Source organism: Aphis gossypii, chromosome 3 (genome assembly GCF_020184175.1).
Source record: "Aphis gossypii isolate Hap1 chromosome 3, ASM2018417v2, whole genome shotgun sequence".
NCBI lineage: Eukaryota > Metazoa > Arthropoda > Insecta > Hemiptera > Aphididae > Aphis > Aphis gossypii.
This window is the reverse complement of record NC_065532.1, coordinates 20,735,394-20,789,966: the sequence shown is the minus strand read 5'-3', so window position 1 is coordinate 20,789,966 and position 54,573 is coordinate 20,735,394. Positions and strand designations below refer to the sequence as shown.

Genomic DNA, 54,573 nt, shown 5'->3' with positions numbered 1-54,573 from the left:
GGTAAAACTAACTCGACCAACTGATTATTTTTATGAATTTAAACTTTTATTGTACCTGAAATATATTGTACAATAAAGTTATATTTACTAAAAAAAAAAAATCAATTGAACGGATACTACATTATATAATATTACACAATTTATAGAATAAAATCGTAACTATTTCATCGTTTGAATCGGTTGACCGAATTTTTAAATAATGTTATAAGTATATAGATCGTCAAAAAAACTTGTGGAACTGTATGTTTCTATACTTTCGAAAATAATTTGAGAACCTCTGCCCCACACACGATAATGTGATGATTACGTCACGACGGAATCTAATGTCTCGGACCACCGAACGCGATACTCTGGTGATATCGAATTATCATAACCGATGTTTCATCGGAACACCCCTTTAGAGGGCTTCACGTCGATCACGACTCTCTGGACGTCGTTCCGTCCGAGTAGCAGTCTTAGTCTGGTACCGAAACCGAGTTCAAGTCTAAGTAGATAAAAAAAAATTCGAAATGCGTGGTCTGAAAATACAACTACTATCCAACGCCCTCAAACCGGCATTACGTAGGCACAGCAGCAGCTCGTCCGTGGCCACAAATTTTGACCTCGACGGAGTGTTCGTGCCCATACCTACACCGTACCGAGCCAACGGTAATGTCGACTACGGAGCGCTTGCGTACAATTTCGAGCGATGGGAAAAAATACCGTTCAGAGGTGACCATGACTCCATAATTATGAAAACCTTTAAATTGTATTATGCTGTTATATTGTTTTGTCTTAGAGCATAAGTTGAGCGCAATTATTTTAAACCAAAAATCTGAAAAATTCAATAATTTTAAGTATAAAATTGACTTGTCACAAGAGACAAATGCATGGTTTAAAACGTTAGCACCACTATCGTTTGAACAATAAAACAAAATAAGTAACTTTATAATAATTATCATTTGAATAGATAAGGTACAAAATGCGGATAGCAATAAATTAATTAAATACGTATATTAGAAAAGTGCTATAATACAAAAAGGTTTTGAATGGGAACCTATAATAATTGTTTTGTTTGCTCGATTAGTATTTTACTAGACAAGACGAGTGTACTCATACTTAGCTATTATCTTCCAAGTGTATTTTTTTATTTTTAATCTTAAAAATTGAATATGACTAATGATATTATAATTCTCATAGTTATCTACCAATCAAACATTCAAACGTTAACTATATACAAAGAATTCGAATACCATCGTAACGTCGAGCACGAAGTAAATTATAAAAGGTCTTATAAGTTGGAATATATTTTAAAGTATATTTTATATACGTAAATAACCAAGTTCAACAGCGTATAAAAAGTACGTTTTATGGACACGAATAAAAAAAATAATGTGATATTAGTCTCGTTTTTTTATAAGCTAATAAATCAGCGTAAACGTTGAACCTTTCGGTGTGGTTTTTTCGACCAGTTTTGTGATTTTAATATTTTTTTTCCAACGAAATTAAAAATATAAAATAACTAACGAATACAACTAGAATACTAAATAGAATCGGCATAGAAATCTTATTAGCATGAAATAAAATAAACTCACATTTTATGTAATATTTAGTCAATTCAGTGTCCGTTCAATTTTAACCAAATTTAACTAAATTAATATTCGTTATTAATTAATTTTTTATGAGAATCGTGTTCATTTAAAATTTAATAATGAATAACTCATAACTCATAAAGATAGAGAGGATAAAAAAAAATTACAATTTGTGGTCAATTAGTTCTTAAAACAATATATTTTTTTTTTAAAAACTAATTGATTTAAATAATTTGATTTCAGGTAGGAAATATAAAATATTGTACATTATTCAATTCCACAAATATTAAGTTTGTAATGAATAAATTTCCACTACAAGGGTGATTTAATTTTTTTTCATAACAAAGTATAAAATACAACTGGAAAATTATTGTACGTATTTATGATTAAACGCACTTGGTTTTATATAAAAACTTTCTTGTACAACGTTTTACAGACATTATTTTATTTTTGTACTATTGTACGTCCAACTCAATTCTATATCATCAATAAGAGAGACAAAAGTTTAATTTAAAGTTTTGTTTACAGCAATAGCAAATTTCAAAACTTATTTAATAATAAATTAATAATGTGCTATTAATATTAATTTATCATATTATGATGGTTTTAAAATTTCATTTTTAATTATTTTTAAAAGTATTTTATTCACTTAACATTTAAAAATTGATTTATTGTACATTTTAAATCCGTGCTCTAACAAACAACGGGTTTATTGTATTTATTTATCATTATTTTGGAGAAAAAAATTAGTATAATGTTTATGTAAAATTCAGTCATATAAAAACTAAGTACCTAACTATAATGTTATTTCTTTTCAGGGTATTGTGTAGGTGGATCAAATGGCGAAGGACCATATTTAAAAGCAGAAGAAAAATTAGAAATGGTATCCAAAATTCGATCTATGATTGGGAAAGACAAATTACTGATTGCTGGGACGACGTGTGAATGTAAAATAAAAATATTAATTTTGAATAATAATAGAATATTTTTAGCGATTCTCACTGAATTTAAAAATACCATGGGTTAGATGATTTTGATTTTAATCCTTGAATGTAAATAATCTATAGTCGAAATCAATTCTAAGACTTTTAAGAAAGTGAACAATATTCTTTGACTAAAATATTACTTTAACGCATCATTGGATATGCATTATATATATACGAGTATTCGTAATGCTGAATATATAAATGTATGTATTATTATAATGTGTACTCGAGTATTTATTCTATTATTTTGTTTTTTCAAAATCAAATCAAAACATAAAATAAAATTATATTTCTGATAAAAATATTAAATTAGATTAATTTTATTTATATAGCAACTAAGTTAACGTGTGACCTTAGTAAAGCTGCGGCTGAAGTTGGAGCAGACGGCGTTTTGGTGATGAGTCCATTCTATTTTAAAACTAGAATGACGGTAGGTACCAACATCTAATTAATAATACGTTATAAAAACATTTTTTTCTTTTATTCTACTTACATTTTGTAATCAATTTTATATTATAATATATATTTAGTTTGTTCCAAGTGATTAAAATAAAATACCGTAAAATAACCAGTAATTAAGTAGTCTCCCCTATAAAATTTTAACTTTGACGTATATGTAGGTATTATATATTATAATATAAAAATAATTGTTTGAAGCGTATAGTTAAGCAATCGCACACGACCCACCTCAGAATGTTTATATAGAGTCGATGATGAATTTATTATTATTATTATTATTATTGTCAACGTAACTATATGAGATGTGACAACGGCTCGGTACTTTGAACGGTCCAACGGAGTTTGAAGTATAGATCATTCGTTTTAACTACGACTTACTTAATCTTGAGACACGAGTAGTTAAGATAGATTGAAACACATACAATAATAATAATAACCAATAGAAAAATAATATTGTAAGTCAATAGCGCACTGTTTGGCTGTAAAATGTTAAAACCCAAAGAATGCCATGCCCAATGTTTTTGTTTAGTAATCATTATTATTGTTTGTAACGAATTTATAACAATATTATTATATAATATATTTCCCGTGTGTAAGAGTAATGATATTAATATAAGAATATATTATATAACTATAATAGTCTCACGGTTGTTTTGTTAGATTTTTAGCAAATAATGTATATGTATTTTACTAAAATCAAAATGATAAAATAAAATGTAATACCTATAGTAAAATTGTTATTAATAAATTTAATATTATGACAACTTTGAACCATTTTACGATTACTTAAAAACTATAACATTTAATATAATTATAAAAATATAAATTATTAAAAACCATATTAATTCTAGATAAAAAATATTTTAAGTTTTAACGATATTATCCTATACGACAATCGTCTTTTTAAAAAATATATTCTCAGTCCATTAACTAGAAATAAAATGCTTGATATATGATTATATATATTTCCTTAAGACCTATTATAAATAATATGAGTTTTCAGGAAAACTCGTTATACGATCATTTTGTGTCGGTGGCAGACTCGTGTCCAGCGCCGGTTATAGTGTACAACATGGTGCCCGTCACCGGTATCGACCTCAGCGTCGACGTATTGAAGAAAATGTCCTTACATCCAAACATTGTTGGCGTTAAGGATAAAGACGTAAGCCGCACGCTATTTGAATAAAAACTGAAATGACAATATTATAAATCGTAATGCGCGCAAATACCTTTTTTTTTTGTTTTTTCCATTTCGTGCACGTCGTGCAGATGGGAAAACTCGCAGCGCTGGTCACCGAAACGCAGGACCAGAAATTCCAAATTGTCGCTGGCTCGGCGAGTTATTTATTGGCCGCTATGCTCGTTGGTAAATCACACGACTTATATATTTAAATATTGTTACATTGTCTTTTGTCCCTTTGAGATAACTTCGTTAAGGTTACATTTTTTTTTACTTCAAGGATGCTCGGGCGGAATAAATGGTCTGGCTGCTGTGCTTGGTGAACCGTTGTGCAAAATGCACAAACTGGCAGTGGCGGGTCAGTGGCAGGAGGCTTTAGAATTACAGAGGAAACTCGTCAATATCGATTTGCTGGTGAGTGGTTTGACTGATCTATACTTATAACATGATAGAATACATGTGTAATACGTACTTACTAATGAAAAATTTTAATTATTCCATTCGATCAAAAACACGACCGGGAGTCGGTTGGGTGGTGATTTTCTGTTTACGCAATTAATATTTTTCACGAGTAAATAAAAAAAATTAAAGTTTGAATTATACAAATGTGTAGTACTTGGTTATTTCCTTTAGAATATTTTTAATTAGGCGTTTTTTTCTACAATTACTATACCTACGACCCGAATATTATTATTGTTAGCCCAATATCACACTGTTTTAACGATAGAGGCGTAGCGTTTTAAAGTCAATCGATAACACGCACGTACAACTCACATTAATAGGCACATAAATGTGTTTTAAAAATTACCATGTAAATTCTTAAATAACTAATAACTACATTACATTTTATCATAGATTTCTCTTACTTTCTGTGTAATATCGTTTCGTGCACGCGTGTAATGGAAATAACTTATAAATCCCAACCATTTCGTATAGGCGTATAATATGAATAATTATTTTATTATACGACGGCTGTCGTGCAACAGCTGTGGCGACGATATTAATTTATAAATCGATTATGTTCATTCGATGTAAATATGTAAATATGATGTGACAACGAGACATTACATAAATATTTAAATTTTTTCTACAGTATATCATCCGCGGTATACAATACTTATAATTGTGTCTAAAATTTAGTATCTATTACGATAAGGATATTTTACTGCAGTTGATCATTTAATTGATATCGATTGCGATAATATTATTATACTCAATGCGAGCATAAATTTAATTGAAATTTTTAAATGTGGTGTCTTGTAGCTCATGCAAGAATGTGGACCGGCTGGTCTAAAAGCTGCGATGGAACTGTTGGGCTATAAAGGAGGCTTGTGTCGATCTCCGTTACCACCAATCAGCGACGAGAAAGTTGCAAAAATCAAACGAACGCTAAAAAAAGATGGATTTTTGTAATGAAATTAAATGAAACAAAAAAAAAACCCTTACATTTTTTACAGAATCATATTATATATATCTTTTTATTACAAACAAAAGTCAATATATTATTTTATACAAATACATACAATTAAAAATATAATTATATCGATACCTTAACTTATACGATCAACGTAAATATACATTTTTCTAAATAAATTAAATACAAAACTAATATTTTAGGAATAAACACATATAATATATATTCATAAGAAGCATTTATAATAATTTCACTAACGGGATAAAGGACACCGTCAACAAAAACCGTTATAAAATGTTGGCTCAACGTTTTTAAAAAAGTATATAGATGTTCATACATTATTATATGCTTAAAAATATTTTTTCTTTCGATGTATTTTGCCATGGCACGTTTAAGAGTTTATGTATGTTCAACACACTTCGTTGTAAAAAGAATTACGTACACGAAAATTATTAAATTTAAAAAAAAATCAAGAATACGTTAAAAAGTTTACAATAAAAACAATAATATTACCAATTATCATTTGGTAATTGAAATCGCTGATGAGATAAGTACCTAAAATAGTTTTTCATGAGTAACTGAACAAAAGCAGCTTAAATATAAATATCAAAAAAATATATATTGGCACTATTCTGTTTTCGTTAAACATGTTTCTGAGTTTCGGACGATTTTTGTTTAAAATCTTGGTAACGATGTAAATAAAAATAATTTAAACTTATCCGACTAAACATAAAAATAATTAAACATTGAATACTTAAAACTAACTTCTGGTACTATAATACACACAATATATCACAAACGCAACGTTGATTTTTTTCTCCTCTTCAAACAAGCTGATTAATGCGGGTTATAGACGGTTAGCTTTGGAATCTCCACGGCGCCAAATCTAGTTCCGTCAAGATCTGTCTACACGGGATCAATGCATTTCTGTAACAGAGATAAAACAAAATGTTAATAAATGTAAAAAAAAAACCAAATAAAATTTAAAACCGTTTTTACTATGACGAGCATCAAATGATACAATAAAACATTTGTATGTAATTTGCACAAAATCTAATTCCAAGTATAAAAAAAAATATTGAACAAAATTGATGAAATATAATTTTAATTTACATTCCGCATAGTATCTAAGATAGTAATTTATACATAAAAATTAAAATAATTGATACCACGGTGTCTTAGAATTAAATCATTTTTATCTAAATCTACTAATTAAAATCGTATAAAACTATATCTTAGTTCAATTATTTATTATCTGGACACATTTGCCTTTTTAACTTATACTTTATATATTAAGCTCTATCTATATGTTCAAGCTATTTAGAGCTCGTGTTCAAACGAACGTGTCGTTTTCTTTTCCAAAGTTCATTAAAAACTTTAATTTAAATAAGTATCAATTAATATAATATATTTTAAATTGGATGCGAATTATAATGTAATATAATATCGCCTATAATTATTTAAGTATAGAACAAATTGCATAATATCTTTATTTTGGCAGATAATGATTAACATTTTTAATTTCTTGTTAATTATGATGGTGCAAGTTACATTTTATGTCATTTATTTTGGATAGTATGTATTACTGCTATAAAAAACTTACCCTGGGTTGATTTGTAGGAATGCGTTTCTCTGCATCGTTTGTATGTTATCACCAGTCAAACATATGAGAGTGGACAGTGAGAACCTCCTGATGACAGATAGTTGATCTGAAACAGTGACAACAATGTTAAAAACGATGCCATTAGAAACAAACGTTTCGGTGTTTACAAGCATGACAGTAAATTAATAATTATGTCTATTTGCTACTATACAGAGCGATTTTCTGACCGTGTAAATCTTTAGTCTGTCTTTATATTACTTGTATACATTTATTCAAATATTATATTATAATTTTTTTTTTTATCAGTTATATTTAAATATAAAATTAATAATTAAGCTTAGAAGATATTATTAGGGCTATGGTAATTTTAAAGTTATTAAAACGATAAATATTTTTCTGATGTGATTTTATAATCCCAGAAATTATTCTGTATTTGTTCTGTACTTGGAGAAAAAAATATTAAAAAAAAAATGGGCCCAATATCATTGTTTATATATATATATGTTATACTTGACACCTGCAGAAGCACTCGGTGAAAAATATTTAATGCTTACCTGGGGAGAAAGCTCCTGGCGATATATCGTATTCGTAAAAGAATCGATCGCCAGCTTTGTAACGGAAGAATCCTTCTCCGAGGACGCATCTAAATGAAGGAGTGGTTAGCGTTCCCGGAATAATTCTTTCAAGCATTCCACCGACCAGGTAATCGATGTCGTCGACTGTTGGATAGATTTTAGCTAATCGCTCAATTCTCTGCAAATTAAATATTTATAAGTGTTTGCGGTAAAAACGATCCTTGATTAATAATAATAATTATTGTTGTTAAAATTACCTCTTCGTCCATGACGTCTCTGATATCATCGAATGACGTAGCCTTCGGTAATCCGCATAACGTCCTAAAGTGATTATACGACGGTATTCCCATATCCCGACCACGTTGAATATCTTTGGCTACCAAATCTTGTCCCAAAGGTCCATTCGCTCTGAACAGCAAATCAGTAATCTAAAGATAAAAAAAACACTATTTTATTAAATATTCAATTAAATAATACGTATTTTAATATTTTCAAAATATTATGTACTCGTATTTTTGTTTAACGTTTTAGCTTATGGCGAGAATTCAACTTGGCGTAGTCACAATATTATTAATCGTGATAATCAAAAATGAAAATTTATACGAAAAATAATGTAATTAAGATGCACAATTGAACTATAAAATATTATTGCTTATCTGAATTTAATTACTAACTAAAAACATGGTAAATGTATAATCGATGTAGTTATTTTACGTATTTATCGAATGAATAAAAAAGTTGTTATTTGGTGAATAAAGTTTAAGAGTTGATATTTTACTTTATACATATGTCTTATAATAATTAGAATTATGATTTATATATATAAAAAAAAGTCAAAATATGATGATAATATGCACTAAGAAATCCTACAAATATTTCCCTGAATTATATTCTTTAAACGATTAGAAAATATGTTTTTTCATAAAAATGTATTAACTAACTTAAAAATATATGCTTCAAAATGATAAAAAAAAAATGACTGGCTTTATTGCAATATCTATGAATCAAATTTATTAGATGCACAAATAATATAATCAACTTAACACAATTTGCTTAAAATTAAAATTCATAATAATAATACATTAAAATAAATTAGGTTAGGTTAGGTATTTTTTCATAATTTACAAAATATTCCAAAAATTAGTTAGTTATGCAAAAGAAAGTAATTATTTTATAGCCCTTAAAAAAATTCCTGATTTAACAAAAAGCAATTTTTCATGTGAAATCTGTGTTTAATGATCATGTTAATTTTTATTCCTACACCATACCTGCATACCACATAACAATCAATGAAGAAAAACAAAAAATAAAAATCCGGATTCTATTTAAAATCAATAATTATAACTTGTAAGTGAGGTAAAATCGGTACTTATAAATTTGTTCGGTATATCATTAAATATTTTCTCTGCGTTAATCGATTACGTTCTTAAATTAACAAAAGAAATATAATGAATTATATACGCGTATAATACATATATATATATAGATAATATCCTAGAAAAATTGTTTAGTATATTAATGAGCGCGATAGCCATTAAATAAATGATTTACTAATCAATTTCATCTCAATAAAAACTAAAAATGTAGTGGTATTTTTTGGTGTAAATATAACTTTTATTTGACGAATATAATCCAGACGAGAAAAAGTAATAAATCATAACGCTATATTTATGAGAATACTCACTTCTTCGCTGAAAAATATGTCTTGTGCTTGTTGAGGTTGTGTCGCTATACCTCTCAGGAACATGTCATAGTTACCAGGTCTTTGTATGATTCCGGGCTTGTTCATCCATTCACTGAAACGTGTTGGCGCGCCACCATTTTCGCGATCTTCATTCACCAAACTGAAGGATTGAAAATAAAAACAATTAAGCACTTTGCTCTTTTGTGTTTGAGTAATTTATTTCACTCACTTAAAAACGGATGGTACCAGGCTGTGCAATGATCTGAATGCTCCACCAGCAAAGCTAGCCAATGTAGACGGATTAATGTTTGAATTGTATAAATTACTATAACCTTGTTTCAGCGGAGAGATGCCATTTTCACGAACATAATTTTCACCTATAAATAATACAACTATTGTGTTACCTTCAACTCGCATAGTGAACAAAATACTAATTTGATATAGTTATTATTTTTTTTCTAATTAATTTTTTTTTTTTGAACTTTTTATGGTTTATATTTGTGAAAACCTACCGATATGTGTAGTATAATGTAATATCTATGTAATATAGTGTTTTGTATATGATACTATTTTTAATCATTTTTTTTTTTATCATTTTTAAATCATAATATCATGAGGCGAAACTTATAACAAAAAATGGATTAATATTTAATTTAGAGTTTGAACTATTTTATGTATTTACGCGTGTATTCAAAACAGCTATATTCCTTACGCCAAAGAATTTCAATTATAAAAATTATTAAAATTGTAGTTTATAATAGTTGTATAATAACGAGTAACATAATATTACTGTTATTAAGGTTATTGTTGATATTACTAAATTAGTATGACATTGATTCCTATTTTAAAACATAATACGTGTAGTTAATATATATAATCGATCAAATTTATGTAATCTTGTATATCCATTAAAACGTTAATACTTTGCTATTTAATTTTTATTCTCTCAAATAAGATTGTATAGAAATAAATTATGTAGATTTAAAAAAATTAACACTAATGGTGAAGATTTAAAACATATAAAAAATGATAAATAACATAGTTATTTTAAGTATTTTGAATTGGTTTACATAACAGTTGAGATATAATTTATTTGTCTTAGTCATAATTACAATCAACAGTGTTTGAAACTGTATAATAGTATTTATATTATTAAACTACTTATATTATTACGTATTTAACTTGAATTTTTAAATTATATTATGTAAATTGCAATATAAAATTAAATTTAACTTAAGCCAATTACTATAGTAGTAAAATTTTGAATGTAATTTAATTTTGGATATTATGTATACTATGTTTTGGTCTTTGCAGCAAATGAATACTGCGACATTGGTGTTTTGTAAATTAGTTAAATTACCTAATAAAATTGGTAGGAACTCGTTGTACGTGATGTGCTGAATGATGGCGATGACAAACTTTCTGGCTTCTTGGTACAGGATCTCATCGTTCCATTGCGGGTTGAGCTGCGCAAATTCTGTTACTAAGAAGTTGTGCAACCGCAAAAGGGCTACTTGTGATACGGCCATGTCAGGATGTTGATTTACTCGACCGTCGCCTAATCAAAATCGACAGAAATAAGAACATTTACAAAAATTTTTCAACACTAAATGTACTGTGGCCCTTAAATTATTATTAATGAATAATTATACGAACACTTGGTGTGAGACTCATATATAGTATATAATATTAAGAAGAAAGTTTTGTTCATTATTCGGTCAAGATGAAAGTATTTTTACACGAATAAAAACATTATTCAGTTTATACATATTATAAAATATTAATGAAATTCAAATGTATTTAAAATTGTGTTAAAAAACAACAAAAAAAGTATCATAATATATTTATCTATGCACTCATATTTTACAAGAATAATTTTTCACCTTCAAATTCAAAACAGAAAAGTAAAGATTTCGAAGAGTTTGTAAAAAATAAAAATATTATGCATGTGTGTATGTTGTATGTATGCTGTGAGATTGCGATGTAAATGTATTTAAATACATCGTGATTTAATGATAAGGAAAATAACATTTTTAAAACATATGTATTACACGAGGCATTTGTATACACTATACATTGTAATCTAATCATTTAAATTTAACCACCTTGTGTGTGATATTTAACTATTGTGTTATAGTCTATGTGAATTTATGTCATATTTAATTGGCTGCAAATTGTCTACAAACAACAAAAACAAATACGACGCTGTCGCAGTCGTAACTGCTTCTGTAAGACTTGACCCGATTACTCGACCAAACCAACACACTATCATATAAATGGTGAATATAAAAATATAATATTATTGTGTTTTAAAAATTAAAAAAAAAAAAAGACACCGCAATACATGACGGTTCAAAAAGTCATTATATTCAGGTACCTAGCCGTTTAATCAAAATTAGTAGGAAGATCGATTAAACATTTCAACATTAATCACTTTTTTTCAATAAATCTTTATTACCTGATCGATAGCAGACCTCCGTGTTGGTTGCAACGTTACAAGATTGCGTGGGAGTGTTGACGTTTGGCATGAACATTCGGCCGTCTCTTGTGATCTGTGCCCTCATCCTGCCAGCCCTGAAAGATCTCAGGTTTCCAGCTGTCTGACCTGTTGCGCCATACACGAGTGAAGCATCCAGGAAATGGGTCGTCGCTATCACCTGCAGGAGGTTAAAAAAATCAATATTAATCGATTAAACGATTGAGAAGCGCTTTCCACGCACGCGATTTTCTGTGAACTGCGTAACGTTAGCATATATTATTATTTAACCAAATTCGTGTCTTCCAAAATACCGTTCATTTGTTATTTAAATTAAACTACCTATTCTTATTTTTGCGTAATATAAATAATTATTGTGGGTGATCGAAAACTATATATAAACTTAAAAATGCGTTCTAGATCAAATAGTTACATATATAATTTGAATTTTTACAGTCTCTCAATTATTGACATAAAAATAATATATTAGGTATGCTAAATAAAATTGTAAACATTTGCAAATAAAATTAACTGATTGCTGAAAAGGAACAAAACTATATTGAATAATATAAATTAAGTTTTTATTAAATAACTAAAATTCAAAAGTATTGGATATAGCTGTGTTAAAATATTAAATTATCGAATTTGACTAAAAAAGCCTTTACAATGTTTATTACTTTCTTGTTTACCGTCTCTGAATTAGTTATCACTATGCCATAATTAATATAATATTATTAAAAATTAAACTTTATAGCTTATCCATTTATATTAAGTTTTGAACATTTTTCATTAACGGTATTATAATAAATTATATCTTTCTAACTAATACAATTATATTTTTATATTTTTCATAAATCATTCTTATAAAAATTATTTTGGTGCTTTTAAGGTGTTTAGTACTATAAATGTTACTGTTGGAATAAAATAATTAGCAGTAAACGAGTCAACAAACCTTTTGCTGTGGTTTCAAGGTGCATCCAAAATCATCGGATGATACAGTTCTTTTAGCCGGTAAACACGCTGTACCGAACCTAGAGTAGAAATGATCATTGGCAGGTACTGGTATTGGGAAACAATTAGGATGTAGAGTTTCGATTGGCAACAGTTTTCCGTTGCTGGCACAACAATCAGGAGCTGAAAATGAAACACATCATAATTATTGTTAATTAAAATCACAACCATTACGGAAAGTATCTTGTATGAAATAACTTTTTTTTTTTTAAATAAAAAATGTGTGTGAGTTAACGGCTAACTTATATCAATAATATCTTAAACATTATAATATTATTATACAATGCATTAAGATTATTTTTGAATATACCTCGTTTCTGAAAACTTATATTATACATTGTAATATTCACGCGTGATGGTAGAATAAAAATGTTTAAATTAATATGAAAAGAAGTGTCTGATTTAAAAAGAATCGATCCTTGAGATACGCAATATTATGTACATTGGACATATGGTGACATGCATTATAATTTATCTATTTTAGTTTTTAACTTTCCAAATCAACAATAACAGGAAGGAAAAATTTCGTGACTACTATATGTATGACTAGCAACAATTATTACATTCGTATAAAATATATACAACTTGTATTTACAACGTAATATAGAATGTGTCTATGTATAGGTAGGTACATTAAAAAAATTATTATACAGTGAAAAGCATTCAATAACTTTTCTATTTTACATAATATGTCATAATAATTAGCTTGTCAAAATTATTTCAATGATGTAGTATGAATGATGTATGCCATTAAAATATAATTTTATTTGATAGACAATACAATTCAAGTACTAATAATTTAATATTACGTGTATACCATTAGAGCATAATTTAATATCCATATACTTTTCATAACATTTAATATACTTCTTCTTTTTTAATCTGTATACATTATTTCGATAGAGGTATTTTAAAAATTATTTATTTTTCTCCGATACGATAATTTAATTTAATAATGTATTCTGTTACTATCTAACTTACTAAATCGTATACAAATATGTCAATTTATATTTGTAGTATATTTTAAATAAAAATTATTATTATATAAGGAAACGTACAAAAAAAAATATAATATGCTCTTTGCTCGTTATATAACGCTTAGGATCAATAATCGAAAATCGCTGTAGACACGGAGTATAATACAGCTTTATAGAATTAGGAATCAGAAAATGGTAGACTGGATATAACTTTTTTATAGGCTTCGATGGATCCATAAATAAAATAACATTTTCAAAATAGCTGTATAAAAGATTATTAAATAAAAAAACATGCTCGTCCTGCTTCAAAAGTTTAGAAAAATTATATTATTAAAATTTATATCCAATAAATACAATACAGCATTGCGTTTTAATGTAATCTATATTATTATTTTTCGCATAACGAATATTATTTTATTTATAATGTTTAACATAGTATTACTTAAGAGACAATAAAGTAATCATATTATATTGAATTACAATTTTCAAGTGTTTCTGTCTATACTTATAATTGTATTCGATTTGGTGTTCAGCAAGTGCAATCAAATATTTTTTTAGATAAGTAAAGAATACCTAATAAATTAATCATCATTTATTTATTTATTCATCTATTTTTAACCATATGTCAACAATGAGTAACGAGATATTTAATTACAAATCTTTGGTTGACTCATATGAAACGACGATAATATTATGATAAATACGACAATTATTTTAAATCAAAGAAACGTTACATAGTTATTGCCATCAAGGTACTGAGTGGTTTTTACTTTTCTATACTAATCGTTTTAAACAGGTCACAGGTACTTCATTAAAAGCGTATATATACATACGTTTTGCCCACTCCGGTATATACATCTTTAAATCGGTAAATCATATACGATTCAATTATGTACGCCTGCTATCTGAAAAATGTGCCATTTCGTTTTCACCCACTTATAAAGTTATAAATTAGGTATAATGTAAACTTCTACCAATCATCGACCATCGTATAATATGGGGTATTTTGATATTTACGTAATATTATAGTTTTTAACCTACATTATAGTGATTAATAATCGATATAGACACATTATCTAGTCCGAAAAATACAAAAGTTATTGTAACACGCACAATATAACGGGTAAACGGGTTTTAAGACCATCAAATATGGTCGATAATCGACTCGCGAAGACGTACCGTATTATTAAAATATTAAATTGCCCTACTCTCAAAACGGGTTTTCAACTAAAAAAAAAAATCCATCGTCTAAACACGAAAGTACGGCTAAACTAATTGAATTAAATTTTTGTTACGTAAAACAAAAATGGCATAATATCAAGAATAATCGAAAACTGCAATTGCACTAAAAATTTTACTTTCCGCTTAACACATTTATATGGCTTACACGGATGTCATATATAATAAATCATGTATAGAAATTAGAAAGCAAATAAATGTAAATAAAATTTACAAATGCAATACAATATTCACAATATCCGTTTGTCAGTGCATCCGTTGCACACGTCGTAATATGCATATATCGGTAGGACTAAGGAGATATGCGAATATATAGTATTATCTAATACGACTCATAATATAACAGTATAATATATAGTAATCAACAATAATGTCATTGTTGAACAGCGTAACTTTTGCATTAATGATTTTTCTAAATTTCGGGCTCTTAAAAATGCTGATCTGGTCGTCTGCGAGCCCGCCGTAGTGGGTTGCGAGTTACACGTTATAACACTATATTATAGTGATGTTTACCAAACGCGATAGAAGACTTCTATCCCGACAAGGCGTACGCGGTGTGATGAGGCCGTCAACCGGGACTGATTTGCCGTTTCCGGCCGTGTGACTCGACACAAAACGATGGGCGTTTTCCGAGCGCGCTCACATATATTATTATACAGATTATATAACGCGTTCCCATCGAGTGCTTACACACGAGCGATTTTCAAAGTCAATACACAGAGCCAATGTGCGTTGGGATTGCGGCAGCAGACAATGGACGATGATGGGGACGCGAATAGAGAAAACGCCGTACACACGCGGCCAAAGACTATATGCTTTGACGGGCAGTTATCGATATATTATTGGGAATGTTTGTCTCTCTATATATTATTATAATACCTGCAGTCGATTCCTAGTATATTCCGACGTTTACGTTATTTACGATATTATGCGATGCTTTCTTCCGCCACCGCGTACCTACACTGCCAGCAGTGGCAAAATGCCGCTGCAGAGGTGCACACGACAATAATATATTATATTTTATTATTCTACGGTCCGCCCGACGCATTTAGGTACCTACGTACATATTATGTGTACGACAATAAGTGAAAACGACCATCACGTCGTTAACGAAAATGATCACGAGCGAGACCGTATAACAATAAAATATAACAACAATATAATATAATAAACGATATACCATTGCAGCAAACGGTTGAGCGAACGGACAGTTACGTAAAAATACTTTTGGCCGTCGATTGCCGATCGGCGGCATGTACGTGTGTACTTAGAACGAACGTTTTTATTCGAACGTCGTCGTGACCGCGAATAATACAAAAATTATTATTATTATTATTATTATAAGACTGAAATCTCGTTGAACGGATGAAAATATTAATTCGAAAATGAATTGTCTGTTTGTTTTTTTTTTTTATTCTAAGCACTTTCCGTCGGGTCATTACATTTTCGTAACAGTCGAAATAAAACGGTTACCCGCGTAAAAATTAACAATTCAAAACCTGCACAATATCGTTAATAATATTGTTGTCGTACAGTTATTACCAGCTGTACGACGAGCGATTATGGCAAGTATTCGCCGTTAACTGCAGGCAGATTAGAATCACGCCACTTGTACATATTAATTATAATACATAGTATAATATGAAATGCGTAGAAAACATTAATTTGTTCATAAATATTTTATTCACGCTACAATCGTCCGCGAAATTTGTTGTAAAACCGTCCACATAGGACATTGCATCCGGAACTTAAGAGTAACGACATTAAAAAATATGTAATAAATAGTTTATCGTACTAGTGTCAATCCGCACGTTATAATAATATTATAACGCTAAACCGTCGATTGGCGAATAAAATATTATCATAATAATATTATCGCAGAGGTATTTAGGATTAAGGTGATAATTTACGCAACTCTAAGATAGTAAAATGTGTAATATTATACTGTACAGTGAATAGGATGGTAGTTAGCACTAGCTATTATATAGCCGCCGGCTGATTGGCCTACCTATTTGAATCGTTTATGTACTTAATAAACAATAATACAACGTCGTCGTCGTCGTCGTACAACACATCACAATAAATATTATATTGCCTATTACCAATGAGTTAACATATTCGCCAGTTTGATTTCGTTGGATAATAATAATATATTAATATGCTATATAGTGGTCTTGTACGTGACGCGTTGGCGATAAAAAAAAAAAACGACTCGCCGGAGGGCTGAACGATATTCGAGTAAAAAACTACTGTTACTAAATCCCGTTTCGAACGGACGTGTGTTTAATCATCATTGTTATGATATCTACTTACACGAATTTAATAATGAATTTAATTCGATATTGATATATACACCTGGCTATAATTATTATTGTTGTTGTATAAGCTGCGCCGGGCGAAAGCCACTGGACAGTTGTGCCCGATTGCGTAATCCGATTAAACGTCTATTTACAATACGATTATTATATTAAATGCATATAATAACCACAAAGTATACGAAGTACAGTTCCTAAAATCCGTAATAAATACAAAACATGCCGTGCTAAACGCCAATCAGATAAATGCGTTACAACGATTGACTCTTCGTCGTCGTAGACATCAACCGTATAATACAAAAAAGGAGTAAAACAATAAGCGTCTACATAAGTAAAAACATTGCGGAGCAGATTTAATGTTGATTTTTATCTAACAATAAATAATTGTTGATACGATAGTTCGTTATGACAAACTTTAAAAAATACATTTGAAAGTTGTTTTATATCGATATTCATGTGCAGCTATAACGACTATACATAATATTATATTAAAAAAAATGTCCATTTATAATTATCACCACAGAATATCATAATATCATATAAACCGAAACGAATTAACATGAGTACTTAAAGGGAAGATTTAAAAAGAAATAAGGTTTTTTTAATGATGGTTAATATGTAGATGTAAACTGACAGAACCGTGTTCGATTCGTTATACGTGAGTACTTATTGAAATGAAGTATGTAATATTATTATAATATTAATTCGACTTTAACATCTGTTTTTGTATAATATTGAATTAAGTAAATTCCATTATAATGCGTTTTTAATAACTGTTTATACATAATATATTAAGAATAAACAAATAAGCATACAGCTAACTTGTTTATTTTGATATAAAATAATTCGGTTGAAAATACCTAAAGTACTCGCACTTGAACGATATGAAAAATGTAATTAAGGTTATAAGAAAATTGCCATTTAATCTCTAGAAAACTGTTAAGATTATATTTATCACTATAAGTAACAGAATTATGGCACAAAAAGGGAGTAAAGTAGGTACTTCACATAATGGCGAAAAGACATTTTTCAATTTAAGATTTTATCAGACATATATTTTTTAACGTTTACTGAGATTTTTCCGTCTATTCTTTGAGTTAAAAGTATGAAAAAGGAAAATCCACTATAGCCACAGCCATTACAGAAAAAGAACGCTGTCATTTCCGTTGAAGATATTGTAATCGTTTTGTCGAGTTTCTAAAATACCGACTACAGAGATAATAGAAATAATATAAAATTGTTCCTTGAGAGTATATTATCTACAATTATTAAGGTAATTCGTGCAGCTGGATAATAATTGTATATCATTTAAATATTTTTAATATATTTCACGTGGACTTTGTAATGGAATAAAATCGTTCTATATAGTGTAAATAAATATAAGTAAAAAAACTATTGTAGACCAAATACTAAAAATTAAGTTTCCAAATATTATACAAAACATATTTTAAAATATTAATATATATATTTATATGTGTGTGTGTGTGTGTGTGTGTATGTACTCAAATACAAACAATAATCTAAAATTAATATGTACGTAAAACAAGTATATACCTTTGTTTTTTAACAAATTTAAACAGTCTATATACTCCATACACTTAAAACCATTTGTAAACCATTATAAAATTTGAAAATAAAATAAAATCTAAATTGGAAGTAATTATTATTTTCATTATCTATGTACAATATAACTTACAGCATGTCTTAACGCTTGAAATTTATTATAGAAACCGTTATAAAATATTCGACTGCAGCTGTGAAAAAGTGCATCCGGCGGTACACTACATTCATTAACCAATTATTTATTAATTATACTATGAATATTATTTATTTATTTTTCAAGTTGCTTGCTCAAGAGAATTGTTTTCCTACCATTCTTAAACGAACTCTTAAAAACATTAAGCCGTTTATGTTATAAAATCGAACACTGTTAAATTGCGAAACGTCAGTGAAACAGTCCGTCCTTACTCCATATATTATATTATTATGTTATGCGAATGATAATATTATTATCACGGTCATAGCACACTGACACAATATTTATTTTTCGTTTTGAACGTTAACAATTTTCAAAATTGCATTTTCGTGGACAACATTATTCTGCATAATAAACAAATTCCTTCTAAAGACTGTGCTGCAGTGCACCGGCTATATGATATTACGTTACTAGTTTTATAACATACGTTTAAATCACTGCTGCAGTATAAAAAACGCAACGATTCGTGTGGTTCGATAAGGCCACCGAACACACGCGTCGTGATAAAATTAACCGCATCCTTTTTTTTTCGCGATCCATTATAATATATATTTATAGTGTGCCGCCTATGGCGATAATAATAACCACACTATACGTATATTATAATACTATAAGTATATATAATCCCTATTCCCAGTTTATGCAAAACATTCCACAAGACCAAAAGAAAGAAATATATTCTGAAATTATTATACTTCCTAAAAATGTACACATTTTAAAATGTATTTAATTTGATCTTTGGATTAAGTGTATTGACTATATTTTATCATAGGTATTGCACTCACTTTAGCTAAAAGTGGTATGACGTTAAAATACCTCGACGATGATGAGTCTACACGAGTCACGGCTTTGATTAAAAGCAAATTGATTAAGAGTGCGGAAATAAATTTGAAATGCGTAAACATTAATTATTGACGAAGAAACTGTGTTTAAAAATGGAAGTAGTGCGTAATCGTGTGCGAATCGATAATACTAATTGACAATAACTAATAACGTCTATAGTGTCGATCTCTATACCATATTATAGTCTATATAGCTATTATGTTATTATTTACTATTATCCAATATTATACAAAACATTGATTTCAAAATAAAATCTATAGATTTAAGACTATATTTCGATTTGAATTTAAATATTAATTTCACTAAAAGTAAAAAGCTATGAAATAAAATAGGTACCTATTAGACAATATATCGCTTACCTGTTGCACTCTTACATTTTAAAAGTCTTTTATTTTTTTAACATAGATACCCACAATAAAACTATACACACATATTAGACAGAACGTGTAACGTCATTAATTTAATTTTAGGTATGTAGATCAACGACTATTAATCAGGAAATTGCCATACATGGGCCTTTTATAGTATTACTACAATACAATTATAGTTGTGTGTTTATGTATAACAGACGATATATGTACAGACAATGTACTGTATACATACAGGATGATATACCAAGCATGCTCATCCTATTATCCTGTTTTGATAAAGTAATTATTCAAAATCTGTTTTTAAAATTGAAATATTTAAATGTAGCAAGGTACTCAAAACTATACAATATTTTTCAAATTCTAGAGATGTTCTTGAATTATATGAAAAACGCCCTGCGAATATTAAAACTTCTGTTTTAAAAATGATAACCCTTAGTCTACTGTAAATTATGTAGCAGATAATTTTTCTGAGAATTCAGAAATATAAAAATCAAATTCATTACGAATAGTTTTTGGATAACCTTGATATAAAAACTGTAATAACTGAATATACTATTCAAATAAACTATTCATTTCACAGTGAGCAAGAAGGGCTTTTATTTGAAAAAAGTAGTTTGGATCGACATAAAACATCCTTAAGCAGTATAAACGAATCATAATAATTTGAAAATATGGTATTCAAGTGTAACTGAAAATTTCAAAAATTAAAATCTGAATAAATCCATCGTCGTCGAATAAAACCACGGGGACGGTGAACCGCGTGTTTGGCGAATCGCCCTGTATATATATATATATAGGTATATACCTAACGTACTGGTATATTATTATAACGTTGAGTTATTATACGAAGGCGATGATGACGATGATGATAATAATAACACACATATGATATAATGATAATATTATTATTATCGTCTTACGGGGAAAACGCGCGGATAGCGACCTCGAACGTCTGTCCAAAACGGGGAAGACCGGAATGCAGCTTCTGCACGGGGTAGCCTGCGCGTTCGGCCGCGGCCTCGGATCGCGTAGCGTCCGATTAATTAAAAACGCTTTCGATCGCACGACCGAAAAATACAAAATAATAATAACATATAATAACACGGTATAATATTATAATATTGCGCACGCACGCGCTCACGCGTCCCGCAGACCTCGACGGCGTGTTTGTTTTTAACGAGTCTCATTATGCTCGCGATGCGTTTAATATAACATATACTTTTCATGTCCCGATGTGAGGTCCGTACTTACTTAACGCGTACGAGGAAGACGTGTGTCGGTAAATTAATTAAACGATAATATTTTATTGTAATTGTATGTATATCTTTATATCTATTATCTATATCGTTTTGTGCGTTTACACGACACCGCGTAATGTACGTACATCAGAAGCGTTGTTTCCCCGACGATTGTGTTCCTGCTCGTCGTGTTGATCGTTCTGGCTACCGACAATGTTATTAATTATTCAGATTAACGCGCACAATTATATAACCGCGGTATAATAATATTATATAATATGGTTTAATATTATCGCGCGGGCGTGTCTCAACGTTGCAACTGCAGTGGTGCCCGCATTTAAGAGAATTATGCGACTTTTGTTCCGATATAATATTATCAACTACTACTTATTAAAACAAAAACGCGAATAACGTAAATTTAAAATATTTTTCGAAAAAAAAAAAGAATGATATAATACTCAAACGATGGAAATGTAGAAAATAACAGACTATTTTAAAATGGAGACTATTGTCGTAATTTAAGGTATTGAACATTAAGCGCGATCGTACGATTTGAAACTTTTTCGATATTTATATAAGATTTTTCGAAACGTGTTATAACTCACACAAGAATAAAATCCGGTAAAACCAACAATAGAACACGAGATAAAATGTTCCTGATTTAAAAAACAAACGTTAAGTAAATTCACCGTATAATAACGAAACAAACGAAAACTAATGGGTTCTACTGGACGCACATTAGCCATAACATGAATTTTCAAGACGGAGATATTAAATTGCGGCGTGTAACGTAGTTCTCCCTTTTCTTAAGTGGATTACAGTCTCCGCAGGTGCATACGCTAAAATTCATGGGAATGATATCTGGACGGGTCCTATATAGCTATTTTCAACGAACCTCGACCGGATGTAATCGATTTTTTAAACATGATAATATTTGAGTTCCCCATAAATTCTACGCTAACAATATATAATGAATTGAGATCGACGTTTTCGATTTTGTTCAAACGCCGTTCAAATCGGATGAATTCGATTATGCTATGAGAATATTATTGTTCGCAGTGCCGTCGGATCGTTTGCGGTTCGTCGGAAATATTTATACCCATATAAGTATAAATGTGTAACGTTATATCGCAGGTGTTCTAATATTGTTATTAACGATAATCGCACGTGCAATTAGTTATTATGTTATATATATAGACAGTGGCGGCAGATCTCCGCTTTCGATCCCCTTAAGTATACGATTTACCATGATAGTGGTGCGCATACCTCTATATTATACAACCGTGACCAAAACTGTGTCAAGTCTACGACCTCGTCACGTGCACCAATTCCATACATGTAAAAATCACGTTGTGCACCCGTGATAATACCTATATACGTATTGCAGGGCGCCCTGCACGAAATCCCCGCGAGATCACTGGTTGTCGTGTCGCAATAGTTGCGCGTCGGAAAATATTCGTTTACACAATAACGTTACATTACTATATTATATATTTTGTCTTATTGAAAATGTGATTTCACGTTTTGTATTCGTTTTTCGAGAGGTCAACGAAATTTTCATTTGGACGTTTCGTGGACTCCCATAAATGTTTTTGATTTCCAGGATTGGTGTTCAATGGTTCAACTGTTCGTAATTCCGTTTTTAAATACATTGTTGTCTTATTTATGCGACGTCTTTGAAATAATTAAAAGATTTTTTTAAATATACTGAAAAAGAAAACGACGCATCTAGACTACAGATATTATATCTGTTTTTGTAATTAAAGCAAACAGATCCTTAAGAAAAAACAAAAAATAATTGTGAAAAAAAACTAGTGTTTTATAAATTGATATAAAACTTAAACCTTGTACTTTTTTAGTTCGTCTGATAAGTAATTAACTTTTTAATTACAGTTGCTATACCCAAAATAATCAATAGGTTAGGCACCCATAATATATTTTATTTTTATTTTTGGGCAGAAATGATTATCTACATAAATATTAATTTGATGATGATTTAATTCTGTCATGAGGAAAGTGTACTTTATGTTGGTCGTAGTAGTAGAGTAGTATATTATTGTATAAGCTATTTAGATATATAATAGATGAAGTGTGTTATCTCATAACATTAGATTTTAACTCGATTATGCATAACTTTCCAAGAATAATTTTAAGTAGGTAAGTTTTACTTTAAAAAATAAATATAATAATAAATCTACATACTGAGTATAATTATATAGATGCTTACATCAATTTAAAACTAGTGTTATATTATTGCTGCTTGTTGTGGACCTATATAATTATGATATTTTTAATTGCGACGCTTTAAATAAAATGCAATTTTACATTACGTGAATCCGAGCATAGAATGAGACGTTCGCCGTATAACATATTATATTATATATAACACAGAATAAACATATTACGATTATCCATCAAACTCTATATTTATAAATCGGACATGAGTTATACCTTATTTTTTTTTTCAAAATTCAAACATAAATTATTGTCTGCTGCAGCACATGAACACGTATATACATTATACAACGACAAATCGTATATTATCGACACGCATGTACGGTATATACGATGTTATATTTTCTATTCTTTACTATTCGATTTTTACTTTCTTTCAGAATACATAAAATATCAATAGCTCGTTTCGACTTTAACAATTCACGAGGTAACGAGTGTGGCATAATGTTTTTTCATAAACTTTTTTTTATGCCGGTACACCAGTACAAACATTACAAACTATTCAATATGAAATACATATGATTTTTATTTTCACGTGAGTTTAATGAAATTTCGAAAATTGTACGACCGATTAAAATCTTTTACACGTAATAAATTTACGATTAATAAGTTGTTGTTTTTTTTAAGTCAACATCATATCAAGAAGATTAAATTCAAAAAAGTTGTAAAACAATTAATATTATACAATATATTATTTTATAGTCGGTCTTAAGAACAAACGCAAATTAATGACTGTTTGCTCGTTTAAATTCGTTAAGCGTTTTTCAAATGACGTTTTACATAAACACACCCTGTGTACATGCATATAATAGGTACCTACAATTCGCTACGTATTATAATATATTTTTCGCATCGACTTACCGGATTTCTCTGTGAGTAAAGTGACGTCATGTGCAACGACTTGCGCCCACTGCATAACGGCAAGTGTAAATCGTATGTCAGGCACGTTCCTCTCCGGGAACAGAGTCGTACGGATCAGTCTAGCACTGGGAAGTACTCGTCCGAATGAGGTCAATCTCGGTCTGCTCTCACCTAAAGCAAACACACAACATTTGTAATTATTGTAATTATGTACGGACGCATAAGCCTAAGTAATATGTACATCATTCATTACGAGGGCCAATAGTATTATAGTTGTTCTTCAACACGGCCCATAATATACTAATCAAAGACACGTTCCCAACACACAATATAAATTAGGTAGTCAATTTTATATTACCCGCTTATTATGTTATTCGAGTTATGCGAAACTCTGCTTTTAGTTTTAATGAAACATCAATACATTTTACGCGGATAATAGCGAATTTCAATACCTTCAACCGTTATAGGTTAGGTAGACAATATTAATTAATCGTATTTATTGTTTCCGGATATAATAAATAAAACTAAAAGTTTCGACTAAGGTCCGGCATATTTCGGAAATAGGATACCGGTTTCGAAAAGAAAGTAAAAATTTTTTCTGCATATATGAGCCTACGTGAAAACACGATTGTGTAGTCATCGACTCTAAGTGCTACGGATTTCCGGATGTCCTGAGGCGATTAAATTGGTAAAATAAAACTAGTTTCTAAGTCACATTTTTTTATTACGTCAATAATTAGTGTTCAATAATTCCTTATACTGGTCAGTAACCATAATATTTGGATAATTATTAATTAGTTAATAATATAGGCGATATAACATAATAAAAAAAATCTTTTCTAAAATGTATATAATTATATAGACGTAGGTATTATACTTTCAATTGTCATAGCATTGAATAGAACATTATCTAGTTTATGATATGCATATTGGAACCCTAGCTGAGATAGACAACATTATTGTAGAATAGTTACTGCGAGGTAGGTAATAAAATGTACATATAAAACTCAAATTTGGACTAAAATTGATATTCTCTAAGTCTATAAATTTCTACAGATTTCGTATATTCTGTATTAGCGCGTAAATTATAGAAACACTGTTTGTACAAAGAAACTATTCGAACGAAGGAATCAAAGAAGTTACCATGGTTACTTCAATTCAACGAAGATCCTGTCGGGATGTATAATACGAGGTGGAAAAAGGCTCGATGAGTCGTTAATTATTGAGAACGTAAAATATGTAGAAGATATAATATAAAAGCTTAAGGATTTTATAATGAAATATGTGTATGTAAGTATACTGTATAATTACAGCATATAATTCTATAAACCCGTGCTTTTACTGCTTATAGTGTATATTATATAGTTTAATATAATATAATACGAGTACCTTCAATACATATTATTATACATTTCACAACGTCATATCGATAACGTATTCATAAATGTGTAGGCAATATACACCTATTTCACTTGTCATTTAGAGTTTATAGAAATAGTAGATTTACTGGAAAAATAATATTACGAGCCTTACTTTAGCAGCGTAATTTACGAAAATTAAAAGTTTTACATTCAAGAAGTTCACCTTGTTTGAGTCGATCTAAATCATATTATGACAATAATTACTGATAATATAACGTATGAAATGATTTTTTTGATGCGCAGTAATCACTAAACGAACACCTTATATTGAAATACCGTTTTAAACTAATTACAACGCACTGTTTACCAGTGTATATCGATTAATATTTTTGATATAAGTACATACACTTGCATAAGTAGGTAGGTACATAACCTTGGCGAAATTGATTCGGTCTATAATTATCATGTACGTGAAAATAAGAGCAGACCCGTTCAGATCTATATAAATATTGTCTAAAACGTGTTTTACAATAATTAATAGGTATATGATTATTATAGTTATTATGTCATCTATAAATGTTCGAACGTACATTATACATAACATAATGTATGCAGTAGCTGTGCGTCGTTATAGACTGGTAGCTATTAGAAAAGTTTTGAATTTAAAATCGGTTTAATTATTATTTAATATGTAATAATACATGAGAAGTGAAACATATGCATTGTAATAGAAAGTTAATTAAAAATGTAGGTACGGTTATAAAATGTAAATATAGAAGAAGCTGAAAAAAAAATAACTGTCTGTTGATTTCAAATGTCAATATAGGTATTAATTAATATTATAATAATTATACATTTTACAACGACCGAGAAAAATAACATTTGAATGTAATCGAACGATATAACAAAATTGTAACGGTTAAGTATTTAGTGTATGGTACAATAATACGTATAATTGGGCACAAAATTAACTATAACGGTTATCGATTTTTAGGTATTATTATAATACGCGTGTCATAGGCTCTCCCGCAGTATAATACATATATTTAATTTAAGATAATATATAAAGTTTTACTCACCGTCTTGGTAAGCAGCTGGTAATAACCTGACCAACGCCGTGTTCACCGAGCCCCATCCCGGCTGTTGTAAGTTGTTGCAGCTACCGTCGAAGCTCCTGTAACGAGCTCGAGGGTTGCAAGGTATGCTGGTCAGACAGACGTCGGCTACGTTTTGAAGCGTCACGCTCTGGGCACCAGTGACCATCGTGCCACTGGGGACTTGAGAGTCGGCTGTACCTGCGGAAAACACGATAATGACAACACAGACGTACAGATAGGTCGCGCAAACACTACAGTCGTGTGAACACAATGTCATATTATTATTATTTTTTTCTTTTTTACTGCAGCCGTAAACACCGTGCGCGGTGAAACAGCACCGTCGGATTAGGCACGAGAATGGATGGTAGGTATAATCAAATGTCGATTAAACTGCAGTTCCACGAATGACCTTGTCCTGATTCATATTTTATTATTTATCTATTTTCTTTTTCTCAGACGTGTTGAGGCGGAAACTTTGACGGATACGCAGAGTATTGCGAAAAATATGTCTAATCCGAGTAAATATCTGCCATTGCAAAGAGTATTAACCGATTCGGTAATTGGAAATGAGAGACGAGTGCACCCGATCAAAATCCCCCATATTAATCTCCCCAACAGTCTGAACTCTGAACATTGCGATATGATAAATCATAAGTAAGAGATATATTGATGCAGTCTGTAATGCGCATTTTACTGGCGTAGTTTTTTTTTTTTAATCTTCTATTTTCTAAATTAGTTATTAAGAACAATATAGTGTTTAAGACTTAAACTATCGAAATATTTTATTAGATGTATACGATAAGTTATTTTAATTTATTATTATTGTTTATAATCAAAATTCAAATATCTAATAATATGATGGTTGTTTAACTAAAATTGATTAAATTATGTGAATAAATAATGTACGGTTCTTACAACTATACTTATTTAAATACATACTATATATTATTAAAATATTGCACTCACATTGGTAAATATATAAAATTACATAACTAAGAAGGATAAAGATGCTTTATTTCTCCGTTTTGGATCTTAAATAACTACATTAAACTTATTGTTTTTGTACAAGGTAAAAAGTATATCATTTTAATATGATCCTTATTTAGAATGTAAGTAAAAAGTAAAGTAATTGAAAGAACGGATACTACTTGAACGTTTAAATTTGTTATTATTTATCTGACCTTATATTTATTAAAAAAAAAACCACTATACTGTCAACTTTTTTCATATTTAATTAAAATTAAAATTAGTTCATTTGAATAAAATTAAATCTTAGGTAAGATTAAAATATCAAATCCTTGAAATACCTTTCTTATTGTACCTACAGTAAATAATATTTTTTTAAATTGAAGTAAAATACATTTTTATAATAAACAAAATAATAACTATACAGTCGAAATATTCACAATAGCGTGCTATACTCATACTTTTATGTATTGCTATAATCGATTTAATAACACTTTAGGTGTTAAAAAGGAAAAACAATGGCAATATTATGACGGATAAAAGACAATTTCTTGTTTTTCATTCAACATTTAAAAAAATATTAAATAACAAGTGACCTAAAAATAAAAACCAAACTAATCTATACAGGGTTGTGCGTGATTTTTAATAATTTAAAATGCGTTGTTATTATACTTTGGTACAAAACAACAAAACACTACTTCATTTTTAAATTAAACTGTATATTATATTATAGTGTATAAGGTACATGTAAATTGGCCACGTAATAGTAAGTTAATTTTCAGTTAAGATTGATATTATGCTAAATATTCCGCTATCTAGCGGAAAATCAAAGCAACCGAAATTTCAAATGCATTGTAAGAACTGCAGTTGTTATTTTAAGCATAAATCGTTTTTATGATATACTCGATTTAATATATTATTTAGAAACTCTGTACATTTAAATAAATATTTATGAATTAATTTGATATCAGTAATTAACTTTTGATTTTTTGTAAAGCAATAATTTAGAATACTAGGTTTATAATATGTAATTTATAAAACTTTATGAAGTTTAAATTAGTATAATAATTATAGATCGTTAATGCAAATACTTGTTTCTAATAATCGGTAGAGAGACAGATAAATGGAGGACTAAATGACTTGGGGAGATTGTAAGTAGAAAATCCAAAATCAAATTATGAGCTTATTACCTATTATGAGTGAACAACTATGTATAGCTACACACAGGTCGGTCAATGCGATGTGTCCAAATTTGGGTTCCTTAAACCAGCAGTTTTTTTTTTTTATTATTATCAGAAACATCGTCACGTTTTTACTTTACATAATATATTATTAATATATTAAAAAAATTAAAACCACCACCTGAACGAGTTGTCGAGAACCGTTTCCACGTTGTCCTTGACGAAAATCGTGAAACGGGGCACTCCGTCGCAATCGATGAGCGAAAAAACATATTTAGTGGGCGCCGACAATATAAGTGATTTTTGTCGTGCGTGGCGCACCTTTGAACTGTTTGAAAAACCTGATAACGATCACGCGAGTCACCGCCACCGTCGCCGCCGCAGTCATACGTACGGGAAAACGGTTCAAGTGAAAGTCCACGTCGACGACGGCGTAAAGGTCGTTTGGGTTGATCGAAAAAATAGAAAAAACAAAATAACTGACCGAAAGGGTGGAACTATTGAAAATAACGTGAGTACGTTCGTTCCGGCGTGATATTAATAATACACGATAGTGTAAAAGATCGTTATTCTTGCGAACGGGACACACTGAGGAATACAAACTCACGTTAGAATGCATATCGTACAATATTATGTGTATCGATGGGGATTATAACTGGAAAATTTGAAAATTTCACGAGCAAATCGCAAAAACGAAATTCGTCATTATACCTACATATTACTTATTACCTTCCACACATACACCCCGTACACCTCGTGCATACGCGATACGCTTTATGCCCGGCGCGTGAAAAGTCGACGTCGGCGTGTCAGCCGGTAAAAAGAAGAAGAAAAAAAACAAATAACGTACACTGTACAGCAGTGAGACGAAGGAAACGCGGTGAGGTCATCTATTGTTCGAGACTCGCGGACACACGTGACCTCGAGGTACCATCATCATCATCAACATCGTAGTCATCATCATCCGAACACATCGCATTATAATATATAACATCCGGACATATCGGAAAAACGTTTCCGATTCGTGTAATCGAATAAAACGGGCTGATAGAAAAATAATATCAACGTGCACGACGTACGACGACAATAGCTATAGTCGGTGTTTCGTTCCCGTCTGCCGTGCACCGAAAACAATATCGTTGGAATATTACGCGACCGAATTACCACGTCACATACAGGGCGCACTGGTTGTGATTTTTTTATGGTAATGTTGTTTTGACAATAATAATATTATCATGATCGTGTGTGTACGTACTTTGCAACCCGACGGTTTTGTGATCACATAACGACGTTTCGAATTCGTTTGGATAGTGTTGCGGAAAAGCGGAGCGATGGTTACCACAGATGCGTGTGGTTTTGTGCAATTATATCAGAAGTGAAAAAAATTGCGTTTTGTCAATAAATTAGTGGGCAATTTAAATTATGTTTATTATTCTGCGGCTATAATATTGTAATCAAATCGTTGATCGTTATAATATATACTCTACAAAGTGATTGTTAACAGCAGACGTTTCGCGGTCAGCCTGTGGAAGATAATAATATTACATAATAAATCGTTGTACGAGACGTGTCCGAAATAATAATTTAAGTCCGCGCCGAGTGAAATTGAACCGGACGGATATTGCCGGCAAATTATCGTACACAAAGAGCTTTCGGCGATCGTCGGTAGTCTTATCAAAAAGAAAATAACTGTTACGATTCCATCACCCGTAAACGGTCCGTAGGTAGACAAAATTATAATACCTATCCAGTATCTACATAATAATATAGTGCAGACTGCGCACAATGTTTTAGTTTCGATTCTCGATGAAAGCGACTTTACGATGAATTGAGGTTTCGAGGTTTTCTTTTTTCTAGAACAATATTGCAAAAATTGCAAATAAAAGCTTCTCGACGTATGCATATAATTTAATACACAATAATATACCTTGCATTCTTAATAAACGTTTATACTATTATTAATAATAGTGCTTTATGCATTGGTGCGTTTTGTTTTAACGTTCGACCAAAATTCATTAATCAAAACTGGTTGAGTTAGTAAATAACCGCTAGTCTTATATAATAATTAAGTTTGTACCTATGTAAGAATGTTTAGTAGTCATTGATATTTTATTCGAATTTCTCTAATATAAATGAATAACAATTTCACTATATCATTATTTCTCTTTTTTATTTTTGTACTGTCATGAAAATTAATCGAAATTTTTGAAATTACAGTTTTAAGTTTAATAATCCGCACCTAATGTTCAACTAATCGAGCTAATAGGCTTAAAAAATATATAATCATAGTATGTCAATAATATACAAAGTTAAATTTAAAAAAAGAAATCGTACTCGAATAACACATAAAAAAAAACAATAAAACAAAATTTTGAAATTGTATAATATTTACAAAATGGTGATTTTAAATTATAAAATAAAAAACAAGTGATATTTTAAACGGTAGGTAATAATATATTTATATTAATATGTCACAATTAAACATACAACAAAATATTTTATTGAATTTAAACTTCAGGAATGTGTTAAAATACTTAAAACTTAAATTATTAAAATACTTCAATCTATAAATATGAATAATCTCATTTCTCGACCAACGAATAGCAGTTATCTTCGACGCGAAGGTCGGGTAATTAAATTTGTTTGGTTCGTTGGTTACGAGCTAGGAAGTATGAAAAAAATGATCACGTGTTAATAATATCTAAGAGTTAAATCACCGGATGAGTCTTTAAGAAGAAAAAACTGCTAAAACGAAGGTTCTAAATCAGAATTTACGTCGCTCATTTCATATGTGTACCTAGATAATATTCTAATTTACTTTCTCGATTTAAAATTTGTATAATACAGCCGTGTGCTAAACGGCTAAACGATTAATAAATTACGGAAATAGATGACTATAAAATATTTAGGACCACGATTTTTTGTTTTATAACTTTAATATGTCCTCCAAATAACTATGCTTGAGGATCCATTAATGAACTAGTCGTGGGTATTTGTGTGTTTACATTATTCGATTCTATTCGAGCGTACGTTAAATGCGTATGCACAACGATTTGCATAATAATAATTAGTTGATTAGTCGCTTCAAAAGTCGTTTGTATTATTTATTACCGTGCAGATAATTTACATGCATAAATCTCAAATTTCCAATCTAACACAGCTGTATATTAAGGTTACATTAGCCTCGTTACATTATACCTGCCTCAAAAATGAAGTGGTGCACCTATCATATATTTATGCCATAATAAGAGTCTTGGTATTTCTATAATATTAGATGCACAAGTCACTACGATTCATACATCTGGATAAATAGTATATCATAAAATAAAATATTGATATGTACCCATCATCTAGGTACGTTCTCATCCTCAACTGCATAATATTAATGATCAAATATCAATTATAGAAATGTTTGTAAAAACCAATAATGGTTGTCGATAGGAGTTCAAAGTGCACATGAAATTTTTTTCAACAATCATTTTTTAAATAATATTGATTTAAATTGTACGTTAAAATAAAACTAAACCCAAACACTATTTAAAAATAAATAATTATTAGCATATTATTTATTTTGTTTGAAATTTTAACTGTGTGTATCAACTGAAATAGAATAATTTTATTAGTTATTATGCAACCCAAATGTCTCATTAATGGCCTGTGGGACTGGATAGAAACCTTTAAGTTTATGCATTTCTCTAATGCTCGTTTTAATTTTCTATTTAAACTTTCCAACTAACGTCAATACTCAATAACGAATTCAAACTAACCAGCAGCTGGTCTTTGGAAATCTTACCTATAAGTTATTTATAATACTCTACATATTATTATAATATATTATTATGCACATACATAAACAGGTATATATACGTCCTGTTTCTTTTAGGATGCTGTTTTTTTCTTCCGGTAAAGATGACTAATTTTATATTATTAATCTACTCGTATAGTACATAACTTTCCAAGATTAAATATAATAATTATGGTACAATGCGGTTCAGCGGTCGGAATAGTCTTCAGACCGCAAATAAACAATAGGAACCCAGAACAATTGTTTAACCCGAATGGAAAAAATAAGGTACGAACGCCTAAATAGTATTACTCTTCATTTAATTACGCAGTTATTATATTATTGTTTCGTTAATATTTTTCTGAACTTACCGATTCTTGAATTCCATGGCAAAAAATCTATAAAACTTTGCCTCCTGGTTCTGCCATTAATTATATCAGCCTAAAACAATAAATCAAACAAAATTAATCGATATATTAAAATCTCGAGTGTATATTATTAAAATCAATACAAAGAAAAAACATAATATATTGAACAATAAATAATTTAATATAGAACACGGTCTGGTCGTATGCAAGCAGCACTTTCGCTGTCCGTTTCGATAGAAATGCAAATGAAGCGAGGGCGACATATTTTTATTATGGCGTAATGTGTATAATATACGGCTTTAACGTATTTACAACGACGACTTATAGGCGCCTACAAGTTACAACACGACCACGAAAGCTTTTACGTGCCTTTGGAGGTGGAGAATACATACGATCACACACCGATGCACCACCTGACATCACCCGTAGGCATAATAAATTCGGAAATACGAGTAATTGAACCATCCAAGACTTCTTAAAACGGTTTTTTTACAAATTATAATTCCTACATCTCATCCATGTCAAGTCGATAATATATCATATAATACTATTGTGCATTTAATTTAATAGCACCTTTATACAGTTGTACGTCTGCCTCACAGCAAGGATATCGTCAGCTATTTACAACAACATTTTTCACTATCATAGTACATGATTGAGCACAGACATAATTTTTTAAACAATATACAGTTGATATACGATTCTTTAAAAATGTCGACTAGAACTCAAAAATATTCTGTTTTTTGGTATTTTACGGTTTCCCGTCGTTGGACAGGACTCGTTTTAAAATATTGAGTGGGATTATACTGTTAGCTAGGAAGTGTATAGTTCAAAAGTAGAAAACAAAATTAAAATAGAAGTAAACTATAACGAAAGCCAAAATGTTATCGTCTCCACTATATATTTATTTACTATGAGCGACTCAATGATATATGTTTCCTGTGACCTATACATGAATAAAGTATGATTATAAAATCAACGCTGTTAAATATAACGGCATACGCCTATGCCTATATATTATAATATAATAGTATTGTATTTTATAATCGAGAGAAATCGGTGGAGAAGCGCTAACATTCGTAAAGTTAAACCGTAAGTGTAAACCTCTTAGACTCGCTAGCATCATAAAATAAATACCATCATGTACACTATTGTTGTGACCGAAGACGTTTATTGTTTTATTCTCGCTCTTATATAATGTTGATGACCGTTTTGGACGTGATGTCTTATCGACGTGTCTTGCATATTATTTTCTATTAAAACCATTACCAAATATATTAATATAATAGTAATAAAATTGACAAACCATTAGACAAATTTTTGAATAAAATATTTATTTTTTTTTACGTTTCTCTATATTTATTGTATTTAGTCGTTTGTAATGAAATTCTTTAATCCCGTAAAATATTTTTTGATTCATGGTAATATTTTAAAACCAATACAGTAATGTTGGTCGATATATTTTGTATGTATCAGACGTATTTTAAAAATATTGATGACTATTTACTATTTCGTAATTTATTATGGTCTAATGTGAAATTCTATGCGGAAGAAAAAACCACACGAGAAAACGTTGAGTGTAAAGTGTTATTAAATCGCCTGATACGAGTTCAAAATTTCACTTACTAAAATTGGCATTTTTAAAGTACCAAATACGGTCGATATATAAATATCAAGTACCTAGCTGTAAATTATGTGAATTTATTTTTAAAACAATAAAAATACATCTAGTAAACCCATTAAATAATTTTTGAGTATAAATTGGATTTATTTTAATAAACTATACATCACCATTAAATATTTATTTAAATCAATCTTTTAATAACAACATTAAACAAATATATAGATACCTACCTACTATATAATTTCATATATATATATTGAACATTTTATAACTAATATTGCAGTATTTAATTTTTTTTTACCTCCAAGTTCTGCATTGTCCTATACAATCGTTTCAAACTCAACTCAAGAGTATTCGTGACTAGAAGATTTTAAATAACGATTACTGTTTTCATAAACTGTATAATACTTATAGATCAAAATTTCATTAATAATTCGTGTGAAATAAATTAATAAACAATCATAAATAGACTGCGATGAAACAAATGTATGGCTATTTCAAATACGATAATATCATAAAACTAATAACCGTGTAATATCTTTTTATTCTAGTTGAGTATTCTTAGCATCATAAGCAAATTCACAAATATTATAAAAATGTTAAATAATTCGATGACTATAATTCTATCGTATACATAGAAGAATAAATTTAGAGATATCTTGAAAATCAAAACACTTTCCAGGATACAAAAAATATCAAAACGATTTTCATTCCCGCTCAATTTTTTTAAAAATTATTTCATGACCACACTACGTTTATCATCGTAGAAATCGGATTGGTAAATTTACTTTTCAAATTTTAGTACCGCAATATAAATTACTATGTATATATATATACCTACAACACACGTACACTAAACGTATTAGTGTCGGAGCCACGTACATGCAACAGCAGTAATACATACGTGATATGCAATTCACTACTGAATCCAATGCAGTAAAATAAAATGTATTTTTTTTTTATCACGGAAACGATTTTATTTTTCAATGAAAGGTTACTACCTTATATATACATATAAAATACACTATTATGATGAATACCTGTTAATTATCTGTTTTCGGATAGTGCCGTTTGCCGTTCTCGAGACATAATAATAAATAGTAATAAATGCACATAAAGTCGGGCTTCCAAGTTTATTTAAAATAGTGAAAAATAAGTTATAAAACAATTTGCAAGATATTGACATTGATTTAGAGTCAATATGATAAAATGAAGAGGTATGTTAAAATGCCCCTATCAAATTTATTAAAACTTCAATTGCAACGAAAATACCTATAAATTGAAAATTATAAAATTGTTGAGTGAAAGTTTAAAAATATTAGCTGAAATATAGGTTTGGGATCGACAGGATATTTTTTTTCAAAACGGACTTTATTTACATTAATAATTTCAAAATATGATAAAATATTTTAAATATATACCTATTGTATATTATACACATGACGACTTATTAAAATTTGACACAATTTTATACCTATATTTTATACTTCTTTAAACCGTCCAAATTATTGTATTAAAATATGTATAGGTATATCTTAAATTTTTAGTGGAGTTTAAGCGACGTTTAAGACTATTGAATAAAAGCAAAGGCCTTAAACCCTTAATATGTTAATCCAATGTTCAACCTACCTATTTTTATTGAGATTTTATTAATAAATTCAACAAAACCATGATACTACGACAGGTACATTTTACTTTTCAGCATTGACTCAAGAAAAACTATCATTTTTTTTTATATATATATATTGTAGTTGCGTTAATTATAGTAGTTATAGGAAAACAAATTATTATTATAGTTAGATGATATCATATTTATAGACTTGTATTTTATATTTGGTTATAACAACACAAACCACTTGCGTTAAAAATCTGCGAAGATAGCTTACGTTTAACGACGAGTTTAAGAAAGGGTAAATCCACGGGCATTTAATTTGTCACGGACAAGACCGTACAGGATATTATAATAATGCATACTATAATATTATGAATAAACTGCCATAATTATATGGATTAACTATACGATATTATCTTAACTGCCGAAGGATGGGGTTCGCGGTGCCACACAAGTGTTACAATAATGAAATTACATATTAGGTATATTATATTATAGATACATACATATATTATACCTAATTATTGTCATTATAACTCGTATCATGATATTATAGGTAGGTGCTGCAGGTGAAACGTCGGAGGCTGCGACGTCAGATCGATCGCTTTCGCGACCGCGCGTGGAATCTCTGCGGTCGTCCGCGCGCTACAATGTCAAGATCGTATAGGTACCTATATAATGTGCACACGCGTACGTTGTATGCCCACACACGCCCGTCGCATATTATGATGACAAAACGGTAGAAAGTCGATTTGCATACTGCGCACGCGTTTCGTGTAGTAAATATCCTCAGAGTCCGTTAATACAACACTGATACTCTGCATCGCAGACAATGGACAGTCGCTTTGGCACGCGACTTTCCGAAACGCAACAGCGGCCGCGCCCCCCTCGACGGCCGTGTATCATTCGGGCGGCTTGTCGTCGGCGAGCGATTTCAAACCGTATACCGTTAAATCGAAACCGCCGTAAACAACCGTGCACCGACATCATACACTTTATCATATATCATGTACGTATCTGTACCTACATATCGTTGGGAAGACGCTGGTAAAGTCTTAGTCACTCCCACGCCGTACAATTAATCGTACTCGCCGAATTATCGTGATTTATGATCGAACACGATATTGTTATCATCAAGTTAGAAATTTTCAAAAACATAAGCTCTATTATTTTAAACATTACTACTACAGTAAATTTATAGTTGTATCTATCATTGCAGCTCAATAAGATTTCTGTTAAGATATACCTTGCAAATCTTAAAAAAAAAAAACATAAGAAGTTTTACTATGTTTCTTTTTAAGATTTCTATAATGAAAAATCCGACATGCATTCCAATAGTGTAGCGTCACAAATCTCTAATAATAACATTTTGCTCATTACGCCTTACAATGTTAAATTAACGATAAATTACAATTTTAACAAAACTTTTGGGTAAAACAAATATCAAACTAAATCAAATAAACTGTTATCCGATGGCCGAAAACCCATTCGTACAGAACAATAGAAACCGTCATAAATATATTTAGAAATGAGAATAGGTCAAATCAGACTAACCCTCTGAATACTTCATGTGGTGTCAACATTTCTGTCAGACATATAATATCAACCGAGTATGACACACATCATAAAGCGAGGAACTGAAATAAATTATACGATGACATGTTTTAGAGCCTAGGACCAAAACATCCAATATCGATAAAATGTGATTCCAATGGCCACGGCGCTGAGAGTTTTTTTTTTAATTTGAATATTCATAAAAATAAGACTCGTGCCTTCGTAATTTTTATCGTTTTACATTAAGAAATTAAAAAAATAATATGAGAAATCTAAAAATTACGTCCACGAAGTTTAGTCTAAGACGTTAAAACAAATTATAAAATATTGTATAGGGCACTCGCTCACCACTTTTTTTGCACTCATCCCTGGTAATATATAACACGAAAAAATTGTCTCACGATCGCATAATATTATGTATCTACATCCACATAATAAACTGCAAATTTCAGACGACCGAAACAAAACGACAACACGGCGGCGGTTTCCGCAGTATTTTTGTGAGTTTCACGAATTCAACGATGATAATAATATCATAAATAACCAACTACCAACTACCAACGTATTCGTGACCACAGAACACGCATATCGGTATAATATATCGTACGCCTATATACGGTCTATAATATGTGCGACGCACTGCATCATATACCGCGTAATACGACAGCAACGCGCGTGACGATTACCTACCTCAACACCGTCGTAATAATATATAATATTATTATCGTTAATGTCCCAAGTCCCAAACGCGAGAAGAAATAATATAAAAAAAAATATACAAATATAATATATACACACATTGCATACATACGTCATAAATATAGGTAATCGTGATAGGTACGTTTCGTTTGAGATCAGTGTAGAATAACGCGCGAGTTGAGACGTTCATCAATAAAGACACTCGCGGTATATATTATAATATATATAATAATTTATTATTATACTATACTGTTTATATAGTGTGCACAGTGCATACCGTGCATATTATATATAGATCGTGTGAGAGGTTTCCGACACGGTCGCTCCATAACCGCATGGTCTCCGACGATATATCATCTGCTAATTAATGAAAGAATGATAATGTAATTTATATTACGTTTGATACGACAGCGTCGAGATAAAATCCGACGGTTAAAGAGTATAATAATATTGTATTATTATTTAATATTATTACAATATAGCTGCTGTATAGAGTTTAATTCCTTCCCGATTGTCATCAACCGCAATAAAAAATGGACGAATTATATCATTTTATTATTAATTATTATTTATTATACAAAATAAAAACTGCTTTTCTCGTCTGAATTCGCTATTTAATATTATCTCCCTTACGTGATACAAGATGGTACCTATATCATAATACGATTTTAATTGGACCGAAACAAACCTGAATAAGAACATTATACTCTGCGCCGAACGTGCCTCTATTAAGTATACTATAAACAATAATTATCATGTTACCAAAACGCAAATTGTTACAGCGAACCCGGTTGACATTGGACTCTTTTGGTTAAAAGACGTACGTACCTATACATGCATATTATGGCACTTTGATAAACAAATGGCGGAATTATTGTAATATGGTAATTACCTAATATGTGTAATGTAAATGGTCTTGACCTAAAATCCACACAACTGTATTTTTTTATGAATAACCAAAAAAAAAAAAAAAAAGTTATTGTAAATCCGCAACTGCACCACGACCATTTATGGGCTTTTTTTTTACCTCGTGCCTACATATTATATTTGGTTTACGATTAGCATTTATCAATACGTCGTCTGTTGTCTAGCGGTGCATATATTACATCATGATATCATAAAAAATGTACATTTATTTTTATAATAATGTACTGCACACGAACCGTTATAACTACATTTTATTTCCGGATGTCTGTGCCAATAACCGACTGTACGTCCAAGACGGAATCGCGCGTTGATAACGTTGAAACGTTTGCGTATACGAAACAACGACAATAAAATTATCGATGGCATTAAAATATTATCACGTATCGCATCTCGTGCGAAAGATGGAACATATAGGTATGTGTAAATTATATTAATATCATGCAAATGTAGTATAAAAACAATAGCCCGACGCATTTCAATGGCACCGTTGTAGTACGCCTATTTAATATAATACTATATTATTTGCTCACAAACTGTCAAGTCGCAAACAATATCATAATGAATTTGTAAATGATGATTAAGGAGATCGTATTCCGAACCCCGATATTGTAGGTGCATACATGATGAACGATGTACATGATGTAGGTACGTCCACGCTCATTTCACAATCGTAACTAATCCAAACATTTTTAAACACGTAATTTATTCGTGTTGTAATGGTTTTCGTATTTTCTTAGAAACAAATGCATCACTAACCATTTAAGCATTCACCGATGATGATTCAATTTACAAGTACATTGGCAATAAATAACGTGTTATGTTTTTTTTCCGTGAAAAATTATTGACGATCCATTAAAACCAAGCTAAAAGCATAGTATGATAATATTATAATATACTACTATATATAGGTGTACGTTTCACAACAGACCAGAGTTTGCGCCACAACACGTCAAAACATGCAGTTAATGTGTCCGAGCAATTAAATTCCATGTTAAAAACTAATTGCCCCCGCATAATAAAATATATTATAATTGATAATAACAATAGCGCCATTAAAATAAAACAAAATACATAATATGCGTACACAGAAGTCATTGACTAGGTACACTTTTTTTTCCAACATTCTAAAATTTAAGTCGAATAAATTCCTTGGAACATTTATATCTCTGTGTTACATCGTTTATGGTCCACTCGTGACCAAGGTCGGTGATCTAATGGCCCCCGCATTTTTGGCGAGCGGTAGCTATACATCCGATACACATATAACGTACCGCGTATTATTATAATAACTAAGGTACTAAAACATTACACCATCATAATAATATCATATTGTATGTTACACATATTATTTTAAACATTTTAAAGCAGTTTATTATATAATAAAAAAAAAAAATTACGTGGGTCAACGACAGCGCACAGGGATATTATTCGCATTGAAAAATATTTTGAAAACCTTGACATCAAAAAAACCATCTAAATCAAATTAAATTTCAGTTTCGTCATCTGATGAATTTATTTTGAAAAATATTATATGCATTTTTAATTCGAATTTAATATCCAATAAATGTTTATAATAAATAATAATAATACCGTATAGTTGCATAAACGATCAGATTAAAAAGGTTATCGAAAAATTGATTTATTGACCGGCGACAGTGATTGAGTGATGATAATGGTCAACATCACGATGAACTATCACAACGAATATCACACAAAAAGCAATTCAAAATTAACAAACACCCAAATAATTGATAACATCGAACTCCACTTTTGGATGTGCCTACCTATATAGTGAACATGTTGTTAATAATAATAATAACAGATGTAACTTATACGATTTGAAAACAAATACAATAAAGAACACGCCGTTTTAGGTCAAGACCGTCTGGGTTAAGTCTATCTGTGCGGCCAGGAATGTCCACACTCCGCGTAAAGCTGATCAGTAGTTTTGCTATTAATATTGTTTCGTCACACGCTGCAGCAGCGGACTACCTATACGAGATCATTATATAGGTGCGTTGGTGTCATTTCTTTTGTAAAATTATGAAGTCGTGACTGGTCTGCGGGAATGGTTGTCTCGATTTAAAAAATATGTACGACAGTAAAAAAAAAACTTGTGTTAGCTAGCTCACTTGTGCAAACGCGTCGCCGAGTAAATAGCAAAGCAATAATAATATAATATATTATTATTATATTATATGTTTCCGGATTGCCAAGATGGTATTTGTATATGATCACGTATAGAGCTATAAAACGATTTTCCTTCCAACATACGATGTGCGCAGAATAGACTGGATCATCAAAACTATATTATCTGATGAAGTTTATTTCACAATATATAACTTTAAAAGATATGAGAACAAAAACGTTATATCAATCGTTGCTTATACGTTTTAATGTTTTTGTAAATACGCTCCGCTATTATTTATTTCGAATAAAAAAGGCTTACAGTATGTATTCCGTTTAAATCGCTATATTTTATTAACGCGTATTGTGTAATATTTGCGTTCCTATGAGTATATGAAATCATCAAAAGACTAAAAAAAAAGTCGAGCTCGGATAATAGATTAAAAACAGCAAATACATTTGAATCTGAAAAGAACTAAGACACGGCAAATAAACATTTAAAAGCGTTCATATTATTATGCAATAATTCACATTGTATATTTTTGGTGTTTCGCGAAAGAATCGAACACGTGCGATGTATACATTATGTCTCAATGTCACGATATTCGAAATTTACAATAAGCACATCAGTACATGGATTTTTAATTATATTTAAAATATAAAAACAACAACTATACGCAAGAAATTTGCATACCTAAGTTTTTTTTGGTAAATCAAAGCGTGCCATTCAAAAATCAATACGTGTACAATATGTATTGTAGTCCTGCCATTTATGACTCTTGTTTATTTGCTTTTGAAAACGAACGACTTTGGTGCTGTATACATATTACCTGTGTATAACAGCATGCAGGCAGTACGGAATTCCTGTACTAGTAAATATATGATGAATAGAAACCTTTATAGGTAATGTATGGTAAAAAAAAACGATCATACCGCGATGAACTTTACTACACCAAATCGATTCTGACCATCACTTAGGTAATTTAACTAGGTACGTGCACTATATTGTGATGTAGTTTATGATGATGATTTAGACTTAAGTGATCACCTACTATATATTATTCAACTAATCACGGAAGTTCTGACTTTATAAATATAAATATACCTATATACGGCGTGATCCATTTAACTACCTAGCTGTATTGATTATTCAAGTAAATGTATAATATGTGCTTGAACACTAAATTTTGACGAAAAATTATGACTTGTTGTTTTACAATGATCTCTTAGGTTTTTTAATTATTTTAATGACAACTATTATTTTTAATTTTACGTTATCTGGACCAGAATCTTTTTCTATATTAATATTTACTTAAATTAGTATTTATAAATAACCAATAGATTGTTTTTCTAGAAAAATGTATTTTCGATTATTAAACTATAAGACATTATGTGGGTCGCCATTAAAAACCCGTAAAAAGCACTACTTATAGCAAAATAAAAAAAATAAAAGAAATCAATTAGACTACTCCGAATGGAGTGTGATAGATAGCTATACATAGATCGCGGTATACAGAACATAATATTATGTTTGTTATACGTTTAATATATCGCGTACGTAATTTATTAATACGAACATAAATCATGTCGGACTGCGCTCTAAAGTACTCGAGGACGGTTCGCACGATATCGGCGATGACGTTTCGAGACACCTGTCCAAACAGACAGTGGGAAACAAACGAAAAAAAAAATCCAAAACGGTGAGCACAATACAAATATTTGTTTTTCGCAATAATAGACTTATCACACGCGTCGCACGCATATATAAATATATATATATTACATATTATTATTATAATACGTATAAAATAATAATTACGGGCCGCGTCCGCAGCCGTCGCTTATAATAATACGTTTATACTTGTATGTGTGCTATAAAAAATACAAAAAACTCCATTTGGTCGGTCGACGGTCGTGACGGCCCGCGGTGGAGGCTCCGCTGGACCGCGGCGGCGGGCGTTCGGGTGCTGTGGCAAGTTCAAGGTCGCGGTCGTCGTTGTGCGCCGGGACGCGGAGAACGCGACGAAAAACACGCCGCGATCTCGAACCGTCATCTCGGCCGTCGGCGTGTACGCGCTCAACGATAGACGTCCTAAACCGACGGAATGCCGTCCGATGACAGCGACGAAAAAATTGATATCCTCGTTAGGTACATGTTATTATTGTTGTAATCCGGACAAACACCGTGGAAAACCGATAAACGGCGATTGGGTTTGTGAAAAACAGTGGTACGTGTAGCTATTACGAAATTATTTCCCGGAATAAATGCCTTCTAAACTAAACTAACATTACTACGAAAATTAAGCACCCACAACAAATAATAAACAGTGTATGGAAATAAATGCGATCGCAACGTATCTCCATCACGACTGACTAATTTATATTTGTTAAATCCGATAATATCGGGAATATGAATCCTAATAAATACGTCGTTATCACATTTACGATTTACATATTATAATACCTATATAGAACGAAAAATAGCAAATAACCCAATATTTCTTTCTATAATATTTTGATATTCGTAATTTACACTAAAATCGCAGACGCTATACGCGTAATAATATATTGTATGCTCTGACAAGTAACAAAATGGTCTGAAAATGCTAAAAAAAAATGCCCTTTAAACGAAAAAACCCATATAGACGTGGAAAAATAAAAATTTCGATTTTAAGGTGTTTGTGGTAAATTATACGAATTATGTACTTGCGGAATGCAATGCCCTAGAGCACCAAAAAAAAAAAAAAAATAAACACACTGTACATTTAAATCCGGTCCCTAATTATATTATTATGATATCGTTATTATTACCAACATCGTGTCATCGCGACGCGTTCGGAAAACGCTCGACAGTCACTCGCGCGAGTGCACTATTATTCGCTATTGCTGCTGCTGCTCCCTTTCACGCCACGCCACTGCTCCCAATGTCGCGCCGCTGCCGTTTGCCCTTGTCCGTCCGATGTTCGTTTCGTTTTGTAAATATTATTGTGTACGGACCGGATGAGTAACCCGTTCGGTGCTCGTCCTCATGCCGTCTATATAATATAATAGTATAACACCTAGTCATCCTTACCCGCGATTTATGGGTTCTAATATCTTCCGCGTCGCGATACATATACACGTATATATATATATTAAAATGAATAGCGTGTACACATCAATAGCAATAATAATAATTACGGCGTGATAAATGCGTTCGCGTCCGCGTTCATAGAAGTCGTAGGAATGTAATGTGTACGATATACAAAATAATATTATATGGTACCTATGGTGTATACATGATTATACGGGAGGACATTCGCATCGCTATAAACGGTCAGTTTCTAGACGAATTCATTCATGTTTTTGAAAATATTTCGCCTTTATAAAAAATTATTGAAACACGATGTTTTAAATGAAAAAATAAATGTTTTTCGTTCATTTATTATTATTATTATTATTTTTTCCTCCGTTTTTACTTTCTTTAAACGATGACATAATAAAAATAGTTTTAATTTCATATTATATTGTTGTTCCAAAGCAGAATATTTTTCGATTCGAATAACAAAGAAGTACTTACTCGACTAGTTTTAAGCTTTTATAATGTTTAATAAAACCAAGAAGTGCATAAACATTTTTCAGCGTAACTCCACTCTCCACGTGTCTTAAAAAGAAATGCTTAAAATTAATTACTATCAATTCTGGAACCCGATTTTAGCGACCGACCGGTTTTCGTTTTATTTGAAACGGTGAGATTTCATTTCGTCATTAAGTTTTAAACGCGACGTGTATTCGACAAATAAAAATAAAACGTTTCCGCTGCAGACGCATGTATGTGATAATCATTTGTAATAATTTAACTATATAACAGTTCGAATAATTATAATTGTATACATTTGAATATTTATCAGGTATTAAATCTAACTTCTGATTTTTTATGATTTTTACTTTTAAATATTATTTGTCCTAATTATTAAACATTTTTGATTAAATATCTCTGAAGATGATTTTATTGTACTTATACTTTATACTTGTAAATTTAACCGAAATTTAAAAAAAAAACACAATGTAAAAATAACTAATTGAATCAAAAATATTGAACGATATTAATATTGAGACTATATCTATATATTGTACAAAATGGTATAAAAAAGGATTATTATTTATTAGAAATAAGTTCAGGCAAAATAATTTTACTTGGTAGTCTCTAAGTAAAATAAATAAAATAATAAATTTATATGATCAAAATTTTAGTTCATGTTAATCTTAATTTCATCGAACACATCATTTCAGACGTGTACCTACTATTTATCTTGTAAATTTTCTTAAAAAAAAATAAAATAAAATACTAGTAAATAAATTAATGAACGACCATCAGTTACCACTTATTACTATAATAGTATAAGTATAAGGTGCTAATAGATAGAATTCTTATAATTTATTTATCAATAAAAATTGAAAAGATAAACATTTTAGCCTAATGGATACTAATACTAATTCATAATTTTTTTATACTGAAATTCTCGTTTTATAAAAAAATGAGATCAACTTGTTAGTTTAAAAAACAATGTTAATTTATATTTTAAAGTAATTTATTAATTCTAAATAGTTATTTATAAATTTTCATCAGAAATTACGTAAATACTTAAAACGTTATACTTACAAAATGAAGTATTATAATATAATTTCGTATTTAACTCGAAGCCTTTACTTTTTTTATTATAGTTAAAGTTGGTTATTACTTAAATGTATCTTACTATAATATAAATAAATAAAAATCACAAATATAAAATTGTAATTTTGGAAAAATAATTTACGATTGTTTTCAAAACATTATCATTATAATATAAAATTAAAGAGTTTTACGCTGATGGTATAATTCAGTCGAAATAGAAAAAACCGGTACGTCCCGCAATAACGAACCCGTCTCGAGCTAATTAATTAATCGCAGTTTTGACCATACATATTAATACAATAAAATTATTATGAGATAAAATCGTAGGTATAATAATTATTATTATTATTGAACAATACGATGATGATACTAACAATATATATACGTTTACTATAATATTAGTATATTAATATACTGTACACAATATTAACTGCGGTGAACTTACCGAAGAGGCGGGTGTGTAAATAACGGCGGCGGCGATGCTCAAAAGAAGCACCGCGTACTTCGTGACTTCCATCTGACAGATCGTCTTATCCAGTGGCAAAAGATTTGAGAAAAATAGTAAAAAAAAAGAGAGAGAGAGAGAGAGAGAGACGAGACGAGAAAATAAAAAACTTTAAACGATTATAATATTATATTAATTTTTTGGAAAAATGTACGTGGTGGTACACTTTAAGTTATATCTCGGATGGATAGTAATTACAATAAATCGTGTGAGCATGAGGTACCTATAAATATCTGATCCGTGCGCGTGTGCGTACGACTTGGGAGCGCAACAACGATAGTGAGAGTGAACCGACGGTCACTTTCGATGTGCCGCCGTAGCCGCAGCCGCAGCCGTACGAAGAGGAGGCGCCTGTGCGTGGTGTGTTCGGCCGTTCGCAATTGCGTAACCCCCGACCGGCCGGCCGAGCCGCACATAGTACGATGTCTGTATAATATTATTATTATTAAACATTTTGTTCTGCGGCGTTTCGTCTGTATAAAAAATAGTTGCGACTTTCGGACCTCTCGTGTTTGTCCACATACGCGTATTTGTATATAGTTGTGATATTTATACGTAGGTACCGACATCGCATATCATATATTATATACACGAATAGTTACGCCAAACAATATTATCATATTATAATATTATGAGGAAATCTTCAAAGTTCGAATACCAAGTTCGTATTAACCATGTACAATGATTGACGAATATAATTATTATTATTTTTATTATGTGAGAATATTATTTATCTCGTTTTATTATACCCATAAACATGTATACGAGGAAACATGTTATTCGGTCCCCGGGGTGTACTTTTATAATAGTAGGTAGTCATGATAAACCGAAACGTTTTAACGACATGGTAAATACTTGTAAACACTTTAAACACGACAAACATTGTGCTAATTGTATATTATAATATACATTATATTTCGAGATGATTAACAATTTTTTCCTGTCCGGTATACACAATAACAAATAATAGTTAAATCAACTATATAGTCAACAAACCTAATTGCTTTAATGGCACGTATATATAGCCGACTAAGCGATACGATTTGAATTTGAAAGTGAAAACTCAAAAATCTACAATAACATTATTAATGACGTCTAGACAAATATTAGTCACAGAAATTGTTTATACTTGAAAATTAATTCATGCCTGCCCAGGCCCCACATTACAATTTTTTTTCGACAAATATGTGAATAGAAGTGTATTTATACCTCTTAGAGTATGATTTTCCTAGGTTAATGCCTTATGGTAATCTGCTTCGTAAAAATCGCTTAAGTTATTTATATACTCTAATATGGGCGTACACATATCTTAAGAAAATAATACCTACTGCATAAGAGTACGAATAACTAACCTATGAAATTTTTCACTTTTGATATAATATTCCTAGGATGCCATCATCTATGCCTCCAAAAATTTCATGCCAGCGGGAATATTATTTTAATATTTTTGTTCTAATAGTTATGATTTTAAATTTACAGTCCTAAAATCAATCTTTAATATTAAAAACTGACAGTAATAATAATTTAAAATGCTATCAAACTTTTGGTAAATATATTTGAAACTAGAGTATTAAAAATTTCAAGTTTATAATTTTCTGGAGACTTTAATGCTAGGTTATAGGTATAATTATTTAATATTTTATTGTATACAACAAGGACGTTGCACATAATAACGATAATAAAAAATTAATTTACGTAAAATACGTGTTTTAGAAGAAAAAAAAATATTATAAACAATAAATGGGATTTAATCCCATTGAAGAACTTTAAAATTACTTTCAACACATTAGATAATAGTACAATATTTTTTTTTTAATTATTTTATCCTTCTAAAAAAATAAAGTTTCCCAAAAGCTATAATTTTCTCACCCATTATTTTTTTTGAATTCATTTATAAAAAAAAATTGGTACCAATTTTATGACTATCTGCATTTTTTATATTCTTCTTTTTGAGCATAATCATATAGCTTTGTTGTACAATTTAGATTTATATTCTATTTTATTAACTTACTAATGGATGTGTTACGATGATCAAAAACGTATTTCTAATCTATTTTGTAACATTTTATTAGAATATATTTACGTTACGTTACATAATTAGTTACGCTAGATCATGCCATCGCACAATAGTTAATGAATTTAAATATGTCTAGTTAATACAAAATAAAAATAATTACTTGATATCCTCGTAGTAATGGACCTAACGCACTCTTGAAAGATCAATTAATACTATTGCTTTAATTCATTTTGCATAATATCGGATACACGATTCAAAAAACTTTCCAAGATTCTGAAAAACAAAACATTGCAAATTACAAATAACATCATGATTAAATCTATTAAATGTTTGCTTATAATAGTTAACATTAATCAAACAAGGACATTGACGATAGTGAAATTAAATACACAGATTAAGTCTCTGATTTTATTAAATAAATGTGAACATCATAATATATAATATGTATTTTGTAAATTATATAATAATGGTGTTTATCGGTTAAAATTAAGATTCTTTCTAATTATAGTATAATTTCTACTTATTCCTAGTGTATAATAACCAATACAAGAACCTAATATGATTTATTATTTTTATTTTCTATGTAGGTTCATGTTAGTAGTTACCTATTACTCATATTATATTGTATTTCAAGTCAATCGCTATACGTTTATGATACCAGACAAAAATTTGCATCGTAACAAAAGGTTGTATAGGTCGTAGAAAGGTGAGTACAGTCAAATTTCTCATAAATATACACATCACAGTTCAAAGAGAAAATCATTTTATGACGAGTGGTGAGTGATGACAAATGATTGATTAATACTTAAATATTTTACTATTAACGAAAATACTATATTAGTTGTACAATGCTTTAATGACATACCTCATTAAAATTCTATTGTATTCAGTGGCGTATTAAAACAGAAGTAATAAATGTGTCTACAATACAATATGTTTTCAGGGTATTTAATTTGTTTGCATAATTTTATATTTGTCGTATGTAGCCTCAGTTACCCATTAGTGTACTTATATGACTTATCATAATAACAATTTACATAATTATAGGAAATTAATAAAATTATTTTCCGACAAGTACACACTTGAGATTTTCAATAACATAAAATTAATATTATGTGATGTGTACTTAGTTTCTTAGATACTATACTTGCTTAATTGATTATGATGTTTGTAAGCTACGATCATATTATAAACGCGTTATGTTTTAAATATCTAGTTTATAAATTTATAATGTACTCGTTATACTTAAATATAAAATGCATTCCGATCAGTTATAAATAAGCAATATCAATTGAGTTAAACACTAATGTGATTAACATGGTTAAATCGTATTATATTGGGTAATTCAATTTGAAGACTGTCGGGCCATATTAATTACACGTAATAAACGAATTGTATTGCATATACAACAATAGATGATTTTATACAACATTTCTATGCTCATTATCATATATACAAAGTATCAGATTTATATTTTATTGAATTGCATTACCAAAGTGTTGCAAACGCATGTATATTATATGTTTTGTTTATCCTTCAGATTTAATACAGGTTGTTTAATTTATATCTGACTTATTAATATATTTAAGCATTTAATTACCAAAACGTGATCTAATGAAACTCTTATTTTAATCAATATTATATTTTTATGATAGGAAGACGTATGTTTGTTTTTTTCCTTTTTGGCTTGGTAGTCAAAGCAAATAAAATGTCTTGAAATTATTTACTCACAGTATTAAGAATACGCCACTCCCGTATGTATTGTCTAATAAACGTATACCTACAATATGGCGAATGTACAGCGTTTAGCAACACCAATTTGGCGTTGTTAGCTTAATATGAGAGTGAATTTAACTAGAATCGAGCTTACGCGTACATATTTGTACGTTAGTTTTTTATGGTATATTAATGGTTTAGTAAGTTAAAACCATCTTTATAATTTAATATTTTACATATTTATAATTTATTTAAAAATTTTAATATCATTAGAAACTAACATACAAACACAGATAATGAGCATTGTCAGGTATATTATAAATAAAATATGAATTTATCCATTACTCGTTAGACTATTCATACAATAATTATTGAAGCTTACTATAAAAAATTGGTTCTGATGAATAAAAATGTATTATGAAGACATGAGGTACATTTGTAAGACAGTGACAAAACATTGGACTCCCACACACAATAATATGTTCAGTGGGGCCCATTATCTACTTGAAGAATAAATAAAAAAAAAGCGGGCAAGTGAGTACCGCTCTGCTGTACATTAGGTGCCGTATGGATCATTATTATATATTATAGGAGTGTTAAATTTGAATCCAATGATAGTTATCATTGTATACGAAAAACGATTCTGAACGAAGATGATTTGTCAGCCTAGGATATAATTTATAGTGGTTGGTGAAAAAGGTGGTTTATGTTTTAATGGCCTGAACACAACAAAATTTAAATTCTTTTATAATAATTGTAAGTTAAACTTATGAAAAACCTTGTATTAAATTTTCAACTCTTAGCTACTTATACAAAAAATTTTATGAAATATACCTACAAAATAATTTGCAAATATTCATGGTTTTGACGAATTTTTGTCAATATTTGAACTTCAAATGCTAATAAAAAAAAATTGTGCCTATGTATTCTTATAATTTTTTAATCACTATAATAATAACTTATGAGGAACTTTGCATTAAATTTTCAAATATTTTGATAGTGCCAAAAAGATTTTATCGATACATAAAAAAACAATTTTCAGAAAAATTGAAAATTTCAGTTGTCTATAAATAGCTCAAAAAAAGTCAAAATATTTTGAAAATTAAATCAAGTAAATAAAATGCCAATCTAAATAACTGGTAAAATTTTCAAGTATCTACGACTTATACTTTTTGAATTATAACAAATATCAAAAATCGTTTGAGGCTAAACCGTTATTTAGCGCGGTTTCGTAAAAATGTAAATTTCAAACACTCATAAAAATTTTTTGTCTGAATCCGGTAGAGTTTTTTTACAGATATTTGAAGAAAAATGTATGGAGAACCTTGTACCAAATTTTCAAAACTTAGTTATAAAAGCAAAAAAATTTTATGATTTTTCAACTTCAAAATTACTTGCAAATTTTCACGTTTTCGACAGATTTCGTAAAAATTTGAACTATAAACGCTTAAAAAAAAAAATTGTGACTAACGATTTTTAATTTGTTTTTAGCTACAATAAAAACAACTCATAAGGAACCTTGTATTAAATTTTCAAAACTTTTTGGTCATCCAAAAATTTTTTATTGACACTTTAAAAAAAATTTCTCAAAAAAATCGAAAATTTCTGTGGTCTATAAATAACTCAAAAAAAGTCAAAATTTTTTGAAAATTTAACTATATACGGATACCACTGACATTAACATTTGGTAAAAATTTCAAGTATTTTCAGTGATTAGTTTTTGAATTACAACCAAAAAAAAAAATCGATTTGGTCGAAAACTGGTTTTGCGTAAAAATTGCCGTTTTTCCGTCATTTTTTTTTTGTTTTTCTCGATTTTTTTGAAAACTGTTGGAAAATGTTAACTTTTTACCTAATAATGCACCAAGGATATTCACTTTTACATCGGAAACCACCCCCATAGTTTGAAATTGGAGCATTATTTCGACTAGTTATGCTGTACACAGACACAAAAAAAAAAAAAAAAAAACACACACCATTGTAAACTCAATACATTCATTACTTCGTTCAGAATCTAAAAAATAGCTACTGTAGTTTGTTAAATCGATTATTGATTTTTTTTTTTTCATTCAAATCTCAATATGAATTATAAATAGTAATTATACTGAGTGTAAATGAATAATTTGATAGAAGATTTTAGGTAGGTACGTATAATATTTTGTTTAAAATTACTTTTATTACTTGTTATTATTTATTTTTTTTTTTTGCATAAAATTAGTATTGATGAGAATTTATCACTTTACATACTCGTAACTAATAAGCAATTTAAAAATCACATGATTGTTTTGAAAAGTTAAAAAGAAGTAAGTACATTTATTTTAAAAAAGCATAACCAAAAATTAACACAAGCTAGTTATAGAAATCAATAAAAAAATTAATTTAAATTAAAAAAAAAATTAACCACCGTGTATTTTCCCTATATTTTCAATGATAAAACTGACTATTATAGATAGAATATTTAACATTTAACATAGAAAACTAACCTCTCAATATCCACTGAAGTGATAGGTGCATACTTCATACAAGATGTTTCAAATTATAATACTAAATCTTAAATTTTGAAATGGTCGATATCGATGTTTACAGGCATACTGACCGTAGAGATACTGAGGGCTATTATATGTAGATCGATAATCTACATAAAGCTATGTTTAATATATTTAATAAATAAACTGATAACGAAAACAATAATAATCGATTATCTACATTCTGCCCATTCTGGGTTTTTACGTCTCTTTTTAATTCAATTTTTTATTATCAGTATAGTAGCATAATAAAATAATAAACATATAAAAACCCTACGGCTGAAATAACCAAAAAAGTAAAAAAAAAAAAAAAAGCATTTGCATAAAAAATCCAAAAAAGCAAAAGTAAATTAGTTTACTTGCGGGAATCAGAATGACGTAAAACGAGTTTATGTATTTTACTTCTTACTTGCTTGTTTAGTTCTACCCTTCATGTTTATAGCATGAATATAATAATATATAGTATATTTATTTATAACATATATTAACAAATATTGTTTACCGCATTGAGCATTAAAATCTTTGAATTTTATAATTGTGTAAGCTATAATACTATTAACACTTCATATATTATTTACATGTACACACATTTTATATGAATAACATTCATAAACAAACCTCAAACCATCAATATTCAAAAAAAAAAATTCAATGTCAAGTATGCAACTATATTATATAATTATATGCAATAAACGTACATACAATAATTGCAATTATTATTATTATGAATATTAACTTTTGTTTGCGATGCTATTGTTCAAAAGAACTTCTCCACCATTGAATATTAATAAACGAAGACCTCACGCGGACATTTTTCTTCGCCATCATTATACTCCGAACCAATTACATTAGTTGATGGCCATAAAATGAGCATCCAGATAATATTATTATGTACCTACGATTAAATTGTATTTTTTATTGCTGATTGCTCCAGATGTGTATTATTATTCTAATTAATAGTTAATATTATAATTATTGATTAAACAAAATTATAGACTTGTTTCTTATCGATTTCATTTTGATATTTTGCCTTTTGTTTTTACCGACAAACAGCGTATACAG

General features: G+C 29.6%; 2 protein-coding genes across 2 annotated transcripts; one reads left to right on the top strand and one right to left on the bottom strand.

The window, feature by feature from the left end:
* Positions 1 to 441: 441 nt before the first annotated feature.
* Positions 442 to 5,689, top strand: LOC114132054 (4-hydroxy-2-oxoglutarate aldolase, mitochondrial-like). Its single transcript, XM_027997431.2, has 7 exons — positions 442 to 711; positions 2,390 to 2,518; positions 2,890 to 2,987; positions 4,020 to 4,178; positions 4,286 to 4,382; positions 4,477 to 4,610; positions 5,460 to 5,689. Exons 1-7 carry the CDS (start codon positions 510 to 512, stop codon positions 5,607 to 5,609), a joined length of 969 nt encoding a protein of 322 aa, XP_027853232.2. The 5' UTR covers positions 442 to 509; the 3' UTR covers positions 5,610 to 5,689.
* LOC114132053 (peroxidase-like) lies at positions 5,644 to 47,567 on the bottom strand. Its single transcript, XM_027997430.2, has 13 exons — positions 47,194 to 47,567; positions 33,555 to 33,624; positions 27,235 to 27,450; positions 24,795 to 24,965; positions 12,901 to 13,082; positions 11,931 to 12,129; positions 10,833 to 11,030; positions 9,702 to 9,849; positions 9,473 to 9,632; positions 8,046 to 8,216; positions 7,768 to 7,966; positions 7,214 to 7,319; positions 5,644 to 6,537 (listed from the first exon to the last, which is right to left on the bottom strand). The coding sequence occupies exons 1-13, from the start codon at positions 47,263 to 47,265 to the stop codon at positions 6,468 to 6,470; spliced, it is 1,962 nt and encodes a 653-aa protein (XP_027853231.2). The 5' UTR covers positions 47,266 to 47,567; the 3' UTR covers positions 5,644 to 6,467.
* Positions 47,568 to 54,573: the final 7,006 nt, after the last annotated feature.

Coding starts and splice junctions, on each gene's coding strand:
- LOC114132054 (XM_027997431.2), top strand. CDS start 510: ATGCGTGGTCTGAAAATACAACTACTATCCAACGCCCTCAAACCGGCA. Junction 2,519..2,889: donor TGCTGGGACGACGTGTGAAT/GTAAAATAAAAA, acceptor TTATTTATATAG/CAACTAAGTTAACGTGTGAC. Junction 4,611..5,459: donor TCGTCAATATCGATTTGCTG/GTGAGTGGTTTG, acceptor GGTGTCTTGTAG/CTCATGCAAGAATGTGGACC.
- LOC114132053 (XM_027997430.2), bottom strand. CDS start 47,265: ATGGAAGTCACGAAGTACGCGGTGCTTCTTTTGAGCATCGCCGCCGCC. Junction 11,031..11,930: donor GGAGGTCTGCTATCGATCAG/GTAATAAAGATT, acceptor GATTTTGATTAG/GCGACGGTCGAGTAAATCAA. Junction 6,538..7,213: donor TTCCTACAAATCAACCCAGG/GTAAGTTTTTTA, acceptor TCTCTGTTACAG/AAATGCATTGATCCCGTGTA.